The sequence below is a fragment of the Oncorhynchus mykiss genome, chromosome 18 (assembly GCF_013265735.2).
Source record: "Oncorhynchus mykiss isolate Arlee chromosome 18, USDA_OmykA_1.1, whole genome shotgun sequence".
In the NCBI taxonomy this organism is placed as follows: domain Eukaryota; kingdom Metazoa; phylum Chordata; class Actinopteri; order Salmoniformes; family Salmonidae; genus Oncorhynchus; species Oncorhynchus mykiss.
The window spans coordinates 43,734,633-43,795,580 of NC_048582.1; the positions used below are offsets into that span (position 1 = coordinate 43,734,633).

The 60,948-nt window shown below is 45.5% G+C and overlaps 4 protein-coding genes and 1 non-coding gene across 5 annotated transcripts; all 5 read right to left on the reverse strand.

The window, feature by feature from the left end:
• Positions 1-27,052: 27,052 nt before the first annotated feature.
• LOC110496830 lies at positions 27,053-28,026 on the reverse strand. The gene is made up of 2 exons (XR_005037491.1): positions 27,784-28,026; positions 27,053-27,651 (listed from the first exon to the last, which is right to left on the reverse strand). It is a non-coding gene; the product is annotated as an uncharacterized LOC110496830 (transcript).
• Positions 28,027-30,490: 2,464 nt separating this feature from the next.
• On the reverse strand, positions 30,491-34,755 carry LOC118940988 (mucin-5AC-like; the record flags this gene model as incomplete). The annotated part of the gene is made up of 3 exons (XM_036951060.1): positions 30,491-30,845; positions 30,984-31,253; positions 33,863-34,755. Coding segments are annotated over 3 exons (1,518 nt in total), but the record flags the coding sequence as incomplete, so codon positions are not given.
• A 2,938-nt stretch (positions 34,756-37,693) lies between these two features.
• LOC118940989 (mucin-5AC-like) lies at positions 37,694-46,290 on the reverse strand (the record flags this gene model as incomplete). The annotated part of the gene is made up of 12 exons (XM_036951061.1): positions 37,694-37,856; positions 38,592-38,738; positions 39,888-40,034; positions 40,222-40,226; positions 41,347-41,435; positions 41,526-41,955; positions 42,400-43,108; positions 43,166-43,295; positions 44,641-44,729; positions 45,253-45,305; positions 45,733-45,981; positions 46,243-46,290. Coding segments are annotated over 12 exons (2,259 nt in total), but the record flags the coding sequence as incomplete, so codon positions are not given.
• A 350-nt stretch (positions 46,291-46,640) lies between these two features.
• LOC118940990 (mucin-5AC-like) lies at positions 46,641-54,933 on the reverse strand (the record flags this gene model as incomplete). The annotated part of the gene is made up of 10 exons (XM_036951062.1): positions 46,641-46,733; positions 47,668-48,222; positions 48,802-49,273; positions 49,373-49,734; positions 51,052-51,851; positions 52,189-52,202; positions 52,490-53,360; positions 53,424-53,616; positions 53,830-53,927; positions 54,045-54,933. Coding segments are annotated over 10 exons (4,347 nt in total), but the record flags the coding sequence as incomplete, so codon positions are not given.
• A 1,709-nt stretch (positions 54,934-56,642) lies between these two features.
• Positions 56,643-59,421, reverse strand: LOC118940991 (mucin-5AC-like; the record flags this gene model as incomplete). Its single annotated transcript, XM_036951063.1, has 6 exons — positions 56,643-56,660; positions 57,175-57,282; positions 57,418-57,840; positions 58,159-58,262; positions 58,326-58,637; positions 58,701-59,421. Coding segments are annotated over 6 exons (1,686 nt in total), but the record flags the coding sequence as incomplete, so codon positions are not given.
• Between the last annotated feature and the right edge of the window lie 1,527 nt (positions 59,422-60,948).

The window sequence follows — 60,948 nt, forward strand, 5'->3', positions numbered from 1 at the left end:
GTGCCTTGCGAAAGTATTCGGCCCCCTCGAAAAAGTCGGCCCCCTTTGCGACCTTTTGCCACATTTCAGGCTTCAAACATAAAGATATAAAACTGTATTTTTTTGTGAAGAATCAACAACAAGTGGGACACAATCATGAAGTGGAACGACATTTATTGGATATTTCAAACTTTTTTAACAAATCAAAAACTGAAAAATTGGGCGGTGGATTTACTGGTGATCCTAACTGACCTAAGACAGGGAATTTTTACTAGGATTAAATGTCAGGAATTGTGAAAAACTGAGTTTAAATGTATTTGGCTAAGGTGTATGTAACTTCCATCTTCAACTTACAGTTGTGTGATGTTAATGTCTTTCTTTCTTCACATATTTTTGCCAGTGAATCACCTGAACAGCCAATTACTTCAGGCGTTTTATTACATTTTAAATATATTTAATGACTCTCATAAATCTTTTTTTGAAGACTGGTTCCCATTGATGAGTTTCATAAACTGAGATAACAACCCTTAGGCAATCATGATGTAAAACAGTGTAATTGTACCTCTCACAGAGATCGATCTTTCCATCTGAAAACAAACACATGACTTGCATTGACTATATCACCATCATGTGTGAAAGAATGCATTGTTTTGGATCGATAGCTATATACCGATTAGATACCTATTTAAACAATATTTTGTTTCGATTTTCTTATGTCTTAGAGAAAGAAACAACTTAGGTCATGCCATTTAAATCCAACATTATCTCACGAACTCACTGCTTTTTTCAAGGTTTGTCCAAAATATATATTTTTTTATATTACAATAAATGCCCATATTTACATACATTTATTTTGATATAGTTTTGCATAAAATGTTATTAAGATACTGCCAAACTCACTATTGCCTTCATTACACTTTATCAAATGTTTCTTACAGAACAGAAAATGTCATTAACACTATTCACATACTCTAGGCCCAGGCCCATATTCTAGGGATGGGCTCTAGCGCCATGCCCATATTCTTGGGCTAGGCCTTGGTGTGATTATCACTTAGAATATGTGAACATTGATGACACATCCTCTGTTCGGTAAGAAACATTTGTGAAAGACATTTCCGTAGGAAAATCAAGAGCTTTCATTTATCCAAACGATTACTCAGATGAATCTCACAGGTATTGTTTAATGTTTTGTAACAAGATGGTGAAGTGAGTTATTGAGAAGATTCACTGGGAATTGAATAACCATTGATTCTTGAAGAATAAAACTTATAAATTCCTCATGCACTTATTAGTACAACTGTCTTGCATGGGGGAACTGAAAATACAAGCTGGGTTAACTCCATTGTTTGTAAATAACTCATAGCTTAATCCAGTTAAAAGTATAATATTCATCTCATGGACTGTCTGTCATTGCATAATATGAAATGTCTATGAGAGGGGTTACATTTCACGAGCCTCGTCCTTCAGTTATTTACCAAGTGGCCCGGGCCACAGTTTTTTAGCTTTAAAGAGCTTCTTCTCTACTTTTATATTCATTTTAGCCAGTAGTTCAGAAAGTAGGGCTCATGAACACAAAGTGGTCCCCAAAAATGTTGTGCTACTTCACGTTACCCAAGAACGCCAATATAACCTGTCTAAATGACTACCCCGCCCCGTAGCACTCACATCTGTAGCCATAAAATGCTTTGAACGGCTGGTCATGGCACACATCAACAGCATAATACAAGACAGCCTGGACCCTCTCGAAGTCGCTTACCTCCCCAACGGATCGACCGGCAACACAATTTCTATTGCACTCCACGCTGCCCTCTCCCACCTGGATAAGAGGAATACCTGTGTGAGAATGCTGTTCATTGACTAAAGCTCATCACTAAGCTCAGGTCCATGGGAATCAACACCTCTCTCTGCAACTGGATCCTGGATTTCCTGATGGACCACCTCCTGGTGGTGAGGGTAGGTAACAGATGTTGCGATAGATTTTCAAGCAGATTTAAGTCCAAACTGCAACTAGGCCACTCAGGAACATTCACTGTCTTTAGTTTATACGGATCCCTATTAGCTACTACACATGCAGAAGGTCCACATAAAACATACAAATACATGACAAAGTAAAGTAATAGACAAGAACAACGTTAGACAATACATTCAATAAAAATATATAGAGAAATTGTTATATGTAGAAAAGACACCAACAGACAGTGTAGATCTGGCCGTGTGTTTTAGGTTATTGTCCTGCTGAAAGGTGAATTCATCTCCCAGTGTCTGGATGACAGCAGACTGAACCAGAATTTCCTCTAGGATTTTACCTGTGCTTAGATCCATGGCGTAAATGTGTTATCCTGAAAATCTCCCCAGTCCTTAATGATTACAAGCATACCCATAACATGATGCAGCCACCACTATGCTTGAACATATGGAGAGTGGTACTCAGTAATGTGTTGTATTGGATTTGCCGCAAATATAACACCTTGTATTCAGGACAAAAAAGTGATTTGCTTAGCCACATTTTTGTAGTATTATTCTAGTGCCTTGTGTCAAACAGGATGTATGTTTTGGAATATTTGTATTCTGTAGAGGCATCCTTCTTTTCCCTCTGTCAGTTCGCTTAGTATTGTGGAGTAACTACAATGTTGTTGGTCCATCCTATTCTCTCCTCTCACAGCCATTACACTCTGTAACTGTTGGCCTCATGGTGAAATTCCTGAGCGGTTTCCTTCCTCTCTGGAAACTGAGTTAGGAAGGACAGCATTATCTTTGTAGTGTCTGGGTGCATTGATAGACCATCCAAAGTGTAATTAATAATGTCACCATGCTCAAAGTGCTATTCAATGTCTGCTATTTTTATTTTTTTACCCATCTACCAATTGGGGCTCTTCTTCACAATGCACTGGGAAAAAAAACTGGTCTTTATGGTTGAATCTGTGGTTGAAATTCACTTAGGGACCTTACAGATAATTATATATGTGGGGTACAGAGATGAGCTAGTCATTCCAAAATCATGTTAAATACTATAATTTACACTTTTTTGCCCCTGAACTTATTTAAGGGGTTGAATACTTATTAATTCAAGACATTTCAGCTTATCATTTTTAATTCATTTGTAATCATTTCTAAAAAATATAATTCGATAACCCTTTATGTTAAATGTACATGAATTAATATGTAACTAAATAGTAATAAATGTATTTATAACGTGGTAATTACTATGTTATTACACTATATACGCAAGTGGAATAAGGATGTGTAATTACAAATCAGCTTGTCGGAGGTTATTTTCGTGTGTAATTACTCATGATTTATGTATATGTAATTACAATATGTCTTGTTCCAAATGTCACTAACATGCTCTGTAATTACACTTTTGAAGTCTCCTGTGTAGCAGCATGTTAGAAATGCATCCTATTATGTAATCTTGTTACATGTAACTACATAAGTCACTAACACCAAAATAAGCTAGGCTAGGACCCCATCAGCTGTTGTAACAATGCACACCCTATCATTAACTACATATTCCTGTTTTCTTATTTCCACATTATTAGGTTTAAAAATGTACTGAATTAAATGTAAGATCAATGTACTGTTTTTACAGTGTACAGTGGGGCAGAAAAGTATTTAGTCAGACACCAATTGTGCAAGTTCTCCAACTTAAAAAGATGAGAGAGGCCTGTAATTTCCATCATAGGTACAGAGTGCCTTGGTCCTCATTATTTTGATATCATGGATGGTCAGTTCTTGCATCCATAGCTACATCTATGAATTTGAGAGTGGTTACGTTTACTAAAGTGCCTGGGGTGGCCATATTGTTGTTGTTTGCATCCAAGATTGCACCTTTCAGGACTCAGGGTCTAAGGATTCAAATCTTTATTAAAGCTATCAAAAAGTAAATGCACCTATTTCTGGATGCATATTTTACCACTGCAAGGTTCATGGCAACACAAATGTGAATCTGAAGTATGCAGGTTTTCCCTCTTCAGCTGACTGTCAGTATCACTTTTTTTAGGGTTAGACCTTGATGCACAGTTTTCCTGTCTTCCTCAGGGAGTTCCTCTCAACCAAGGGGAAAATTCTGCCTGCCAATGTTGCATTAGTTGATCTGAAACAAAGGTGGGTATACATAACACCTTGATGAGTGTTCAGGTAACAACTGTTAGAACCCATTTATTCATCATCATTCATGAGGAATTTGTTAAACATAAGTCCCCTTGAAAAGTTCTTTATACATCAGTAAAAATATCAAGTCTATTTCTTCTGTCACAGTACCCAACCTTCTGACATACAGCTGAAGTCAGAAGTTTACATACACTTAGGTTGGAGTCATTAAAACACATTTTTCAACCACTTCACACATTTCTTGTTAACCATCTATAGTTTTGGCAAGTCAGTTAGAACATCTACCTTGTGCATGACATAAGTAATTCTTCCAACAATTGCTAATAGACAGAGTATTTCACTTATAATTCACTGTTTCACAATTCCAGTGGGTCAGAAGTTTACATACACTAAGTTGACTGTCTTTAAACAGCTTGGAAAATTCCAGGAAATTATGTCATGGCTTTAGAATCTTCTGATAGGCTAATTGACATAATTTGAGTCAATTGGAGGTGTACCTGTGGATGTATTTCAAGGCCTACCTTCAAACTCAGTGCCTCTTTGCTTGACATCATGGGAAAATCAAAAGAAATCAGCCAAGACAATTGGAGCAATTTCCAAAAGCCTGAAGGTACCACGTTCATCTGTACAAACAATAGTACGCAAATATAAACACCATGGGACCATGCAGCCGTCATACCGCTCAGGACGGAGACGCGTTCTGTCTCCGTCCTGTTAAAATATGAAGGTTGTTATGCATGATGATACTTTTAACATTCACAAAGTGTTACCCAAACTATTTATGTAAGCTAATTGGGAAAGGAGCTTCTTTCTAACCAGCAACATGTGGGTATCACTTGTGAACATGTACATTCCTGGGTGTGATGCCTGACTCAACATGTCTAATTGTTACTGTCTCAAGCCTTCTTGACTAATAAGGACTGTTGACCTCGATGTATTTGTGTGCTTTTCAGTTATACTTGCAAGGTGTAAACACATCACAGGTTTTAGAGAGAATGTTTATCTTCAAAAGTGTGATTTTCTTTTTTTGGGGTGTGACTGGCTTTAAGACTCATTTTCCACCAGCCTATTCACGGAGACAGTGCTGTGAGTGCGGCTCTGTTCAGCTCAGCAATGTTAAATTCCTTTATAGGTTTTTACAACTTTAGCCCGTCCAGAATTGGAGTCAGAATCAATACAAATATAGGATATATACAGGATATACAGGATTTTTCCCATTTATAAGCTATTTATACTATTCAACAAACAAAATTGGTCTGATGCATTCCTTTACACCTCTGTGAAGTGAATTATTTCCATAGAACTCCATCCTGTTAATAGAATGGCTACTTGCTATAGTAAACTAAACTAACACATGTACTGGTAGAAATGTATTCAGTTTAGAGAACTTATTGGGAAATATCCCCAGTCAGAGCGTGTTGGCAAGTTGCCTCACACGTGTCAGTGTTTTGACCAGTGATTTTTTTTGGGCACACATCACAACTATCACGTCTACACCCACTTGTATTGAACCAATCGTAAAAATGTATATTCATCAGATGTACATTTTACAACTTTATCTTACACTTAACACAATTTGGATATTTGAACTGTGATTCCATGTTTTCTGTCTTAGTTGTTGTCATTAGATTACATCATAAAATGGAATGATTTTTCAGGAGTTGTATCACTCCCTGACGTCTCCTATGACGTTTAAGGTGTTTGAGTTTCTTTTTAGAATCTGTTCTATTGAACATACCTCTACATCCATAACAAGGAACATCCTCCTTGTTTTACGTTTGTATGACATGGTAGATGGTATTAGTATTTAGTTGATGCTATTTTCAAAAGCAACATACAGTAGAGCATGCATACATTTTTGTGTGGCTGACCCCAGAGGGAAGCAAACTCACGACCCTGGCATTGCAAGCGCTAACTCTACATAATGGTTCATAACGGCCCTTTGAAACTTTAATGCTAGCTTTCATCAATTCAGACATGTTAGAATGCATTTTCAAAGAATTTGGAACAGGCCTATATGGTGAGCTCAGAAGTATTTTGACAGTGACAATTTTGTTGTTTTGGCGCTGTACTTCAGCACTTTGGATTTGAAATGATACCATGACTAAGAGGTTAGTGCAGAATGTCTGCTTTAATTTGAGGGTATTTTTATCGTTATCGGGTGAACCGATTAGAAATTCCAGCACTTTTTGTACATAGTCCCCCCATTTTAAGGAACCTAAGGTATTGGGACAAATTAACTTATACAGTGGGGAGAACAAGTATTTGATACACTGCCAATTTTGCAGGTTTTCCTACTTACAAAGAATGTAGAGGTCTGTAATGTTTTATCATAGGTACACTTCAACTGTGAGAGAAGGAATCTAAAACAAAAATCCAGAAAATCACATTGTATGATTTTTAAGTCATTAATTTGCATTTTATTGCATGACATAAGTATTTGATACATCAGAAAAGCAGAACTTAATATTTGGTACAGAAACCTTTGTTTGCAATTACAGAGATCATGTCAAATACTTGTTCTCCCCACTGTATGTGTATTGAAGTAGCGGCTCAATGACTACATCAAGCTTGTTACTCGACACATTTGTTGGATGCATTTGCTGTTTGTTTTGGTTTTGTTTCAGATTATTTTGTGCCCAATAGAAATGAATGGTAAATAATGTATTGTGTCATTTTGCAGTCACTTTTGTTGTAAATAAGAATAGAATATGTTTCTAACCCCCCCCCCCCCCCAAAAAATGGGATGTAGTACACAATTTGATAACATAGTACACTCAAAACTGTGACCACCTTTGGTTCATGCGCACCACTTTCAAAACTACTGGCTGAAATTACATAAACGTTTGAGAGTGCAACTTTAAGTTAACATACTTTAAAGTACTACTTAAGTAGTTTTGGGGGTATCTGTACTTTACTACTTTTACTTTTCCTCCACCACAGTTCTAAAGAAAATAATGTACTTTTTACTCAATACATTTTCCCTGACACATCAAAAGTACTCATTACATTTTGAATGCTTAGCAGAACAGGAAAATAGCCCAATTCACACACTTATCAAGAGAACATCCCTGGTCATTCCTACTGCCTTCTACCTGGCAGACTATCGAAACACGAATGCTTTGTTTGTAAATTATGTCTGAGTGTTGGAGTATACCACCGTGTATCCGTAATATTTTATATTTTTTTATTTTGCCATCTGGTTTGCTTAATAAAGGAATTTGAAAATATTTACACTTTTACCTTTGATACTTAAGTATATTTAAAACCAAATACTTTCAGACTTTTGCTCAAGGAGTTTTTTACTGGGTGACTTGACCCTTTTACTTCAGTAATTTTCTATTAAGGTATCTTTACTTCTATTTAAGTACTGCATGACAATTGGTTATTTTTTCCACCACTGAGTATTGGGACACTATAATTACAATTAAGTACCCCTCAAGATAAACTTCATTATAACTAGCCACATCCTTTGTAACAACTAGTAATCACATTAATCTGTACTTATGTGAATATTACATGTACTCTATGGTGTACTGTTGTGTTTATTCTCCCACCTAGATCACACTTCCAGAAGCTTCAAAATGAGAGCCAGGTTATCAGGATGGGTAATGTACTGTATAAGTACACATTAGTTACAAGTAAGTACCCCTCAAGATAGACTTCATTTTTACTAGCTAAATCCTGTATAACAACTCGTAACTACATTCTACTTAAGCAAGCATTAGGGATGACACTCATATTACATTTTTTTCAAAAGCTCAACCAAGATAACACAGATGATATCCTTCCTGTTTGGCCCTGTCCGGGGGTGTCCTCGGAGTGGGCCACAGTGTCTCCTGACCCCTCCTGTCTCAGCCTCCAGTATTTATGCTGCAGTAGTTTATGTGTCGGGGGGCTAGGGTCAGTTTGTTATATCTGGAGTACTTCTCCTGTCCTACTGTCCTATCTGCTCCAGTTTCAACTATTCTGCCTTATTATTATTATTCGACCATGTTGGTCATTTATGAACATTTGAACATCTTGACCATGTTTTGTTATAATCTCCACCCGGCACAGCCAGAAGAGGACTGGCCACCCCACATAGCCTGGTTCCTCTCTAGGTTTCTTCCTAGGTTTTGGCCTTTCTAGGGAGTTTTTCCTAGCCACCGTGCTTCTACACCTGCATTGCTGGCTGTTTGGGGTTTTAGGCTGGGTTTCTGTACAGCACTTTGAGATATCAGCTGATGTACGAAGGGCTATATAAATAAATTTGATTTGATTTGAGATGGTAAGCTTTATTTTTGAGACAAGTGCTAGCAACAATGTATACTGAAGATATATTTTGAACAGTTCACATTCATGGTTAAGTAATAATCTCTCAGACACACAGCGAATCCACAAGACATCCAAACCTTTGTCACAGCTGTTAATGAATCGGATGCAGCTGAGAAAAAGCAAAGCACTAAGTTGGTGAATTTAGTGGAACACTGCCCATTTGTAACAAGCATGGTAACAAGCCATTCGTTGCTACACTTCTGTAATTACAGACTGCAATTACTACCAGGTACATGTTGTTATTACACTGTAACAATGAGTTGCTACAACGCTTGTTAGTGTCATTACACATGTAGATACACTGTAATAAGGACCCCTTAAATGGAGGTGTTACTGTGCATTTGTACAAACACTTTTGGTCTCATAAAATTGGGGACTATGTACAAAAAGGGCTGTAATTTTGTAAAAGGTTCACCCGATATGGATGAATACCCTCAAATTATAGCTGACACTTTAACCTCATAGTCATTGTATCATTCCAAATCCAAGACATTTATCACTGTCCCAATACTTTTGGAGCTCACTGTATGTTGAACAATAACTAACCAGATCCTGATTATTTGGCTCCCTCTTGCTGTAGAGGCAAAATATGACTACAATAGTGAAATATTCTGTATTGTTTGACTGATGGAGGTTGTCTTTGTCCATCCATCATTTCTTCACGTAAACCTTTCAGGAGACTGAGTTAAAGTTCCACTCCAGTCTTCTTTTCACCTCATTTAACACCTGATTTACTTAACAAAAGGCACATTTGAATTGAGTACCACAGTATGAGTCATAATACCCATAAAACTTAGCGGTAAAGCCCAGAAATGGTTCCAATCATTTTCCCACCATTCATTTTCCATAAGGGATTTTAGAACTACTTCCTAAGTAATTAGTTACAATTTAAAATAAGCAACTTGTTACATTTAAACATGATTTCCCTTTTTATTTTATTTGAGCCCCTCCAAAAAATAAGTTCACGCTCTTCATGTTTCTTCAAGAACATTCTGGCAGGAAGCTAGCTAGCAAGATATCAGAGACAACAGCCTTTACATTGTGGAAGTATTCACATTATTTCTAATTGGTAAAAGAAAATGAGAAAAACAACAGGGATAAGCGCCTGTCAGCTGCGAAGAACTCAACTTCAAATATCAAGAAGCACCTTCAGGCCAAGCACAGCTCCACAAGACTGGTGGAGAAAGACCCACGCCAGCCGATTGACGTTGATGCTGAGTATGAAGGTTTTTCTGCTCCAAAACAACAAAAGTTTGATTTCTGTTCAGCTAAACCTGTCACCCCGAGAACTAAATGAACATGTATGCGTCTTTGGTGATCGCATGCCATTTATTTCAATGCATTATGCTTTGGATTTATTTGACAGTTTGCATTCGTTGTCAGCAGTTCAGTGCTCAGGTTATTTAAAGTTAATTTCAATACTTCAAGTCGGGCTTGTTGTGACTTAATTGCCTGTATTTAGTTACTTTCATAAAGCTGCCTAAATGTTGTTTTTGATTCATGGACAATGCCCCTTTGATGCATTGGATTTAGCAAGATTTATTTCGTTGTGATGCAACACTTTTCTTTGCATTCATCAGACATTCCATAGTTTAATGTAGGATTTTGATAGAACACATATCCTGGCGAGTGCTAAGTAGGCAAGCCATTCTAAGGTAGTGTGCACCCTCTACTGGGGATAACAATGACTAACATGCACACCCAAGGCATTTTAAGAGGGTTTTCTGTTTTTTGGTAACACAAAAGTAATGTAACGACTAACGATTTACTTTCCACCGTAAGTAATGGTGTAATATAACACATTACCTTTAAATAGCAGTAGACTGTTGGAAAAGCATTCCTCATGAAGCTGGTTGAGAGAATGCCAAGTGTGTGCAAAAATATCATCAAGGCAAAGGGTGGATACTTTGAAAAATCTAAAATATATTTTGATATGTTTAACACTTTTTTGGTTACTACATGATTCCATATGTGTTATTTCATAGTTTTGATGTCTTCACTATTATTCTACAATAGAGTAGTTATGTCCAAACTTTTGACTGGTACTATATATTCATTCAATGAAAAAACAAGTACCATTGAAGATTAATTTATTTAAACTGTAATATCAACTGGTTATATCTTGGAACAAAAAGGTAGTAACCTCATGTTACGTTCCCCAGTTGCTGTGTTCAGGATGGCTTCCTGAAATTCCCCCAAGCAGCTGATTGGTCAGCCCCATTGCTAATTGGAGCTGACCCCGCCCTCTCGTCAGAGGATACAGCTGTATCGCATTACAGACTCGTTCTCCAGCTAGAAAAGCCAGTGTTCCTTTGTCAGAGAAAGCTGATTGGTGAGTCCTATGTTGGTTGCTGCTGAGTGAGTGAGTGAGTGAGTGAGTGAGTGAGTGAGTGAGTGAGTGAGTGAGTGAGTGAGTGAGTGAGTGAGTGAGTGAGTGAGTGAGTTCCAAAAATGGGTGGTAATGATAGCAGTTTAATGGTGGTGGTAGTAGTAGTGGTAATGATGATAGTAGTTATAGTAATGGTGAAGATGACCGTTATTTTGTTAAGTTAGTTATAGTTTCATATTTATTACATTACATTCTATTATTGACTGTTACCATTTTATTGTTATTATTTTTGTATTTAATTTTGTATTATTATTTACTACCATTTTATGTTATTATTTGTTATTGTTTATAATTTTATCACAATGTATATTGCATACATTGTTGCTTTGGCAATATTGACATAATGTTTTTCATGCCAATAAAGCATCTTGAATTTGAATTTGAGAGAGAGAGGGAGAGAGTTTTGAGTTTTAAATCATCTTTATTGGGTCTGGGAACCCACAACACAATAAAAACTCATACAAAACCATAGTTACACATCACCAAATCCGCCTCTACACTAACTATACAAAACAGACTCTGAATACCCCATATACTCATAAACAGATCAATATTGTTAACCAGTTTGTAATAGGCTATCCCTTAATAACCTGTACTTTAGCCCAAATGTAAACTGTTGGGAAGAGAAAACCTCTCCCAAAGCTGAGAACCAAGAAGTGATCAGGTCAATCATTCCGACCAACCAGGGACACTGTAAAAACAGATGTGCCAGAGTTTCAGAATCAGCACAGAATGGACCCTTCCCCAAATGTTGGATCCAGGTGTACCAGATGCATATTGGCTATGGATCCATGTATTATCCTCCATTCGAGGTCAGCTGTCCCCTTTTCAATAGGCAGTTTGTGAAAAAGAGGATCTTCAAAAAGCCACATCCCTGGTGATGTGCTGGCTTTATGGGACTTGACAAGAACTCTCCAAGTCTGCATAACAGACTCATAAAATGGAGTCAGGCCAGGCAAATGGCCAGGCAAATCACCCCCTCCAGCTTTAAGAGAAAAAGGTGCTTGTCTAAGCCCAAACAGTCCGCTCTCCTCATCTATGTGAAGGCTGTGTTGATCCAGCTAGAACCGTCACTGTACAACAGTCTCTGGGCTGCTTGAAGCCGGAAAGCCATTATCCTGGAAGAAATGTCCACCCTCGTGCAGTGGCAGGTACAGGGCTGCAGCTTTAATCCAGTGTCGTCCAGACCAGAAGAAATTGACAAGGGTCCTCTGAAGCTCATGTAAAATCATTAGTCTGTGCCGCAGGGTAGAGGCAGCAAGATTATTAGCTACCAGTACCCTTCCCTTAAAATACAGCTGGAGTAGCACCCATTTCCACCTTGACAGTCTCGCACACACCTTCTCCACTACACCCTCCCAAAACATGACATCATGTAACAACGTAACATTAACATACCAGTACGGTGATGACCTTTGTTTACAAGTGAATATCAACAGTAACAATATGGTGATCAGAGAAACCTGTCTAACCTTGCTGCACTGACACGACCTTCATTAACTTTTAGCCATGTGTGCTGCCTAACTTTTGCATTTCTTGCTCTTCACACATCAGAAAGCTCAAACTCAGTTAATAGACCAGATAGGCAAGTGGCTGAACGCAGATGAGGTTCTTCAGCAGTGCAGTCAACAGTAAAATCTACTGTACAATTCCAGTCCCCCCCTAAAACCATACACCCCTCTTGGTCACACTGTTTTAAGGTTTCCTTTATTTTATCAAATACAGCAATACGCTCTGTACCCTCATTAGGAGCATAAACATAAAAAAATCAAATTAAAAACCCTTAACATTCACCTTGACCAATAAAACCCGTCCCTTGACAATCTCTGTTGTAACTACCATAGTCACCCCTAACACTGAACCCAAACCGGCTGTGTGTGAGCGCCATCTTGCGCTATCGTGCATACATTTATTTTGTCCCCCTACACCAAACGCGATCACGACACGCAGGTTAAAATATCAAAACAAACTCTGAACGAATGACATTAATTTGGGGACAGGTCGAAAAGCATTAAACATGTATGGCAATTTAGCTAGTTAGCTTGCTGTTGCTAGCTAATTTGTCCTGGGATATAAACATTGAGTTGTTATTTTACCTGAAATGCACAAGGTCCTCTACTCCTACAACTAATACACACATAAAAAGGTCAACCGAATCGTTTCTAGTCATCTCTCCTCCTTCCAGGCTTTTTCATCTTTGAACTTATATGGTGATCACATCTACACTTTCATAGTATTACCACGACAACTGGCAAAAGAGTTCATCTTTCAATCACCCACGTGGGTATAACCAATGAGGAGATGGCACGTGGGTACCTGCTTCTATAAACCAATGAGGAGATGGGAGAGGCAGGACTTTCAGCGCGATCTGCGTCAGAAATTGAAAGCAGTTCTATTTTAGCCCTTGGCAACGCAGGCGCTCGTTGGCGTGCACGAGCAGTGTGGGTGCAATAATTGAATAACATGGATTTCTAAATTTATTTTGCGACGCTCGCGCACGCGAAGTGTCCGGTCTGGTCAGCATGTAAGCCTGAGGAAGACAAAATAGCCACCCCAGCACTGAAATTAGTACCATGACTGAGTATATGCTGCCCCTCCCACCACATACCCCAGTCAACCTCATTAGCCTCATCACTATGCGTCTCCTGCAGAAAAACCACATTAAGCCTTTTCTTACTTCTAATACCCAAGCCCTCTTATTCCTGTCCCTTCCTCCATTAATATTGAGAGAACCTACCCTTAGTACCTCCATATAGAAAAGAGAAAGGAAAAGCAGAAGAAACCAAAGAGAAAAAAGACACCCTATGAGGCATGATCATCATCATTATTTTAATGTTCTCTTAACCTGACCATGTTTCCCACTACGTTTTGCTGCTGTGACAGCAGTAAAACATTTCCTCAAGCAAAAACGCTTCTTCTCACTGAACTGGTCTAACCCCACCGTCTTCTGTAACATCACAGCTGACCTCACAAACTTATCAACAACAAAAGAATCTGCCAATTTGACAGATTTCCCAAAAGTCTGATCCAGGAAACCATTTAACTCCTCTCCTCTGTAAATTGAGCCGTCACCAGCTGCTATCTTATCAATAGAGATATCCATATCCTTCTCCTGATCCTCCTCAACGGAGGCCACAGAACCCTGACTCCCTTCTACCACATCCCTCTCAACATTCCCCACTTGCACCCCATCACTCGTACCAGGCATCTCCTCCACTACTTAGGAGACTAGCCCCACCTGAACCCCCTCCTGTACCCCATTACTCATAGTGGGCATCTCCTCCACTACCTGAGAGATTAGCTCCACATGAACCCCCTCCTGTACCCCAGCACTCGTACTGGGCACCTCTTCACCAGTCTGAGGAAATGGCTCTTCAGATCCAACCTTACCTTCTACAACAATATTTTTCTGCTGCTTAACATTTCCCTCTGGTACAAGTTGCAACTCCGTGCTCTCAACATGGACAACTTGTTCCTCAGCAACAGGTGCTTGTGGCTGCTCTACCGCTGTCGGCCCACCTCTCCCTACATCAGTGGGCCCAGGCATTACGAGGACCACCTGCGTCTCTCCCTCTGCCTTCTCCCTTTTCGGGCAAGCATGTCGCTTATGGCCAACATCACCACACTCAAAACAGCGTTGACTATCATCAAATCAAATCAAATTTATTTATATAGCCCTTCGTACATCAGCTGATATCTCAAAGTGCTGTACAGAAACCCAGCCTAAAACCCCAAACAGCAAGCAATGCAGGTGTAGAAGCACGGTGGCTAGGAAAAACTCCCTAGAAAGGCCAAAACCTAGGAAGAAACCTAGAGAGGAACCAGGCTATGTGGGGTGGCCAGTCCTCTTCTGGCTGTGCCGGGTGGAGATTGTAACAGAACATGGCCAAGATGTTCAAATGTTCATAAATGACCAGCATGGTCAAATAATAATAATCACAGGCAGAACAGTTGAAACTGGAGCAGCAGCACGGCCAGGTGGACTGGGGACAGCAAGGAGTCATCATGTCAGGTAGTCCTGAGGCATGGTCCTAGGGCTCAGGTCCTCCGAGAGAGAGAAAGAAAGAGAAAATTAGAGAGAACATACTTAAATTCACCCAGGACACCGGATAGGACATGAGAAGTACTCCAGATATAACAAACTGACCCTAGCCCCCCGACACATAAACTACTGCAGCATAAATACTGGAGGCTGAGACAGGAGGGGTCAGGAGACACTGTGACTCCATCCGAGGACACCCCCGGACAGGGCCAAACAGGAAGGATATAACCCCACCCACTTTGCCAAAGCACAGCCCCCACACCACTAGAGGGATATCTTCAACCACCAACTTACCATCCTGAGACAAGGCCGAGTATAGCTCACAAAGTTCTCTGCCACAGCACAACCCAAGGGGGGGGCGCCAACCCAGACAGGAAGATCACATCAGTGACTCAACCCACTCAAGTGACGCACCCCCCCTAGGGACGGTATGAAAGAGCCCTAGTAAGCCAGTGACTCAACCCCTGTAATAGGGTTAGAGGCAGAGAATCCCAGTGGAAAGAGGGGAACCGGCCAGGCAGAGATAGCAAGGATGGTTCGTTGCTCCAGAGGCTTTCCGTTCACCTTTACACTCCTTGGCCAGACTACACTCAATCATATGACCCACTGAAGAGATGAGTCTTCAGTAAAGACTTAAAGGTTGAGACCGAGTTTGCGAGTCTGGACTTTGACTTGGCCATTCTAACACCTGGATATCTTTATTTTTTAACCATTCCATTGTAGATTTTGCTTTATGTTTTGGATCATTGTCTTGTTGGAAGACAAATCTCCGTCCCAGTCTCAGGTCTTTTGCAGACTCCATCAGGTTTTCTTCCAGAATGGTCCTGTATTTGGCTCCATCCATCTTCCCATCAATTTTAACCATCTTCCCTGTCCCTGCTGAAGAAAAGCAGGCCCAAACCATGATGCTGCCACCACCATGTTTGACAGTGGGGATTGTGTGTTCAGTGTGATGAGCTGTGTTGCTTTTACGCCAAACATGACGTTTTGCATTGTTGCCAAAAAGTTCAATTTTGGTTTCATCTGACCAGAGCACCTTCTTCCACATGTTTGGTGTGTCTCCCAGGTGGCTTGTGGCAAACTTTAAACAACACTTTTTATGGATATCTTTAAGAAATGGCTTTCTTCTTGCCACTCTTCCATAAAGGCCAGATTTGTGCAATATATGACTGATTGTTGTCCTATGGACAGAGTCTCCCACCTCAGCTGTAGATCTCTGCAGTTCATCCAGAGTGATCATGGGCCTCTTGGCTGCATCTCTGATCAGTCTTCTCCTTGTATGAGCTGAAAGTTTAGAGGGACGGCCAGGTCTTGGTAGATTTGCAGTGGTCTGATACTCCTTCCATTTCAATATTATCGCTTGCACAGTGCTCCTTGGGATGTTTAAAGCTTGGGAAATCTTTTTGTATTCAAATCCGGCTTTAATCTTCTTCACAACAGTATCTCGGACCTGCCTGGTGTGTTTCTTGTTCTTCATGATGCTCTCTGCGCTTTTAACGGACCTCTGAGACTATCACAGTGCAGGTGCATTTATACGGAGACTTGATTACACACAGGTGGATTGTATTTATCCTCATTAGTCATTTAGGTCAACATTGGATCATTCAGAGATCCTCACTGAACTTCTGGAGAGAGTTTGCTGCACTGAAAATAAAGGGGCTGAATAATTTTGCACGCACAATTTTTCAGTTTTTGATTTGTTAAAAAAGTTTGAAATATCCAATAAATGTCGTTCCACTTCATGATTGTGTCCCACTTGTTGTTGATTCTTCACAAAAAAATACAGTTTTATATCTTTATGTTTGAAGCCTGAAATGTGGCAAAAGGTCGCAAAGTTCAAGGGGGCCGAATACTTTCGCAAGGCACTGTAAGTAGTGGGAAGGCAGGTAAGGTAGGAGAGGGTAGGTTAGGTAAGTAGTGGGTAGGCAGATAAGGTAGGAGAGGGTAGGTTAGGTAAGTAGTGGGTAGGCAGGTAAGGTAGGAGAGGGTAGGTTAGGTAAGTAGTGGGTAGGAAGGTTAGATAGGAGAGGGTAGGTTAGATAGGTAGTGGGTAGGCAGGTAAGGTAGGAGAGGGTAGGTTAGTTAAGTAGTGGGTAGGCAGGTTAGATAGGAGAGGGTAGGTTAGGTAAGTAGTGGGTAGGCAGGTTAGGTAGGAGAGGGTAGGTCAGGTAAGTAGTGGGTAGGCAGGTTAGGTAGGAGAGGGTATGTTAGGTAAGTAGTGGGTAGGGAGGTTAGGTAGGAGAGGGGGCTTTGACATTTGCTTTCTTTGCTTTGGTTCCGTCCATCCCCTTTTCCCCAAATTTACCGTGTGTAGGGATAAATAAATTCCCAGTAAACGGGCAATTCTCTGCCTTTGTCATCCTTAATCGCACCTACAATCACATACCTCTTTCACTCCACGGGGAGTTGAGTTGTAGCAGGGTGTTGTGTTCCCTCTCCAAGAGGCGTAGGTAACACCTCAGCATTGTGGCACTTGCTTGTAGAAGCCTATGGCTGTGAAATGTCATAGACTTGTTTTGTTAATTTAGCTATTATTTACAGAGCCCTTATCACAGTCAATAAATCTATTTTATAGTTAAAACATGATGTAATGTAAGGGAATAAAATAGAACAGAACAGTGTGAATAACCTAGGCTAACTTTAAATGCCACTAAAGTATGGTCGTCAATAACTTTAGTTGCCACAGACACAGTCATAAATCCTGCCTGTTTCTCAATTTTGCTACTTAAAATCTGATTATAAACCTAACCCTTATTAAAGTGGAACCGACAGCGTTTAACTACTTTGCAGATATGAAACAAACAGAAAAATCATAATATCAGTCAAAAAAATACAATTACCAGTTTATGCTACAAAACCAACTTCATAGGATGTTTAAAAAATAGGTTCCATTCGACTCAACATTCTAGGCAAAAATAGATGGATGCAGTTCAATGAATGATTCATAAAATTCACCAATACATTTCTTGTTAGACCAAAAAATATTGCTATCAGGTTGTTAAATCACAGCTGGCTTGGTACATTGTTTGCTGACTCCATTTGGGATGCACTGTTTCAGTGTCAATGACTAAATATTTTTTACAAAAATGGATTAATGCACCTAAGGCTGGGAATGTCAAAACAATCAAAACTAGCAAGGGCAATGATCACAAGTCAGTCATAATGTGGCTAATAGACTAGCGTATCTAATTATGTAGCGAGCTAAAAACACGGATCCTAACGTTAGCTACATAAGTGCTAGAAGGATGTCATGTCATGTCATTGGAGGAGTGGGTGAGTGACTGACTTCCCAATATCGTTTTTCGGTGGCTGTACACAGCTAGAGATGCAGGTGTCATTTGGTTAGCTAGAAAGAACTTGAATGACTGTGTAATACAGTTAGCATATCTCTTTCTTTTGCAAATTCACTCTGGCTATCTACTCCAATTTTAGAGCACTCTGTGTGCCAGAGTGCAGAATAATGGAGGAATTTACAAACGCACAACATCCGCTGAATTTGACCGGTGTCAATAAACGTAGGCAAAAAAGGAATAGTTTGTCACAAACACTCTAGATAACATGTAAACAGCCTAACCAGCTCGGCTAGGGCGAGTAAAATGGTCAGTGAGGTATTCTCTCATTTGTGTCTGGAAGTAGCTAGATAGCAAGCTAGCCAACTTTAGCCAGTTGGCTTTGGTGCTTAGTTTGGACAAGGCAAGCTGCAGAAGGATGAGTTGGCTACAATTTCCCATCATTTATTAGTGCAATTTTGACAGCCAACTAGCTGAAAAAGTTTAAGAAGGTTTATATAATGTTCCTAAGTTAGATTTTAGCGCAGCTTGCTCTGGCTAGCATTAGTTGTTGATCTTGTTGTTGTTGATGTGCATAATTGAGGGAGAGAGAGCCTAGCTTTTCATGGTTGTCTGATCAATAGGACTGTAAAGTTCAAATGTAACAGGACTCCCATGGTATTGACATATTTGCAGGAATCCATTCTGGTGTATTTTGTGGCTTTTGGCAAATGCGTTCTAATGACCTGAAGTTGCGCTGTTGCAACTGCCTGTAAACACACAGTCCAGCTCAAAGTGAGTGATGGAAGGCCTGTGTGGCAAATGGATTGTTTGCATGAATGCTTACTGTACCTCTGATTGGCTATGGTGCACCGGTCTGCATGGACTCTGGTTCACCGGTCTGCAGGGTCTATTGATTGTCCAAATGCATGGCTGCTTTCCCACTCTATATTGCTATAGATTTTTCCCAAATGCCTAGTATACAGAATTCCCAAAAACATGAACATTACCATATCTAAGTGCTTGCTTGTCAGCAATAGTAAAAAAAAAAGTATAATTCTTCCTGGGGATGGGTATATTTTAATTTAACTTTCATTTTACTAGGCAAGTCAGTTAACTGTTTGGGAAAGGCGTGTCGCTAGCGGGACACCTCGACAACATCCAGTGAAATTGCAGATCGGCAAATTCAAATTACAGTATTATAAATATTTAACTTTCATAAAAGCACAAGTGTAAAATAAAGCTTAATGTCTTGTTAATCCAGCCACTGTATTAGATTTCAAAAAGGCTTTACGGCGAAAGCAAACCATGCGATTATCTAAGGACAGCACCCAGCACACAAAACCATACAAACATTTTCCAGAGAGGAGTAGAGGAGTCACAAAAGTCAGAAATAGCGATAAAATTAATACTTACCTTTGATGATCTTCATGTGGTTGCACTCACAAGTTCCACGTTACACAATAAATGTTTGTTTTGTTCGGTAAAGTCCCTCTTCATGTCCAAAAACCTCAGTTTTGTTGGAGCGTTTTGTTCGGTAATCCATTGGCTCAAAGGCGGTCACAACAGGCAGACGAAAAATCCAAATAGTAGCAGTAAAGTTTGTAGAAACATGTCAAACGATGTTTATAATCAATCCTCAGGTTGTTTTTTGTCTGAATAATTAATAATATTTCAACCGGACAATAGCGTTGTCAATATAATGGAAAAACAACGAAAGACGCACTCTAGGTCGTGCGCATCAAACAGCTCAGGGACTGTCCACTGTCCACTCATTCAAAGTGGTCATTGTCCCTCATTTATCAGAATAAAAGCCTGAAACAATGTCTAAAGACTGTTCACATCTAGTGGAAGCCATAGGGAACGCAATCTGGGTCATATCCCTTTATATGGTGGATAGGCTTTCAATGGAAAAACCCCCATTTCAAAATAATGGCACTTCCTGGATGGATTTTCCTCAGGTTTCGCCTGCCATATCAGTTCTGTTATACTCACAGACATCATTTTAACAGTTTTGGAAACTTTAGTGTGTTTTATATCCAAATCTACCAATTATATGCATATCCTAGCTTCTTTGCCTGAGTAACAGGCAGTTTACTTTGGGCACGCTTTTCATCCGAAGGTGAAAATACTGCCCCCTTTCCCAAACTGGTTTTAAGAACAAATTATTATGACGGCCTAGGAACAGTGGGGTTAATTGCCTCGTTCAGGGGCAGAATGACCTTGTCAGCTTAGGGATTCGAACTAGCAACCTTCAGGTTACTGGCACCACTAGCCTACCTGCCACCCCAAATATGAACAGATTTGAATAAGATTTAATTTTGCTAAAATGCTGTCAGTTCCACTTTTACCATAACCTTAACCACACTGTTAAGCTTAAGCCTAACCTTAAATTAAGACCAAAAATACAATTTTATGTTTACAATATAGCCAATATGTGGCTGTGGTAACTTCTGACATCTGCAAAGTAGCCTATGCGGAAAATTACAGCTCATTGTTGGAACACATATTTCCCTACTTCAGTCAACCAGTCCATTTATAATTTGTGATGAAACTGTCTTTATTTTGCAAGGAATGTAGCTTGCTGGAATGCAATTGAGTGAGTGGGAAACTGAGGGGAAAGGGAATTTAGGGAGCAGAACAGTGTGATTATTGGCTTGGTGTATTGTTTGTTGTGTACCGCAAATGCACATGTACAAATGGAACACTACAGTCAAAGCAAATTTAGACCAAATAGTTTTACAGTATTTTAAGAAAATATGATCTCTGGTTAAAGATGTAGTTTTAACTTCAGTTCGAGTACTCCAGTACTCGATTACTCATCTCTGTCCCACAGCACTTATTAAATCCAGCCTCACTCTTCTCAGTCCAACTATAACCAAAATCATAATTTACTATCTTGATTCAGGTACTGTGCCTAATTCCCTGAAAACTGTCTCCATTACACCAACCGTGAAAAAACCTGGACTTGACCCCGACACCCAACGCAATTACAGACTCATTTCCAACCTGCTCTTTCTATCAAAGATCATTGAATGTGTGGTCTCAATACAGCTACAGAACTACCTTTCAACCAACAGTCTCCTTGATCCCTTCCAGTCTGGCTTCTGTTCACGGCACATCATAGAGAGCGCAGGTAAGAGTACAAAATTACTTGTTGATGGCAGCTTATGATTGAGACAATAGCTTCCTTTTACTTCTGGACATGACATCAGCCTTTGACACAGTGAATCATTATCGGACTGAGCTTGTTGTCATTGCAGGCAATCTCAACGCTGTGCGTTACAGGGAAGACCTCCACCTCCCTCATGTGGTAACCTTCCTGCAGGCTCATCCTGACATGACCCTCCAGCATGACAATGCCACCAGCCATACTGCTCGTTATGTGAGTCATTTCCTGCAAGACAAGAATGTCAGTGTTCTGCCATGGCCAGCGAAGAGCCCGGATCTCAATCCCATTGAGCACGTCTGGGACGTGTTGGATCGGAGGGTAAGGGCTAGGGCCATTCCCCCCAGAAATGTCCGGGAACTTGCAGGTCGCATGGTGGAAGACTGGGGTAACATCTCACAGCAAGAACTGGCAAATCTGGTGAAGTCCATGAGGAGGAGATGCACTGCAGTACTTAATGCAGCTGGTGAGCACACGAGATACTGGCTGTTACTTTTGATTTTGACCCCCCCTTTGTTCAGGGACTTATTATTCAATTTCTGTTAGTCACATGTCTGTGGAACTTGTTCAGTTTGTCTCAGTTGTTGAATCTTGTTATGTTCATACAAACATTTAGACATGTTAAGTTTTCTGAAAATAAACGCAGTTGACAATGAGAGTAGATCTCTTTTATTGAGTTTATATATACCAACTTCTAGAGAACTACTCACCAGCACACAGCCTGGTAATACCAGCCACAACACTGCACAGCATGAGTGACAGGAACTCTTCACATGTGGCCCATCAGCTCTAGAACACTCTAGCTGTACATGTCAAGGAGGCAGCTTACATTTCCCCATAAAAAAAACAACTGAAGTCACACCCATTTTGGCTAGCTTTTAATGTTTGATTGCTTATGTTGCTGTCTTAAGGGTAAAAAATTACCAGCCACTATGTTTAACAGCAGAGAAAACCCCCTAAATTATATTTTTTCAACTTGAAAGTTGAAGACTTTTCCTAAAGTGACCCCAACATTTGAAAAAGGGAAACATCGCATTTGTTCTTATTTTCATGAAAGCTGTACACCACCAGGGTACAAAGATTGTCTATGGGTCATTTTTGACCTGGTAGTTATAAAATCATTTTCACACCACAAAAACCACAAAGACACACACACACAATGATAAATTTAGATTATGTGTGCTACTGATTGACCTCAGCCAGCAGCTCCTGAAGAGGAAAATCACCATGGTTGGCACTTTTTCAGCTGCACTCCTCACATCAAGGGGGAGAGAGACCTTCTCATCAAAGTTTGCCTTCACCCATACTGCAACTCTAGTTTCTTACCTCCCAAAGAGGAACAATGTGGTTCTGCTGAGCACACTGCACGAAACGGCTGAGATCGGTGATCGTGAGGACAGGAAGCCAGCCATCATCCTGGACTACAACCACAACAAAGGAGGCATGGACAACCTAGACAAGGTGATTGGAACTTACAGCTGCAGGAGGATGACTTCCCGCTGGTCCCTGGTCATCTTCCATAACATAATTGATGTGTCCTTATACAATGCCTTCGTGATATGGAACATGATCAACCCTACCTGGATGCCCGATAAGCGGAACAAGAGGAGGGTGTTCCTGGAGCAGTTGGGAAAGGCACTTGTAACCCCACACATTCAAAGAAGGGAGCGCCTCCCCCGCACAGCAGCCTCTGCAGCACTTGTGAAAGCTGTTCAGGGGGCTGAATCTTGTCCTGATCCACCTGAGGCTGCAGCTGGGGCAGGCAAGAGGAGGAGATGCCAATTCTTTCCCCCAAAGAAGGACTGTAAAACAAATACTATGTGCTGCACATGTAAGAAATACATCTGCAAAGTCCATGCACACACACACTTGCATACTGTCCTACATGTGAGAATTAGAATTGTTTGATTTATGTTCTTTAGGTTTTTGTTTTGTATCTATTATCTTATTTCATTCTTATTTATGGTTGTTGTGTATACACCTTGTGGGTGGGGGCAATGGATATACAAATGCGAGAAGATTCGTGTTTTGAAATTGAATTCCTCATTGTACAGTATATAAGAATATATTACTCTGGTGCCAAAAACGTTTGACTGTTATTGTTTCCACTTTCTTAGGCTATACAAGTGCTATCTCTTGCTAAATATGGCATGTTTACACCTATGCAGTACCTTTAGCAATAATAATAATAAACCTATAGTAAAGAAAATAATTATGACAGGTGTGTTGTAATAAAAATGAGTTGTGTCCACTGATTAAATGCAGTCTTTCTGCATTGTGAAGTGGGAAAACCCAGATATTCCCAAAGTTTGTGATGAGTGACAGGTTGTTTCTTCATGCAAAATAGATTTGGGGTTTAAAATTCAATTAAGCTGCTTTATTTTAGGGGTTTAGTGAAGGCAGGTCAATACTAAATGTATTGCACTCAGAGGTCAAGACAGCAGGTGTGGTAGAGAGGGAGTGCGGTAGAGAGAAAGTGCAGGTCCAGGACAAGGTAGCACATCCGGTGAACAGGTCAGGGTTCCATAGCTGCAGTCAAAACAGTTGAATCTGGAGCAGCAGCACGACCAGGTGGACTGGGGACATCCAGAAGTGATCAGGCCAGTAGTCCTGAGGCATGGCCCTAGGGCTCAGGTCCTCTGGGAGGGGAGGGAGGGACAGAGAATTAGAGGGAGCATATTTAAATTCATACAGCACACCAGATAATACAGGAGAATTACACCAGATTTAACAGACTAACACTAGCCCCCGACTATATATAGACACTGTGGCCCCGTCCGAACAAAGGGGCCAACTAGCCAGGATATAACCCCACCCACTTTGCCAAAGCACAGCCCCCACACCACTAGAGGGATATGAACAGACCACCAACTTACTACCCTGATACAATGCTGAGTATAGCCCACAAAGATCTCCTCCATCGCACTAGCCAGAGGGGGGCTGAAAACAGGACAGGAAGATCATGTCATGGACTCAACGTTCTCAAGTGATGCACCCCTCCTAGCAACAGCACGAGTAAGCCAGTGACTCAGCCCCCATAATAGGGTCAGAGAATCCCAGTGGGGACAGGGGAGCCGGCCAGGCAGAGATAGCAACGGCGGTTCATCGCTCCATTCAATCATAGGACCTACTGAAGAGATGAGTCTTCAGCAAAGACTTTAAGATCGAGAATAAGTCTGAGTCTCTCACATGGATATGCATACCATTATATAAAAATTGAGCTCTATAGGAGAAGGCACTGCCTTCAGCTTTTTTCTTAGAAATTGTAGAGACAATAAGGAGGTCTGTGTCTCGTGACCATAGCATACGTGTAGGTATGTATGGCAGGACCAAATCGGAAAGATAGATATGAGCAAGTCCATTTAATGCTTTTGCAGGTTAGAAGTAAAACCTTGAACTCAGCCATAGCCTTAACAGGAAACCAGTAGCAACAAACAGCACAGCAGCATGGAGACAGCCGGACGCACCGGTGCGGTCATATAACAAAAATCCCCATCAATATGTGTCAGTTTAAGCTAGAGATATGTTTTTTTGCATTCCGACCTCATAGTGTGAAAATATACAGTGCCTTCAGAAAGTATTATTAACACCCCTTGACTTTCCCCACATTTTGTTGTGTTACGTGTTGGGATTAAAATGGATTTAATTGTCATTTTTTTGTCAACAATCTACGAAAATACTCTATATGGTCATAAATACTCTATATGGTCATACATAAGAAATGTATGAAAAGTAAAACAGTAATATACTGTAACTTGATTACATAAGTATTCAACCGTCTGAGTGAATACATTAGAATCGTCTTTGGCAGAGGCAATTAAAGCTGTGAGTCTTGGGTAAGTCTAGCAGCTTTCCACATCTGGATTGTGCAACATTTGGCCATGATTATTTGGAAAATTCTTCAAGCTCTGTCAAATTGGTTGTTGATCCTTTTCATGTCTTGCAATAGATTGTCAAACGGATTTAAGTCAGAACTGTAACTGGGCAACTGAGGAACATTCACTGTCTTCTTGGTTTAGTTTATACGGATCCCCATTAGCTACTGCACAAGCAGAAGCTACACTCCCTGGGGTCTACATAAACATACAAATACATGACAAAGTACAGAACAGTAAGACAAGAATAGCATAAGATATTACATTAAATAACAAATGAAATCTTTAAAAAAGTTCTATATAGAAAAGACACCAAAAGACAGTGTAGATTTGGCCTTGTAGTTTAGGTTATTGTGTCTGGTGGACAGCAGACTGAATCAGGTTTTCCTCTAGGATTTTATCTGTGCTTTATCTGTGCTCCATTCAGTTTATTTTTTGTCCTGAAAAACTCTCCAGTCCTTAACTGTTACAAGCATACCGAGAAGGTGATGCAGCCACCACTATGCTTGAAAATATGGAGAGAGGTACTGTAACGGTTTTCTTCATCTGAAGGTTGGTTATTCATGTTTTAATTTATAAAGACACTATACATGAATAAACTAAGAAAACAATCAACGTGAGAAAACCTAAAACAGTCCTATCTGGTGCAAACACAGAGACAGGAACAATCACCCACAAACACACAGTGAAACCCAGGCTACCTAAGTATGATTCTCAATCAGAGACAACTAATGACACCTGCCTCTGATTGAGAACCATACTAGGCCGAAACATAGAAATACCCCAAAACATAGAAAAACAAACATAGACTGCCCACCCAACTCACGCCCTGACCATACTAAATAAATACAAAACAAAGGAAATAAAGGTCAGAACGTGACAGGTACTCAGTAATGTGTTGTATTTGATTTGCCCCGAACATAACACCTTGTATTCAGGACAAGAAGTGAATTCATTTGCCACCATTTTGCAAACAGGATGTATGTTTTTGGAATATTTGGATTCTATACAGGCTTCCTTCTTTTCACTCTGTCAGTTCGGTCAGTATTTTGGAGTAACTACAATGTTGTTGGTCCATCCTAAATTGTCTCCTATCACAGCCATTAAACTCTAACTTTTTTAAAGTCATCGCTGGCCCCATGGTGAAATTCCTGAGCGGATTCCTTCCATTCCGGCAACTGAGTTAGGAAGGACGGCAGTATCTTTGTAGTGACTGGTCGAATTGATACACCATCCAATGTGTAGTTAATAACTTAATTAAGCACGCTCAAAGGGAGATTCAGTCTGCTTATTTTTACCCATCTACCAATAGGTGCCCTACTTTGGAAAGCGTCCCTGGTCTTTGTGGTTGAATCTGTGTTTGAAATTCACTGCTCGACTGAGGGACCTTTCATATAAGTGTATGTGTGGGGTACAGAGATGAGATAATCATTCCAAAATCATGTTAAATACTATTTATGCACACAGTGACTCCATTCAACTTGTTCTGTGACTTGGTAAGCACATCTTTACTCCTGAACTTATTGCCATAACAAAATGGTTGAATACTTATTGACTCAAGACATTAGTAAACATTTCTAAAAACATAATTTAACTATGAAATTATGGGCTATTGTGTGTAGGCCAGTGTCACACAATCTCAATCTAATCCATTTTAAATTCAGGCTGTAACACAACAAAATATGGAAAAAGTCAAGCGATGTGAACACGTTCTGAAGGCACTGTACACAAAACACAGGTAAATCTAGTTTTTGACTGCACTTGGCCTTTAAGGTTTGCATTGAAAAAAAAAAAACATAATTCAGGTGCCAGGTCAGACAATTTGGACAATTTTTGATGTGTAGCTGTTTTGTCTATAATCACCCTGCAGTCAAACCTATTCATAAAATGTTAACGTAAAACTGGTTTGTAAATACTTTTTATTACATTTGTCAAACTGTAAGTTGAAGAAACAAGTACTGTATTGCAGTTTAAAATAAAATAGTTCATAGTTAATCAAGAGAGTTAATAACAAAAATCAAATAAATATTGTAATCTAGCTTATTACACATTAAATAAATAAGTGATAAATGTTTTAGTAAGTGGATAGCACAGCTTGAAACCACAAATGACATAGCTAATAAATATATAAACATTCCATGTTCAGCTCAGCTGTAACTTTGATTAACAATCATATATCTATAATATAAAACGTAGTACATTGCACAAAAAACATGTGGCCTATTAAGCCCATTATCAATTTTATTTTTATGATAAAATATATGCAACTCCCCACTTGATCTTTTCAGATGCAATTGTATGTAGTAACAAGGAATTTTCCATGCATTAAAGTCCCGTGATTAGCAGATATAGATGATTGGTTGTTCTTGTGATGACAGTTGCCCACAGATGTTAGCGTTGTCACCTCAGAAGAAACCGTTTCTGGTGGTGTACTGTACATTGTAAGATCTACGTCTGTGCCAGCGTCTCCTTACAGCTGCACAACAGCCACATAGCATGCACTGCAAAACAAAGATGGTGAAGTATGATTCACATGCTAAATCAATATCATTGCAGACATCGAACAGCTTATTTGATCATATACTTTGTAGAGTATTTTCACAGTACACAAGTGAACATAAGCCTATACGTACACATAGCAGGATCCACAGGGGTACCAGAATGATAGCGATGCCACAGGGGATGATAATGGCCAGAGCCCAGCCAGGAAAACCTTCATTACTTGTGGTATTGAAAGTAGTGGTCAGCAAAAGGGTTGGAAGTGGTGAGGTGCTGGTAGTTGTTGGGGCAACCGTGGTTGTTAGGAGACCTAGAATACACATTTAAATACATTTTAGGGGGATTATAAACTAGAACATAGATATGAAAGTGGTTTCGAGATTGAGTATTACACATACTGTACACAGTGTTTTATAACTTGCCATAATAAAAAAAAAATGAAATGGCAACAAAAGCAGCATACCTGAGACTTTTAAGACTTCCTCTAGAAAAGCACTAGGGAGCTTGATGTCTTCCTCTTTGTATACATACATGATGTCTGCCCTGATTTGAGTGCCAACAATACTGTGGACGTAAACATTGGTTTTGTGTGAGAGTTGAACATCTTCCCTCCATCCTGTTTAGCTGTACAAACAGCAGCTGTATGAAATCTGCAGACATTCTAAAGAGTGCAGTTGAGAAAGATGGGTTGGTTCACAGACATGGCATTGTACTTACGTGAAGTTGGCATTGGGAAAGACAAATTGTTTTCCATCTGGTTTACTAAGAATTGCATGGAGCTAAAAGGGGACAAAACAACAAGTTGTCAATTACTATCATGACCTGAACATGACCATGGATGTATCTTATGTATAGAAGAAGTATCTTACTAGGCTGTTAATTGAATCCTGTATCTTGTTGTAGGTCTCGCTGGTGAATGTGAGTCTCTCTCTTTGAGACTCCATGGTTACATTGGTTATTTTGAAACCAAGATCGACGGCAAATGAAGTATGTGTAAGTTCTGTGAGCACACAAAAAAAAGTGTTATGATAGACAACAGACCAAATGAACTGCTACAATATAGGAGTTTCAACATTAAAAAACATTCAAGAAGTATTTAGATAGCGGGAGCAGTTGAATGTTTACCTATGAAAAGATATATAGAGAGAGTGGAAATAAATGTCATGATATAAGTCTAATATGTTGAACTCACTGATATAAGTTGCATTCTGGAAGGTGGTTTGAGTGCTTCTCTGAATGTTGAATTGACGAGACAGTTGCTTGTTGATGACACCAAGGACATCATCCTCAGTGGGGACTAGTGTGTTGAGCTGGAACACCAGTCTAACAAAAACCACCACTGTGCCAAATCTAAGAGAAAATAGTAATAAATGAACATGTAATTTCCTAAAGAAAATATGTGTGCTTGCTAGCTTGTCTTATAATTTTTTATGGCTGTGAAATAAGATATATTAGTGGTAGTGACTGCAGTAGTAATGGTAGGTAGATGGGAAAACGTTGGTTTTTGGTTTGGTTTGGTGTCTCTAGCTTGAACGGATCAAGAGTTACCATTATTGTTGGTAGGTTATTACATGCTAGTTTCTACTTGTTTAAATGTGTATAGTTTATAACGTTTTGAATTGTTGTAGTACAAAAAGTATAAATGCTATAAAATATATATTTAAGTTGATTCCGTGTTTAACTTAAAGCATTTAAGTGCTAAAGTGGGCTAAATGAATCAAAAAAATTAGAAGTATGTAAAAAAAGAAATATGGTGGTTTTATCTTCAGCAGGCATATTCATGGGATTGAAATAGCGCCTATACACAAACTGAGGTACACAAAGAGCTTTTCTAAAGAATGGCTGACATTTTGAATGCTTTTGCTTCAAAGTTGGTTCTTTGCTTCAAAGTTTCCTTGATTGACAAAGTGTTTATTCAATTGCATAAAATAATTATACAAAACATGTCTTGCTTACCTGGTTGTTGATGTCCCTGAAGCCATAGAAGTTGTTGATGTCCCTGAAACCATAGAAGTTGAAGTAAAAGTTGGAAGTACAATTGTGGTTGTACTTGTAGGTGCTGCAGTTGTAGCCATTGTTGGAGCAACAGTTGTGGTCGTTGTTGTAGGACCTGCAGGTTGAATTGCCATGCTAGAAGCTACAGTGGTGGTGGTGGCTGTAAGAGCTGGAGTTGCCATTGTTGGAGCTAAATTTGTAGTTGTCATTATGGCAGCTGAAGTCGTGGTTGTCATAGTAGAAGATACAGTTGTGGTGGTTATAGAAGCTTCAGTTATGGTTGTGGAAGTAGGAGCTTCTATGGTGCTGTTGATGGTAGGAGCAGTGGTAGTTCTTGTAAAAGCTGCAGTTGTGGTTGTCGTAGGAGCTGCAGTTGTCGTAGAAGCTGCAGTTGTGGTTGTCGTAGTAGGTGTAATTGTAGTTTCTGTAGCAAGTGCTCTAGTTGTAGTTGTTGTAATATCTACAAATGTTGTAGTAAGAGCTGCAGTGGTTGTTGTAGGCGCTGCTGATGTAGTTGTAGTAGGAGCTACAGTTGTAGTAGGAGCAGTAGCAGGTACCTCAGTTGTCATGTTCAGAAGAGATACAGTTGTTGTCATACGAGCTGCAGTTGTCCTAGTAGCTGCAGTTGTCGTACGAGATGCAGTTGTCGTAGGAGCTACAGTTGGTGTTGCAGGTGTTGCTGTTGAAGTGATCGTAGGAGCTTCAGTTGTAGCTGTCATAGTAGGTGTGGTTGTTGTCGGAGCTTCAGTTGTAGTAGTTGCTGCAGTTTTAGTGGTTGTAGAAGCTATAGATATTATTGTTGTAGGAGCTACAGTTGTTGCTGTAGCTACAGTTGCGGTTGTCATATTAGGTGCTGGAGTTGTCATTGTCATAGGAGTTGCAGTTGTCGTTGTTGTCGTAGGAGCTAAGGTGGTGTTCGTCGTAGAAGCTGAAGTTCTGGTTGTCGTAGGAGCTGCATTGGTCAGAGGAGCTGCAGTTATCATAGAAGTTGCAGTAGTGGTTGTCGTAGTAGGTGCAATTGTAGTTTCTGTAGCAGGTGCTCCAGTATTTGTAGGTGTTGCTGTTGTGGCTGTAGTAGGCGCTACAGTTGTAGTGGTAAAAAGAGATACAGTTATTGTCGTATGAGCTGTAGTTGTATGAGCTGCAGTTGTCATAGGAGCTGCAGTTGTCGTAGGAGCGGCAATTGTCGTTGCAGGTGTTGCTGTTGTGGAGGTCGTAGGAGCATTAGTTGTAGCTGTCGTAGTAGGTTTGGTTGTGTTTGCAGCTTCAGTTGTAGTAGTTGCTGCAGTTGTAGCAGTTTTAGGATCTACAGTTGTTGCAGGTTCAGCTGGGGTAGTGCTCATAAGCGCAACTAATGTTGTAGTAGGATCTGCAGTTGTGGTTGTTGCAGTAGGTGAAGTTGTGGTTGTCGTAGTAGTTGTTGCAATCGTAGTGGTTGTAGGAGCTGCAGTTGTAGAAGGTGATGCAGCAGACGTTGTCGTAGGAGCTGCAGAAGTAGTTGTTGTGGGAGCTACAGTTTTCGTAATAGGTGCTGCAGTGGTCGTAATAGGTGCTGCAGTTGTCGTAATAGAAGCTACAGTTGTCGTTGGTGCTGCAGTTGTCGTAGGTGCTGCAGTTGTCGTAGGTGCTGCAGTTGTCGTAGTAGCTGCAGTTGTCGTAGGAACTGCAGTTGTCGTAGGAGCTGCAGTTGTCGCAGGAGCTGCAGTTGTCGCAGGAGCTACAGTTGTCGTAGGAGCTGCAGAAGTAGTTGTTGTGGGAGCTACAGTTGTCGTAGTAGGCGCTGCAGTGATCGTAGTAGGTGCTTCAGTTGTCGTAGGTACTGCAGTTGTTGTAGATGCTGCAGTTGTCGTAGTAGCTGCAGTTGTCGCAGGAGCTGCAGTTGTTGTAGGAGCTGCAGAAGTAGTTGTTGTGGGAGCTACAGTTGTCGTAGTAGGCGCTGCAGTGGTCGTAGTAGGTGCTGCAGTTGTCGTAGTAGGTGCTCCAGTTGTCGCAGGAGCTGCAGTTGTCGTAGGTGCTGCAGTTGCCGTAGTAGCTGCAGTTGTCGTAGGAACTGCAGTTGTCGTTGTAGTGGTCGTAGGAGCTTCAGTTGTAGCTGTCGTTGTAGGTGTGGTTGTTGTCGGACCGTCAGTTGTAGCTGTAGTGGAAGGTGTGGTTGTTGTCGTAGATTCAGTTGTAGTAGTTCCTGCAGTTGTAGTTGTTGTAGGAGCTACAGTTGTAGTAGGACCTACAGTTGTTGCAGGTTCAGCTGCTGCAGTGCTTGAAACTACAACTAATGTTGTAGTAGGTTCTGCAGTTGTGGTTGTAGCAGTAGGTGCAGTTGTGGTTGTCGTAGTAGTTGCTGCAGTCATAGTGGTTGTAGGAGCTGCAGTTGTAGAAGGTGTTGCAGTTGAGGTTGTCGTAGGAGCTGCAGAAGTAGTTGTTGTGGGAGCTACAGTTGTCGTAGTAGGCGCTGCAGTGGTCGTAGTAGGTACTGCAGTTGTCGTAGGTGCTCCAGTTGTCGTAGATGCTGCAGTTATCGTAGGTGCTGCAGTTGTCGTAGTAGCTGCAGTTGTCGTAGGAACTGCAGTTGACGTAGGAACTGCAGTTGTCGCAGGAGCTGCAGTTGTCGTAGGAGCTGCAGAAGTAGTTGTTGTGGGAGCTACAGTTGTCGTAGTAGGCGCTGCAGTGGTCGTAGTAGGTGCTGCAGTTGTCGTAGTAGGTGCTCCAGTTGTCGCAGGAGCTGCAGTTGTCGTTGTAGTGGTCGTAGGAGCTTCAGTTGTAGCTGTCGTAGTAGGTGTGGTTGTTGTCGGACCGTCAGTTGTAGCTGTCGTGGAAGGTGTGGTTGTTGTCGTAGCTTCAGTTGTAATAGTTGCTGCAGTTGTAGCTGTTTTAGGAGCTACAGTTGTTGTAGTAGGACCTACAGTTGTTGCAGGTTCAGCTAATGTTGTAGTAGGATCTGCAGTTGTGGTTGTAGCAGTAGGTGCAGTTGTGGTTGTCGTAGTAGTTGCTGCAGTCATAGTGGTTGTAGGAGCTGCAGTTGTAGAAGGTGTTGCAGTTGAGGTTGTCGTAGGAGCTGCAGAAGTAGTTGTTCTGGGAGCTACAGCTGTCGTAGTAGGCACTGCAGTGGTCGTAGTAGGTGCTGCAGTTGTCGTAGTAGGTGCTCCAGTTGTCGTAGGTGCTGCAGTTGTTGTAGTAGGTGCTGAAGTTGTTGTAGGAACTGCAGTTGTCGCAGGAGCTGTAGTTGTCGCAGGAGCTGTAGTTGTCGTAGGAGCTGCAGAACTAGTTGTTGTGGGAGCTACAGTTGTCGTAGTAGGCGCTGCAGTGGTCGTAGTAGGTGCTGCAGTTGTCGTAGGAACTGCAGTTGACGTAGGAACTGCAGTTGTCGTAGGAGCTGCAGAAGTAGTTGTTGTGGGAGCTAGAGTTGTCGTAGTAGGCGCTGCAGTGGTCGTAGTAGGTGCTGCAGTTGTCGTAGTAGGTGCTCCAGTTGTCGCAGGAGCTGCAGTTGACGTTGTAGTGGTCGTAGGAGCTTCAGTTGTAGCTGTCGTAGTAGGTGTGGTTGTTGTCGGGCAGTCAGTTGTAGCTGTAGTGGAAGGTGTGGTTGTTGTCGTAGCTTCAGTTGTAGTAGTTGCTGCAGTTGTAGCTGTTGTAGGAGCTACAGTTGTTGTAGTAGGACCTACAGTTGTTGCAGGTTCAGCTGCTGCAGTGCTTGAAACTACAACTAATGTTGTAGTAGGATCTGCAGTTGTGGTTGTAGCAGTAGGTGCAGTTGTGGTTGTCGTAGTAGTTGCTGCAGTCATAGTGGTTGTAGGAGCTGCAGTTGTAGAAGGTGTTGCAGTTGAGGTTGTCGTAGGAGCTGCAGAAGTAGTTGTTGTGGGAGCTACAGTTGTCGTAGTAGGCGCTGCAGTGGTCGTAGTAGGTGCTGCAGTTGTCGTAGTAGGTGCTCCAGTTGTCGCAGGAGCTGCAGTTGTCGTGGGTGCTGCAGTTGTCGTAGGTGCTGCAGTTGTCGTAGGTGCTGCAGTTGTATTAGGAACTGCAGTTGTCGCAGGAGCTGCAGTTGTCGTAGGTGCTGCAGTTGTCGTAGTAGCTTCAGTTGTTGTAGGAGCTGCAGTTGTCGTAGGAGCTGCAGAAATAGTTGTTGTGGGAGCTACAGTTTTCGTAGTAGGCGCTGCAGTTGTCGTAGTAGTTGCTGCAGTTGTCGTAGTAGGTGCTCCAGTTGTCGCAGGAGCTGCAGTTGTCGTAGGTGCTGCAGTTGTTGTAGTAGCTGCAGTTGTCGTAGGAACTGCAGTTGTCGTTGTAGTGGTCGTAGGAGCTTCAGTTGTAGCTGTCGTTGTAGGTGTGGTTGTTGTCGGACCGTCAGTTGTAGCTGTCGTGGAAGGTGTGGTTGTTGTCGTAGCTTCAGTTGTAGTAGTTGCTGCAGTTGTAGCTGTTGTAGGAGCTACAGTTGTTGTAGTAGGACCTACAGTTGTTGCAGGTTCAGCTGCTGCAGTGCTTGAAACTACAACTAATGTTGTAGTAGGATCTGCAGTTGTGGTTGTAGCAGTAGGTGCAGTTGTGGTTGTCGTAGTAGTTGCTGCAGTCATAGTGGTTGTAGGTGCTGCAGTTGTAGAAGGTGTTGCAGTTGAGGTTGTCGTAGGAGCTGCAGAAGTAGTTGTTGTGGGAGCTACAGTTGTCGTAGTAGGCGCTGCAGTGGTCGTAGTAGGTGCTGCAGTTGTCGTAGTAGGTGCTCCAGTTGTCGTAGGTGCTGCAGTTGTCGTAGGTGCTGCAGTTGTCGTAGTAGGTGCTGCAGTTGTCGTAGGAACTGCAGTTGTCGTAGGAACTGCAGTTGTCGCAGGAGCTGCAGTTGTCGTAGGAGCTGTAGAAGTAGTTGTTGTGGGAGCTACAGTTGTCGTAGTAGGCGCTGCAGTGGTCGTAGAGGGTGCTGCAGTTGTCGTAGTAGGTGCTCCAGTTGTCGCAGGAGCTGCAGTTGTCGTAGGTGCTGCAGTTGTCGTAGTAGCTGCAGTTGTCGTAGGAACTGCAGTTGTCGTTGTAGTGGTCGTAGGAGCTTCAGTTGTAGCTGTCGTTGTAGGTGTGGTTGTTGTCGGACCGTCAGTTGTAGCTGTAGTGGAAGGTGTGGTTGTTGTCGTAGCTTCAGTTGTAGTAGTTCCTGCAGTTGTAGTTGTTGTAGGAGCTACAGTTGTAGTAGGACCTACAGTTGTTGCAGGTTCAGCTGCTGCAGTGCTTGAAACTACAACTAATGTTGTAGTAGGTTCTGCAGTTGTGGTTGTAGCAGTAGGTGCAGTTGTGGTTGTCGTAGTAGTTGCTGCAGTCATAGTGGTTGTAGGAGCTGCAGTTGTAGAAGGTGTTGCAGTTGAGGTTGTCGTAGGAGCTGCAGAAGTAGTTGTTGTGGGAGCTACAGTTGTCGTAGTAGGCGCTGCAGTGGTCGTAGTAGGTACTGCAGTTGTCGTAGGTGCTCCAGTTGTCGTAGATGCTGCAGTTATCGTAGGTGCTGCAGTTGTCGTAGTAGCTGCAGTTGTCGTAGGAACTGCAGTTGACGTAGGAACTGCAGTTGTCGCAGGAGCTGCAGTTGTCGTAGGAGCTGCAGAAGTAGTTGTTGTGGGAGCTACAGTTGTCGTAGTAGGCGCTGCAGTGGTCGTAGTAGGTGCTGCAGTTGTCGTAGTAGGTGCTCCAGTTGTCGCAGGAGCTGCAGTTGTCGTTGTAGTGGTCGTAGGAGCTTCAGTTGTAGCTGTCGTAGTAGGTGTGGTTGTTGTCGGACCGTCAGTTGTAGCTGTCGTGGAAGGTGTGGTTGTTGTCGTAGCTTCAGTTGTAGTAGTTGCTGCAGTTGTAGCTGTTTTAGGAGCTACAGTTGTTGTAGTAGGACCTACAGTTGTTGCAGGTTCAGCTGCTGCAGTGCTTGAAACTACAACTAATGTTGTAGTAGGATCTGCAGTTGTGGTTGTAGCAGTAGGTGCAGTTGTGGTTGTCGTAGTAGTTGCTGCAGTCATAGTGGTTGTAGGAGCTGCAGTTGTAGAAGGTGTTGCAGTTGAGGTTGTCGTAGGAGCTGCAGAAGTAGTTGTTGTGGGAGCTACAGCTATCGTAGTAGGCACTGCAGTGGTCGTAGTAGGTGCTGCAGTTGTCGTAGTAGGTGCTCCAGTTGTCGTAGGTGCTGCAGTTGTTGTAGTAGGTGCTGCAGTTGTTGTAGGAACTGCAGTTGTCGCAGGAGCTGTAGTTGTCGCAGGAGCTGTAGTTGTCGTAGGAGCTGCAGAACTAGTTGTTGTGGGAGCTACAGTTGTCGTAGTAGGCGCTGCAGTGGTCGTAGTAGGTGCTGCAGTTGTCGTAGTAGGTGCTCCAGTTGTCGCAGGAGCTGCAGTTGTCGTAGGTGCTGCAGTTGTCGTAGTAGCTGCAGTTGTCGTAGGAACTGCAGTTGTCGCAGGAGCTGCAGTTGTCGTAGGAGCTGCAGAACTAGTTGTTGTGGGAGCTACAGTTGTCGTAGTAGGCGCTGCAGTGGTCGTAGTAGGTGCTGCAGTTGTCGTAGGAACTGCAGTTGACGTAGGTGCTGCAGTTGTCGTAGGTGCTGCAGTTGTCGTAGGTACTGCAGTTGTCGTAGGAACTGCAGTTGTCGCAGGAGCTGCAGTTGTCGTAGGTGCTGCAGTTGTCGTAGTAGCTGCAGTTGCTGTAGGAACTGCATTTGTCGCAGGAGCTGCAGTTGTCGTAGGAGCTGCAGAAATAGTTGTTGTGGGAGCTACAGTTGTCGTAGTAGGCGCTGCAGTGGTCGTAGTAGGTGCTGCAGTTGTCGTAGTAGGTGCTCCAGTTGTCGCAGGAGCTGCAGTTGTCGTAGGTGCTGCAGTTGTCGTAGGTGCTGCAGTTGTCGTAGGAACTGCAGGTGTCGCAGGAGCTGCAGTTGTCGTAGTAGCTGCAGTTGTCGTAGGAACTGCAGTTGTCGCAGGAGCTGCAGTTGTCGTAGGAGCTGCAGAAATAGTTGTTGTGGGAGCTACAGTTGTCGTAGTAGGCGCTGCAGTGGTCGTAGTAGGTGCTGCAGTTGTCGTAGTAGGTGCTCCAGTTGTCGCAGGAGCTGCAGTTGTCGTAGGTGCTGCAGTTGTTGTAGTAGCTGCAGTTGTCGTAGGAACTGCAGTTGTCGTTGTAGTGGTCGTAGGAGCTTCAGTTGTAGCTGTCGTTGTAGGTGTGGTTGTTGTCGGACCATCAGTTGTAGCTGTCGTGGAAGGTGTGGTTGTTGTCGGGGCTTCAGTTGTAGTAGTTGCTGCAGTTGTAGCTGTTGTAGGAGCTACAGTTGTTGTAGTAGGACCTACAGTTGTTGCAGGTTCAGCTGCTGCAGTGCTTGAAACTACAACTAATGTTGTAGTAGGATCTGCAGTTGTGGTTGTAGCAGTAGGTGCAGTTGTGGTTGTCGTAGTAGTTGTTGCAGTCATAGTGGTTGTAGGAGCTGCAGTTGTAGAAGGTGTTGCAGTTGAGGTTGTCGTAGGAGCTGCAGAAGTAGTTGTTGTGGGAGCTACAGTTGTCGTAGTAGGCGCTGCAGTGGTCGTAGTAGGTGCTGCAGTTGTCGTAGTAGGTGCTCCAGTTGTCGTAGGTGCTGCAGTTGTCGTAGGTGCTGCAGTTGTCGTAGTAGGTGCTGCAGTTGTCGTAGGAACTGCAGTTGACGTAGGAACTGCAGTTGTCGCAGGAGCTACAGTTGTCGTTGGAGCTGCAGAACTAGTTGTTGTGGGAGCTACAGTTGTTGCAGGTTCAGCTGCTGTAGTGATTGAAACTACAACTAATGTTGTAGTAGGATCTGCAGTTGTGGTTGTAGCAGTAAGTGCAGTTGCGGTTGTCGTAGTAGTTGCTGCAGTCATAGTGGTCGTAGGTGCTGCATTTGCTGTAGTAGGTGCTGCAGTTGACGTAGTAGGTGCTGCAGTTGTCGTAGTAGGTGCTCCAGTTGTTGCAGGAGCTGCAGTTGTCGTTGTAGTGGTCGTAGGAGCTTCAGTTGTAGCTGTCGTTGTAGGTGTGGTTGTTGTCGGACCGTCAGTTGTAGCTGTAGTGGAAGGTGTGGTTGTTGTCGTAGCTTCAGTTGTAGTAGTAGGACCTACAGTTGTTGCAGGTTCAGCTGCTGCAGTGCTTGAAACTACAACTAATGTTGTAGTAGGATCCGCCGTTGTGGTTGTAGCAGTAGGTGCAGTTGTGGTTGTCGTAGTAGTTGCTGCAGTCATAGTGGTTGTAGGAGCTGCAGTTGTAGAATGTGTTGCAGTTGAGGTTGTCGTAGGAGCTGCAGAAGTAGTTGTTGTGGGAGCTGCAGTTGTCGTAGTAGGCGCTGCAGTGGTCGTAGTAGGTGCTGCAGTTGTCGTAGTAGGTGCTCCAGTTGTCGCAGGAGCTGCAGTTGTCGTAGGTGCTGCAGTTGTCGTAGTAGCTGCAGTTGTCGTAGGAACTGCAGTTGTCGCAGGAGCTGCAGTTGTCATAGGAGCTGCAGAACTAGTTGTTGTGGGAGCTACAGTTGTCGTAGTTGGCGCTGCAGCGGTCGTAGTAGGTGCTGCAGTTGTCGTAGTAGCTGCAGTTGTCGTAGGTGCTGCAGTTGTCGTAGTAGCTGCAGTTGTCGTAGTAGCTGCAGTTGTGGTAAGAACTGCAGTTGTTGTGGGAGCTACAGTTGTCGTAGTAGGCGCTGCAGTGGTCGTAGTAGGTGCTGCAGTGGTCGTAGTAGGTGCTGCAGTTGTCGTAGTAGGTGCTCCAGTTGTCGCAGGAGCTGCAGTTTTCGTAGGTGCTGCAGTTGTTGTAGTAGCTGCAGTTGTCGTAGGAACTGCAGTTGTCGTTGTAGTGGTCGTAGGAGCTTCAGTTGTAGCTGTCGTTGTAGGTGTGGTTGTTGTCGGACCGTCAGTTGTAGCTGTCGTGGAAGGTGTGGTTGTTGCCGGGGCTTCAGTTGTAGTAGTTGCTGCAGTTGTAGCTGTTGTAGGAGCTACAGTTGTTGTAGTAGGACCTACAGTTGTTGCAGGTTCAGCTGCTGCAGTGCTTGAAACTACAACTAATGTTGTAGTAGGATCTGCAGTTGTGGTTGTAGCAGTAGGTGCAGTTGTTGTTGTCGTAGTAGTTGCTGCAGTCATAGTGGTTGTAGGAGCTGCAGTTGTAGAAGGTGTTGCAGTTGAGGTTGTCGTAGGAGCTGTAGAAATTGTTGTTGTGGGAGCTACAGTTGTCGTAGTTGGCGCTGCAGTGGTCGTAGTAGGTGCTGCAGTTGTCGTAGGTGCTGCAGTTATCGTAGGTGCTGCAGTTGTCGTAGGTGCTGCAGTTGTCGTAGTAGATGCAGTTGTCGTAGGAACTGCAGTTGACGTAGGAACTGCAGTTGTCACAGGAGCTGCAGTTGTCGTAGGAGCTGCAGAACTAGTTGTTGTGGGAGCTACAGTTGTCGTAGTAGGCGCTGCAGTGGTCGTAGTAGGTGATGCAGTTGTCGTAGTAGGTGCTCCAGTTGTCGTAGGTGTTGCAGTTGTCGTAGGTGCTGCAGTTGTCGTAGGTGCTGCAGTTGTCGTAGTAGGTGCTGCAGTTGTTGTAGGAACTGCAGTTGTCGCAGGAGCTGTAGTTGTCGTAGGAGCTGCAGAACTAGTTGTTGTGGGAGCTACAGTTGTCGTAGTAGGTGCTGCAGTGGTCGTAGTAGGTGCTGCAGTTGTCATAGTAGGTGCTCCAGTTGTCGCAGGAGCTGCAGTTGTCGTAGGTGCTGCAGTTGTCGTAGTAGCTGCAGTTGTCGTAGGAACTGCAGTTGTCGCAGGAGCTGCAGTTGTCGTAGGAGCTGCAGAAATAGTTGTTGTGGGAGCTACAGTTGTCGTAATAGGCGCTGCAGTGGTCGTAGTAGGTGCTGCAGTTGTCGTAGTAGCTGCAGTTGTCGTAGGTGCTGCAGTTGTCGTAGTAGCTGCAGTTGTCGTAGGAACTGCAGTTGTCGCAGGAGCTGCAGTTGTCGTAGGAGCTGCAGAACTAGTTGTTGTGGGAGCTACAGTTGTCGTAGTAGGCGCTGCAGTGGTCGTAGTAGGTGCTGCAGTGGTCGTAGTAGGTGCTGCAGTTGTCGTAGTAGGTGCTCCAGTTGTCGCAGGAGCTGCAGTTGTCGTAGGAACTGCAGTTGTCGTTGTAGTGGTCGTAGGAGCTTCAGTTGTAGCTGTCGTTGTAGGTGTGGTTGTTGTCGGACCGTCAGTTGTAGCTGTCGTGGAAGGTGTGGTTGTTGCCGGGGCTTCAGTTGTAGTAGTTGCTGCAGTTGTAGCTGTTGTAGGAGCTACAGTTGTTGTAGTAGGACCTACAGTTGTTGCAGGTTCAGCTGCTGCAGTGCTTGAAACTACAACTAATGTTGTAGTAGGATCTGCAGTTGTGGTTGTAGCAGTAGGTGCAGTTGTGGTTGTCGTGGTAGTTGCTGCAGTCATAGAGGTTGTAGGAGCTGCAGTTGTAGAAGGTGTTGCAGTTGAGGTTGTCGTAGGAGCTGTAGAAATAGTTGTTGTGGGAGCTACAGTTGTCGTAGTTGGCGCTGCAGTGGTCGTAGTAGGTGCTGCAGTTGTCGTAGGTGCTGCAGTTGTCGTAGGTGCTGCAGTTGTCGTAGGTGCTGCAGTTGTCGTAGTAGATGCAGTTGTCGTAGGAACTGTAGTTGACGTAGGAACTGCAGTTGTCACAGGAGCTGCAGTTGTCGTAGGTGCTGCAGTTGTCGTAGTAGATGCAGTTGTCGTAGGAACTGCAGTTGACGTAGGAACTGCAGTTGTCACAGGAGCTGCAGTTGTCGTAGGAACTGCAGTTGTCGTTGTAGTGGTCGTAGGAGCTTCAGTTGTAGAAGGTGTTGCAGTTGAGGTTGTCGTGGGAGCTACAGTTGTTGTAGTAGCTGCAGTTGTCGTAGGACCTGCAGTTGTCGTTGTAGCTGCAGTTGTCGTAGGAACTGCAGTTGTCGCAGGAGCTGCAGTTGTCGTAGGAGCTGCAGAAGTAGTTGTTGTGGGAGCTACAGTTGTCGTAGTAGGCGCTGCAGTGGTCGTAGTAGGTGATGCAGTTGTCGTAGTAGGTGCTCCAGTTGTCGTAGGTGCTGTAGTTGTCGTAGGTGCTGCAGTTGTCGTAGGTGCTGCAGTTGTCGTAGTAGGTGCTGCAGTTGTTGTAGGACCTGCAGTTGTCGCAGGAGCTGTAGTTGTCGTAGGAGCTGCAGAACTAGTTGTTGTGGGAGCTACAGTTGTCGTAGTAGGCGCTGCAGTGGTCGTAGTAGGTGCTGCAGTTGTCGTAGTAGGTGCTCCAGTTGTCGCAGGAGCTGCAGTTGTCGTAGGTGCTGCAGTTGTCGTAGTAGCTGCAGTTGTCGTAGGAACTGCAGTTGTCGCAGGAGCTGCAGTTGTCGTAGGAGCTGCAGAAATAGTTGTTGTGGGAGCTACAGTTGTCGTAGTAGGCGCTGCAGTGGTCGTAGTAGGTGCTGCAGTGGTCGTAGTAGGTGCTGCAGTTGTCGTAGTAGGTGCTCCAGTTGTCGCAGGAGCTGCAGTTGTCGTAGGTGCTGCAGTTGTTGTAGTAGCTGCAGTTGTCGTAGGAACTGCAGTTGTCGTTGTAGTGGTCGTAGGAGCTTCAGTTGTAGCTGTCGTGGAAGGTGTGGTTGTTGTCGGGTCTTCAGTTGTAGTAGTTGCTGCAGTTGTAGGAGCTAAAGTTGTTGTAGTAGGACCTACAGTTGTTGCAGGTTCAGCTGCTGCAGTGCTTGAAACTACAACTAATGTTGTAGTAGGATCTGCAGTTGTGGTTGTAGCAGTAGGTGCAGTTGTGGTTGTTGTAGTAGTTGCTGCAGTCATAGTGGTTGTAGGAGCTGCAGTTGTAGAAGGTGTTGCAGTTGAGGTTGTCGTAGGAGCTGCAGAAGTAGTTGTTGTGGGAGCTACAGTTGTCGTAGTAGGCGCTGCAGTGGTCGTAGTAGGTGCTGCAGTTGTCGTAGTAGGTGCTCCAGTTGTTGTAGTAGGTGCTCCACTTGTCGTAGGTGCTGCAGTTGTCGTAGGTGCTGCAGTTGTCGTAGTAGGTGCTGCAGTTGTTGTAGGAACTGCAGTTGTCGCAGGAGCTGTAGTTGTCGTAGGAGCTGCAGAACTAGTTGTTGTGGGAGCTACAGTTGTCGTAGTAGGCGCTGCAGTGGTCGTAGTAGGTGCTGCAGTTGTCGTAGTAGGTGCTCCAGTTGTCGCAGGAGCTGCAGTTGTCGTAGGTGCTGCAGTTGTCATAGTAGCTGCAGTTGTCGTAGGAACTGCAGTTGTCGCAGGAGCTGCAGTTGTCGTAGGAGCTGCAGAACTAGTTGTCGCAGGAGCTGCAGTTGTCGTAGGAACTGCAGTTGTCGTAGGAGCTGCAGTTGTCGTAGGAGCTGCAGAAATAGTTGTTGTGGGAGCTACAGTTGTCGTAGTAGGCGCTGCAGTGGTCGTAGTAGGTGCTGCAGTTGTCGTAGTAGGTGCTCCAGTTGTCGCAGGAGCTGCAGTTGTCGTAGGTGCTGCAGTTGTTGTAGTAGCTCCAGTTGTCGTAGGAACTGCAGTTGTCGTTGTAGTGGTCGTAGGAGCTTCAGTTGTAGCTGTCGTTGTAGGTGTGGTTGTTGTCGGACCGTCAGTTGTAGCTGTCGTGGAAGGTGTGGTTGTTGTCGGGGCTTCAGTTGTAGTAGTTGCTGCAGTTGTAGCTGTTGTAGGAGCTACAGTTGTCGTAGTAGGCGCTGCAGTGGTCGTAGTAGGTGCTGCAGTTGTCGTAGTAGGTGCTCCAGTTGTTGTAGGTGCTGCAGTTGTCGTAGGTGCTGCAGTTGTCGTAGTAGGTGCTGCAGTTGTTGTAGGAACTGCAGTTGTCGCAGGAGCTGTAGTTGTCGCAGGAGCTGTAGTTGTCGTAGGAGCTGCAGAACTAGTTGTTGTGGGAGCTACAGTTGTCGTAGTAGGCGCTGCAGTGGTCGTAGTAGGTGCTGCAGTTGTCGTAGTAGGTGCTCCAGTTGTCGCAGGAGCTGCAGTTGTCGTAGGTGCTTTAGTTGTCGTAGTAGCTGCAGTTGTCGTAGGAACTGCAGTTGTCGCAGGAGCTGCAGTTGTCGTAGGAGCTGCAGAACTAGTTGTTGTGGGAGCTACAGTTGTCGTAGTAGGCGCTGCAGTGGTCGTAGTAGGTGCTGCAGTTGTCGTAGTAGCTGCAGTTGTCGTAGGTGCTGCAGTTGTCGTAGTAGCTGCAGTTGTCGTAGGAACTGCAGTTGTCGCAGGAGCTGCAGTTGTCGTAGGAGCTGCAGAAATAGTTGTTGTGGGAGCTACAGTTGTCGTAGTAGGCGCTGCAGTGGTCGTAGTAGGTGCTGCAGTTGTCGTAGTAGGTGCTCCAGTTGTCGCAGGAGCTGCAGTTGTCGTAGGTGCTGCAGTTGTTGTAGTAGCTGCAGTTGTCGTAGGAACTGCAGTTGTCGTTGTAGTGGTCGTAGGAGCTTCAGTTGTAGCTGTCGTTGTAGATGTGGTTGTTGTCGGACCGTCAGTTGTAGCTGTCGTGGAAGGTGTGGTTGTTGTCGGGGCTTCAGTTGTAGTAGTTGCTGCAGTTGTAGCTGTTGTAGGAGCTAAAGTTGTTGTAGTAGGACCTACAGTTGTTGCAGGTTCAGCTGCTGCAGTGCTTGAAACTACAACTAATGTTGTAGTAGGATCTGCAGTTGTGGTTGTAGCAGTAGGTGCAGTTGTGGTTGTCGTAGTAGTTGCTGCAGTCATAGTGGTTGTAGGAGCTGCAGTTGTAGAAGGTGTTGCAGTTGAGGTTGTCGTAGGAGCTGCAGAAGTAGTTGTTGTGGGAGCTACAGTTGTCGTAGTAGGCGCTGCAGTGGTCGTAGTAGGTGCTGCAGTTGTCGTAGTAGGTGCTCCAGTTGTTGTAGTAGGTGCTCCAGTTGTCGTAGGTGCTGCAGTTGTCGTAGGTGCTGCAGTTGTCGTAGTAGGTGCTGCAGTTGTTGTAGGAACTGCAGTTGTCGCAGGAGCTGTAGTTGTCGTAGGAGCTGCAGAACTAGTTGTTGTGGGAGCTACAGTTGTCGTAGTAGGTGCTGCAGTGGTCGTAGTAGGTGCTGCAGTTGTCGTAGTAGGTGCTCCAGTTGTCGCAGGAGCTGCAGTTGTCGTAGGTGCTGCAGTTGTCGTAGTAGCTGCAGTTGTCGTAGGAACTGCAGTTGTCGCAGGAGCTGCAGTTGTCGTAGGAGCTGCAGAACTAGTTGTCGCAGGAGCTGCAGTTGTCGTAGGTGCTGCAGTTGTCGTAGTAGGTGCTGCAGTTGTTGTAGGAACTGCAGTTGTCGCAGGAGCTGTAGTTGTCGCAGGAGCTGTAGTTGTCGTAGGAGCTGCAGAACTAGTTGTTGTGGGAGCTACAGTTGTCGTAGTAGGCGCTGCAGTGGTCGTAGTAGGTGCTGCAGTTGTCGTAGTAGGTGCTCCAGTTGTCGCAGGAGCTGCAGTTGTCGTAGGTGCTTTAGTTGTCGTAGTAGCTGCAGTTGTCGTAGGAACTGCAGTTGTCGCAGGAGCTGCAGTTGTCGTAGGAGCTGCAGAACTAGTTGTTGTGGGAGCTACAGTTGTCGTAGTAGGCGCTGCAGTGGTCGTAGTAGGTGCTGCAGTTGTCGTAGTAGCTGCAGTTGTCGTAGGTGCTGCAGTTGTCGTAGTAGCTGCAGTTGTCGTAGGAACTGCAGTTGTCGCAGGAGCTGCAGTTGTCGTAGGAGCTGCAGAAATAATTGTTGTGGGAGCTACAGTTGTCGTAGTAGGCGCTGCAGTGGTCGTAGTAGGTGCTGCAGTTGTCGTAGTAGGTGCTCCAGTTGTCGCAGGAGCTGCAGTTGTCGTAGGTGCTGCAGTTGTTGTAGTAGCTGCAGTTGTCGTAGGAACTGCAGTTGTCGTTGTAGTGGTCGTAGGAGCTTCAGTTGTAGCTGTCGTTGTAGATGTGGTTGTTGTCGGACCGTCAGTTGTAGCTGTCGTGGAAGGTGTGGTTGTTGTCGGGGCTTCAGTTGTAGTAGTTGCTGCAGTTGTAGCTGTTGTAGGAGCTAAAGTTGTTGTAGTAGGACCTACAGTTGTTGCAGGTTCAGCTGCTGCAGTGCTTGAAACTACAACTAATGTTGTAGTAGGATCTGCAGTTGTGGTTGTAGCAGTAGGTGCAGTTGTGGTTGTCGTAGTAGTTGCTGCAGTCATAGTGGTTGTAGGAGCTGCAGTTGTAGAAGGTGTTGCAGTTGAGGTTGTCGTAGGAGCTGCAGAAGTAGTTGTTGTGGGAGCTACAGTTGTCGTAGTAGGCGCTGCAGTGGTCGTAGTAGGTGCTGCAGTTGTCGTAGTAGGTGCTCCAGTTGTTGTAGTAGGTGCTCCAGTTGTCGTAGGTGCTGCAGTTGTCGTAGGTGCTGCAGTTGTCGTAGTAGGTGCTGCAGTTGTTGTAGGAACTGCAGTTGTCGCAGGAGCTGTAGTTGTCGTAGGAGCTGCAGAACTAGTTGTTGTGGGAGCTACAGTTGTCGTAGTAGGTGCTGCAGTGGTCGTAGTAGGTGCTGCAGTTGTCGTAGTAGGTGCTCCAGTTGTCGCAGGAGCTGCAGTTGTCGTAGGTGCTGCAGTTGTCGTAGTAGCTGCAGTTGTCGTAGGAACTGCAGTTGTCGCAGGAGCTGCAGTTGTCGTAGGAGCTGCAGAACTAGTTGTCGCAGGAGCTGCAGTTGTCGTAGGTGCTGCAGTTGTTGTAGTAGCTGCAGTTGTCGTAGGAACTGCAGTTGTCGTTGTAGTGGTCGTAGGAGCTTCAGTTGTAGCTGTCGTTGTAGGTGTGGTTGTTGTCGGACCGTCAGTTGTAGCTGTCGTGGAAGGAGTGGTTGTTGTCGGGGCTTCAGTTGTAGTAGTTGCTGCAGTTGTAGCTGTTGTAGGAGCTACAGTTGTCGTAGTAGGCGCTGCAGTGGTCGTAGTAGGTGCTGCAGTTGTCGTAGTAGGTGCTCCAGTTGTTGTAGATGCTGCAGTTGTCGTAGGTGCTGCAGTTGTCGTAGTAGGTGCTGCAGTTGTTGTAGGAACTGCAGTTGTCGCAGGAGCTGTAGTTGTCGTAGGAGCTGCAGAACTAGTTGTTGTGGGAGCTACAGTTGTCGTAGTAGGCGCTGCAGTGGTCGTAGTAGGTGCTGCAGTTGTCGTAGTAGGTGCTCCAGTTGTCGCAGGAGCTGCAGTTGTCGTAGGTGCTGCAGTTGTCGTAGTAGCTGCAGTTGTCGTAGGAACTGCAGTTGTCGCAGGAGCTGCAGTTGTCGTAGGAGCTGCAGAACTAGTTGTCTCAGGAGCTGCAGTTGTCGTAGGTGCTGCAGTTGTTGTAGTAGCTGCAGTTGTCGTAGGAACTGCAGTTGTCGTTGTAGTGGTCGTAGGAGCTTCAGTTGTAGCTGTCGTTGTAGGTGTGGTTGTTGTCGGACCGTCAGTTGTAGCTGTCGTGGAAGGTGTGGTTGTTGTCGGGGCTTCAGTTGTAGTAGTTGCTGCAGTTGTAGCTGTTGTAGGAGCTAAAGTTGTTGTAGTAGGACCTACAGTTGTTGCGGGTTCAGCTGCTGCAGTGCTTGAAACTACAACTAATGTTGTAGTAGGATCTGCAGTTGTGGTTGTAGCAGTAGGTGCAGTTGTGGTTGTCGTGGTAGTTGCTGCAGTCATAGAGGTTGTAGGAGCTGCAGTTGTAGAAGGTGTTGCAGTTGAGGTTGTCGTAGGAGCTGCAGAAGTAGTTGTTGTGGGAGCTACAGTTGTCGTAGTAGGCGCTGCAGTGGTCGTAGTAGGTGCTGCAGTTGTCGTAGTAGGTGCTCCAGTTGTCGTAGGTGCTGCAGTTGTCGTAGGTGCTGCAGTTGTCGTAGTAGGTGCTGCAGTTGTTGTAGGAACTGCAGTTGTCGCAGGAGCTGTAGTTGTCGCAGGAGCTGTAGTTGTCGTAGGAGCTGCAGAACTAGTTGTTGTGGGAGCTACAGTTGTCGTAGTAGGTGCTGCAGTGGTCGTAGTAGGTGCTCCAGTTGTCGCAGGAGCTGCAGTTGTCGTAGGTGCTGCAGTTGTCGTAGTAGCTGCAGTTGTCGTAGGAACTGCACTTGTCGCAGGAGCTGCAGTTGTCGTAGGAGCTGCAGAACTAGTTGTCGCAGGAGCTGCAGTTGTCGTAGGTGCTGCAGTTGTTGTAGTAGCTGCAGTTGTCATAGGAACTGCAGTTGTCGTTGTAGTTGTCGTAGGAGCTTCAGTTGTAGCTGTCGTTGTAGTTGTGGTTGTTGTCGGACCGTCAGTTGTAGCTGTCGTGGAAGGTGTGGTTGTTGTCGGGGCATCAGTTGTAGTAGTTGCTGCAGTTGTAGCTATTGTAGGAGCTACAGTTGTCGTAGTAGGCGCTGCAGTGGTCGTAGTAGGTGCTGCAGTTGTCGTAGTAGGTGCTCCAGTTGTTGTAGGTGCTGCAGTTGTCGTAGGTGCTGCAGTTGTCGTAGTAGGTGCTGCAGTTGTTGTAGGAACTGCAGTTGTCGCAGGAGCTGTAGTTGTCGCAGGAGCTGTAGTTGTCGTAGGAGCTGCAGAAGTAGTTGTTGTGGGAGCTACAGTTGTCGTAGTAGGCGCTGCAGTGGTCGTAGTAGGTGCTGCAGTTGTCGTAGTAGGTGCTCCAGTTGTTGTAGTAGGTGCTCCAGTTGTCGTAGGTGCTGCAGTTGTCGTAGGTGCTGCAGTTGTCGTAGTAGGTGCTGCAGTTGTTGTAGGAACTGCAGTTGTCGCAGGAGCTGTAGTTGTCGTAGGAGCTGCAGAACCTATTGTTGTGGGAGCTACAGTTGTCGTAGTAGGCGCTGCAGTGGTCGTAGTAGGTGCTGCAGTTGTCGTAGTAGGTGCTCCAGTTGTCGCAGGAGCTGCAGTTGTCGTAGGTGCTGCAGTTGTTGTAGTAGCTGCAGTTGTCGTAGGAACTGCAGTTGTCGTTGTAGTGGTCGTAGGAGCTTCAGTTGTAGCTGTCGTTGTAGATGTGGTTGTTGTCGGACCGTCAGTTGTAGCTGTCGTGGAAGGTGTGGTTGTTGTCGGGGCTTCAGTTGTAGTAGTTGCTGCAGTTGTAGCTGTTGTAGGAGCTAAAGTTGTTGTAGTAGAACCTACAGTTGTTGCAGGTTCAGCTGCTGCAGTGCTTGAAACTACAACTAATGTTGTAGTAGGATCTGCAGTTGTGGTTGTAGCAGTAGGTGCAGTTGTGGTTGTCGTAGTAGTTGCTGCAGTCATAGTGGTTGTAGGAGCTGCAGTTGTAGAAGGTGTTGCAGTTGAGGTTGTCGTAGGAGCTGCAGAAGTAGTTGTTGTGGGAGCTACAGTTGTCGTAGTAGGCGCTGCAGTGGTCGTAGTAGGTGCTGCAGTTGTCGTAGTAGGTGCTCCAGTTGTTGTAGTAGGTGCTCCAGTTGTCGTAGGTGCTGCAGTTGTCGTAGGTGCTGCAGTTGTCGTAGTAGGTGCTGCAGTTGTTGTAGGAACTGCAGTTGTCGCAGGAGCTGTAGTTGTCGTAGGAGCTGCAGAACTAGTTGTTGTGGGAGCTACAGTTGTCGTAGTAGGCGCTGCAGTGGTCGTAGTAGGTGCTGCAGTTGTCGTAGTAGGTGCTCCAGTTGTCGTAGGTGCTGCAGTTGTCGTAGGTGCTGCAGTTGTCGTAGTAGGTGCTGCAGTTGTTGTAGGAACTGCAGTTGTCGCAGGAGCTGTAGTTGTCGCAGGAGCTGTAGTTGTCGTAGGAGCTGCAGAACTAGTTGTTGTGGGAGCTACAGTTGTCGTAGTAGGTGCTGCAGTGGTCGTAGTAGGTGCTCCAGTTGTCGCAGGAGCTGCAGTTGTCGTAGGTGCTGCAGTTGTCGTAGTAGCTGCAGTTGTCGTAGGAACTGCACTTGTCGCAGGAGCTGCAGTTGTCGTAGGAGCTGCAGAACTAGTTGTCGCAGGAGCTGCAGTTGTCGTAGGTGCTGCAGTTGTTGTAGTAGCTGCAGTTGTCATAGGAACTGCAGTTGTCGTTGTAGTTGTCGTAGGAGCTTCAGTTGTAGCTGTCGTTGTAGTTGTGGTTGTTGTCGGACCGTCAGTTGTAGCTGTCGTGGAAGGTGTGGTTGTTGTCGGGGCATCAGTTGTAGTAGTTGCTGCAGTTGTAGCTATTGTAGGAGCTACAGTTGTCGTAGTAGGCGCTGCAGTGGTCGTAGTAGGTGCTGCAGTTGTCGTAGTAGGTGCTCCAGTTGTTGTAGGTGCTGCAGTTGTCGTAGGTGCTGCAGTTGTCGTAGTAGGTGCTGCAGTTGTTGTAGGAACTGCAGTTGTCGCAGGAGCTGTAGTTGTCGCAGGAGCTGTAGTTGTCGTAGGAGCTGCAGAAGTAGTTGTTGTGGGAGCTACAGTTGTTGTAGTAGGCGCTGCAGTGGTCGTAGTAGGTGCTGCAGTTGTCGTAGTAGGTGCTCCAGTTGTTGTAGTAGGTGCTCCAGTTGTCGTAGGTGCTGCAGTTGTCGTAGGTGCTGCAGTTGTCGTAGTAGGTGCTGCAGTTGTTGTAGGAACTGCAGTTGTCGCAGGAGCTGTAGTTGTCGTAGGAGCTGCAGAACCTATTGTTGTGGGAGCTACAGTTGTCGTAGTAGGCGCTGCAGTGGTCGTAGTAGGTGCTGCAGTTGTCGTAGTAGGTGCTCCAGTTGTCGCAGGAGCTGCAGTTGTCGTAGGTGCTGCAGTTGTTGTAGTAGCTGCAGTTGTCGTAGGAACTGCAGTTGTCGTTGTAGTGGTCGTAGGAGCTTCAGTTGTAGCTGTCGTTGTAGATGTGGTTGTTGTCGGACCGTCAGTTGTAGCTGTCGTGGAAGGTGTGGTTGTTGTCGGGGCTTCAGTTGTAGTAGTTGCTGCAGTTGTAGCTGTTGTAGGAGCTAAAGTTGTTGTAGTAGAACCTACAGTTGTTGCAGGTTCAGCTGCTGCAGTGCTTGAAACTACAACTAATGTTGTAGTAGGATCTGCAGTTGTGGTTGTAGCAGTAGGTGCAGTTGTGGTTGTCGTAGTAGTTGCTGCAGTCATAGTGGTTGTAGGAGCTGCAGTTGTAGAAGGTGTTGCAGTTGAGGTTGTCGTAGGAGCTGCAGAAGTAGTTGTTGTGGGAGCTACAGTTGTCGTAGTAGGCGCTGCAGTGGTCGTAGTAGGTGCTGCAGTTGTCGTAGTAGGTGCTCCAGTTGTTGTAGTAGGTGCTCCAGTTGTCGTAGGTGCTGCAGTTGTCGTAGGTGCTGCAGTTGTCGTAGTAGGTGCTGCAGTTGTTGTAGGAACTGCAGTTGTCGCAGGAGCTGTAGTTGTCGTAGGAGCTGCAGAACTAGTTGTTGTGGGAGCTACAGTTGTCGTAGTAGACGCTGCAGTGGTCGTAGTAGGTGCTGCAGTTGTCGTAGTAGGTGCTCCAGTTGTCGCAGGAGCTGCAGTTGTCGTAGGTGCTGCAGTTGTCGTAGTAGCTGCAGTTGTCGTAGGAACTGCAGTTGTCGCAGGAGCTGCAGTTGTCGTAGGAGCTGCAGAACTAGTTGTCGCAGGAGCTGCAGTTGTCGTAGGTGCTGCAGTTGTTGTAGTAGCTGCAGTTGTCGTAGGAACTGCAGTTGTCGTTGTAGTGGTCGTAGGAGCTTCAGTTGTAGCTGTCGTTGTAGGTGTGGTTGTTGTCGGACCGTCAGTTGTAGCTGTCGTGGAAGGTGTGGTTGTTGTCGGGGCTTCAGTTGTAGTACTTGCTGCAGTTGTAGCTGTTGTAGGAGCTACAGTTGTCGTAGTAGGCGCTGCAGTGGTCGTAGTAGGTGCTGCAGTTGTCGTAGTAGGTGCTCCAGTTGTTGTAGGTGCTGCAGTTGTCGTAGGTGCTGCAGTTGTCGTAGTAGGTGCTGCAGTTGTTGTAGGAACTGCAGTTGTCGCAGGAGCTGTAGTTGTCGCAGGAGCTGTAGTTGTCGTAGGAGCTGCAGAACTAGTTGTTGTGGGAGCTACAGTTGTCGTAGTAGGCGCTGCAGTGGTCGTAGTAGGTGCTGCAGTTGTCGTAGTAGGTGCTCCAGTTGTCGCAGGAGCTGCAGTTGTCGTAGGTGCTTTAGTTGTCGTAGTAGCTGCAGTTGTCGTAGGAACTGCAGTTGTCGCAGGAGCTGCAGTTGTCGTAGGAGCTGCAGAACTAGTTGTTGTGGGAGCTACAGTTGTCGTAGTAGGCACTGCAGTGGTCGTAGTAGGTGCTGCAGTTGTCGTAGTAGCTGCAGTTGTCGTAGGTGCTGCAGTTGTCGTAGTAGCTGCAGTTGTCGTAGGAACTGCAGTTGTCGCAGGAGCTGCAGTTGTCGTAGGAGCTGCAGAAATAGTTGTTGTGGGAGCTACAGTTGTCGTAGTAGGCGCTGCAGTGGTCGTAGTAGGTGCTGCAGTTGTCGTAGTAGGTTCTCCAGTTGTCGCAGGAGCTGCAGTTGTCGTAGGTGCTGCAGTTGTTGTAGTAGCTGCAGTTGTCGTAGGAACTGCAGTTGTCGTTGTAGTGGTCGTAGGAGCTTCAGTTGTAGCTGTCGTTGTAGGTGCGGTTGTTGTCGGACCGTCAGTTGTAGCTGTCGTGGAAGGTGTGGTTGTTGTCGGGGCTTCAGTTGTAGTAGTTGCTGCAGTTGTAGCTGTTGTAGGAGCTAAAGTTGTTGTAGTAGGACCTACAGTTGTTGCGGGTTCAGCTGCTGCAGTGCTTGAAACTACAACTAATGTTGTAATAGGATCTGCAGTTGTGGTTGTAGCAGTAGGTGCAGTTGTGGTTGTCGTGGTAGTTGCTGCAGTCATAGAGGTTGTAGGAGCTGCAGTTGTAGAAGGTGTTGCAGTTGAGGTTGTCGTAGGAGCTGCAGAAGTAGTTGTTGTGGGAGCTACAGTTGTCGTATTAGGCGCTGCTGTGGTCGTAGTAGGTGCTGCAGTTGTCGTAGTAGGTGCTCCAGTTGTCGTAGGTGCTGCAGTTGTCGTAGGTGCTGCAGTTGTCGTAGTAGGTGCTGCAGTTGTTGTAGGAACTGCAGTTGTCGCAGGAGCTGTAGTTGTCGCAGGAGCTGTAGTTGTCGTAGGAGCTGCAGAACTAGTTGTTGTGGGAGCTACAGTTGTCGTAGTAGGTGCTGCAGTGGTCGTAGTAGGTGCTCCAGTTGTCGCAGGAGCTGCAGTTGTCGTAGGTGCTGCAGTTGTCGTAGTAGCTGCAGTTGTCGTAGGAACTGCACTTGTCGCAGGAGCTGCAGTTGTCGTAGGAGCTGCAGAACTAGTTGTCGCAGGAGCTGCAGTTGTCGTAGGTGCTGCAGTTGTTGTAGTAGCTGCAGTTGTCATAGGAACTGCAGTTGTCGTTGTAGTGGTCGTAGGAGCTTCAGTTGTAGCTGTCGTTGTAGTTGTGGTTGTTGTCGGACCGTCAGTTGTAGCTGTCGTGGAAGGTGTGGTTGTTGTCGGGGCATCAGTTGTAGTAGTTGCTGCAGTTGTAGCTATTGTAGGAGCTACAGTTGTCGTAGTAGGCGCTGCAGTGGTCGTAGTAGGTGCTGCAGTTGTCGTAGTAGGTGCTCCAGTTGTTGTAGGTGCTGCAGTTGTCGTAGGTGCTGCAGTTGTCGTAGTAGGTGCTGCAGTTGTTGTAGGAACTGCAGTTGTCGCAGGAGCTGTAGTTGTCGCAGGAGCTGTAGTTGTCGTAGGAGCTGCAGAACTAGTTGTTGTGGGAGCTACAGTTGTCGTAGTAGGCGCTGCAGTGGTCGTAGTAGGTGCTGCAGTTGTCGTAGTAGGTGCTCCAGTTGTCGCAGGAGCTGCAGTTGTCGTAGGTGCTTTAGTTGTCATAGTAGCTGCAGTTGTCGTAGGAACTGCAGTTGTCGCAGGAGCTGCAGTTGTCGTAGGAGCTGCAGAACTAGTTGTTGTGGGAGCTACAGTTGTCGTAGTAGCTGCAGTTGTCGTAGGTGCTGCAGTTGTCGTAGTAGCTGCAGTTGTCGTAGGAACTGCAGTTGTCGCAGGAGCTGCAGTTGTCGTAGGAGCTGCAGAAATAGTTGTTGTGGGAGCTACAGTTGTCGTAGTAGGCGCTGCAGTGGTCGTAGTAGGTGCTGCAGTTGTCGTAGTAGGTGCTCCAGTTGTCACAGGAGCTGCAGTTGTCGTAGGTGCTGCAGTTGTTGTAGTAGCTGCAGTTGTCGTAGGAACTGCAGTTGTCGTTGTAGTGGTCGTAGGAGCTTCAGTTGTAGCTGTCGTTGTAGGTGTGGTTGTTGTCGGACCGTCAGTTGTAGCTGTCGTGGAAGGTGTGGTTGTTGTCGGGGCTTCAGTTGTAGTAGTTGCTGCAGTTGTAGCTGTTGTAGGAGCTACAGTTGTTGTAGTAGGACCTACAGTTGTTGTAGGTTCAGCTGCTGCAGTGCTTGAAACTATAACTAATGTTGTAGTAGGATCTGCAGTTGTGGTTGTAGAAGAAGGTGCAGTTGTGGTTGTCGTAGTAGTTGCTGCAGTCATAGAGGTTGTAGGAGCTGCAGTTGTAGAAGGTGTTGCAGTTGAGGTTGTCGTAGGAGCTGCAGAAGTAGTTGTTGTGGGAGCTACAGTTGTCGTAGTAGGTGCTGCAGTTGTCGTAGTAGGTGCTCCAGTTGTCGTAGGTGCTGCAGTTGTCGTAGGTGCTGCAGTTGTCGTAGTAGGTGCTGCAGTTGTTGTAGGAACTGCAGTTGTCGCAGGAGCTGTAGTTGTTGCAGGAGCTGTAGTTGTCGTAGGAGCTGCAGAACTAGTTGTTGTGGGAGCTACAGTTGTCGTAGTAGGCCCTGCAGTGGTCGTAGTAGGTGCTGCAGTTGTCGTAGTAGGTGCTGCAGTTGTTGTAGGAACTGCAGTTGTCGCAGGAGCTGTAGTTGTCGCAGGAGCTGTAGTTGTCGTAGGAGCTGCAGAACTAGTTGTTGTGGGAGCTACAGTTGTCGTAGTAGGTGCTGCAGTGGTCGTAGTAGGTGCTCCAGTTGTCGCAGGAGCTGCAGTTGTCGTAGGTGCTGCAGTTGTCGTAGTAGCTGCAGTTGTCGTAGGAACTGCACTTGTCGCAGGAGCTGCAGTTGTCGTAGGAGCTGCAGAACTAGTTGTCGCAGGAGCTGCAGTTGTCGTAGGTGCTGCAGTTGTTGTAGTAGCTGCAGTTGTCATAGGAACTGCAGTTGTCGTTGTAGTGGTCGTAGGAGCTTCAGTTGTAGCTGTCGTTGTAGTTGTGGTTGTTGTCGGACCGTCAGTTGTAGCTGTCGTGGAAGGTGTGGTTGTTGTCGGGGCATCAGTTGTAGTAGTTGCTGCAGTTGTAGCTATTGTAGGAGCTACAGTTGTCGTAGTAGGCGCTGCAGTGGTCGTAGTAGGTGCTGCAGTTGTCGTAGTAGGTGCTCCAGTTGTTGTAGGTGCTGCAGTTGTCGTAGGTGCTGCAGTTGTCGTAGTAGGTGCTGCAGTTGTTGTAGGAACTGCAGTTGTCGCAGGAGCTGTAGTTGTCGCAGGAGCTGTAGTTGTCGTAGGAGCTGCAGAACTAGTTGTTGTGGGAGCTACAGTTGTCGTAGTAGGCGCTGCAGTGGTCGTAGTAGGTGCTGCAGTTGTCGTAGTAGGTGCTCCAGTTGTCGCAGGAGCTGCAGTTGTCGTAGGTGCTTTAGTTGTCATAGTAGCTGCAGTTGTCGTAGGAACTGCAGTTGTCGCAGGAGCTGCAGTTGTCGTAGGAGCTGCAGAACTAGTTGTTGTGGGAGCTACAGTTGTCGTAGTAGCTGCAGTTGTCGTAGGTGCTGCAGTTGTCGTAGTAGCTGCAGTTGTCGTAGGAACTGCAGTTGTCGCAGGAGCTGCAGTTGTCGTAGGAGCTGCAGAAATAGTTGTTGTGGGAGCTACAGTTGTCGTAGTAGGCGCTGCAGTGGTCGTAGTAGGTGCTGCAGTTGTCGTAGTAGGTGCTCCAGTTGTCACAGGAGCTGCAGTTGTCGTAGGTGCTGCAGTTGTTGTAGTAGCTGCAGTTGTCGTAGGAACTGCAGTTGTCGTTGTAGTGGTCGTAGGAGCTTCAGTTGTAGCTGTCGTTGTAGGTGTGGTTGTTGTCGGACCGTCAGTTGTAGCTGTCGTGGAAGGTGTGGTTGTTGTCGGGGCTTCAGTTGTAGTAGTTGCTGCAGTTGTAGCTGTTGTAGGAGCTACAGTTGTTGTAGTAGGACCTACAGTTGTTGTAGGTTCAGCTGCTGCAGTGCTTGAAACTATAACTAATGTTGTAGTAGGATCTGCAGTTGTGGTTGTAGAAGAAGGTGCAGTTGTGGTTGTCGTAGTAGTTGCTGCAGTCATAGAGGTTGTAGGAGCTGCAGTTGTAGAAGGTGTTGCAGTTGAGGTTGTCGTAGGAGCTGCAGAAGTAGTTGTTGTGGGAGCTACAGTTGTCGTAGTAGGTGCTGCAGTTGTCGTAGTAGGTGCTCCAGTTGTCGTAGGTGCTGCAGTTGTCGTAGGTGCTGCAGTTGTCGTAGTAGGTGCTGCAGTTGTTGTAGGAACTGCAGTTGTCGCAGGAGCTGTAGTTGTTGCAGGAGCTGTAGTTGTCGTAGGAGCTGCAGAACTAGTTGTTGTGGGAGCTACAGTTGTCGTAGTAGGCCCTGCAGTGGTCGTAGTAGGTGCTGCAGTTGTCGTAGTAGGTGCTCCAGTTGTCACAGGAGCTGCAGTTGTCGTAGGTGCTGCAGTTCTCGTAGTAGCTGCAGTTGTCGTAGGAACTGCAGTTGTCGCAGGAGTTGCAGTTGTCGTAGGAGCTGCAGAACTAGTTGTCGCAGGAGCTGCAGTTGTCGTAGGTGCTGCAGCTGTTGTAGTAGCTGCAGTTGTCGTAGGAACTGCAGTTGTCGTTGTAGTGGTCGTAGGAGCTTCAGTTGTAGCTGTCGTTGTAGGTGTGGTTGTTGTCGGGGCTTCAGTTGTAGTAGTTGCTGCAGTTGTAGCTGTTGTAGGAGCTACAGTTGTCGTAGTAGGCGCTGCAGTGGTCGTAGTAGGTGCTGCAGTTGTCGTAGTAGGTGCTCCAGTTGTCGTAGGTGCTGCAGTTGTCGTAGGTGCTACAGTTGTCGTAGTAGGTGCTGCAGTTGTTGTAGGAACTGCAGTTGTCGCAGGAGCTGTAGTTGTCGCAGGAGCTGTAGTTGTCGTAGGAGCTGCAGAACTAGTTGTTGTGGGAGCTACAGTTGTTGCAGCTTCAGCTGCTGCAGTGCTTGAAACTACAACTAATGTTGTAGTAGGATCTGCAGTTGTGGTTGTAGCAGTAGGTGCAGTTGTGGTTGTTGTAGTAGTTGCTGCAGTCATAGTGGTTGTAGGAACTGCAGTTGTAGAAGGTGTTGCAGTTGAGGTTGTCGTAGGAGCTGCAGAAGTAGTTGTTGTGTGAGCTACAGTTGTCATAGTAGGCGCTGCAGTGGTCGTAGTAGGTGCTGCAGTTGTCGTAGTAGGTGCTCCAGTTGTCGTAGGTGCTGCAGTTGTCGTAGGTGCTGCAGTTGTCGTAGTAGGTGCTGCAGTTGTTGTAGGAACTGCAGTTGTCGCAGGAGCTGTAGTTGTCGCAGGAGCTGTAGTTGTCGTAGGAGCTGCAGAACTAGTTGTTGTGGGAGCTACAGTTGTCGTAGTAGGTGCTGCAGTTGTCGTAGTAGCTGCAGTTGTCGTAGGTGCTGCAGTTGTCGTAGTAGCTGCAGTTGTCGTAGGAACTGCAGTTGTCGCAGGAGCTGCAGTTGTCGTAGGAGCTGCAGAACTAGTTGTTGTGGGAGCTACAGTTGTCGTAGTAGGCGCTGCAGTGGTCGTAGTAGGTGCTGCAGTTGTCGTAGTAGCTGCAGTTGTCGTAGGTGCTGCAGTTGTCGTAGTAGCTGCAGTTGTCGTAGGAACTGCAGTTGTCGTAGGAGCTGCAGAAATAGTTGTTGTGGGAGCTACAGTTGTCGTAGTAGGCGCTGCAGTTGTCGTAGTAGGTGCTGCAGTTGTCGTAGTAGGTGCTCCAGTTGTCGCAGGAGCTGCAGTTGTCGTAGGTGCTGCAGTTGTTGTAGTAGCTGCAGTTGTCGTAGGAACTGCAGTTGTCATTGTAGTGGTCGTAGGAGCTTCAGTTGTAGCTGTCGTTGTAGATGTGGTTGTTGTCGGACCGTCAGTTGTAGCTGTCGTGGAAGGTGTGGTTGTTGTTGGGGCATCAGTTGTAGTAGTTGCTGCAGTTGTAGCTGTTGTAGGAGCTACAGTTGTTGTAGTAGGACCTACAGTTGTTGTAGGTTCAGCTGCTGCAGTGCTTGAAACTACAACTAATGTTGTAGTAGGATCTGCAGTTGTGGTTGTAGCAGTAGGTGCAGTTGTGGTTGTCGTAGTAGTTGCTGCAGTCATAGTGGTTGTAGGAGCTGCAGTTGTAGAAGGTGTTGCAGTTGAGGTTGTCGTAGGAGCTGCAGAAGTAGTTGTTGTGGGAGCTACAGTTGTCGTAGTAGGCGCTGCAGTGGTCGTAGTAGGTGCTGCAGTTGTCGTAGTAGGTGCTCCAGTTGTCGTAGGTGCTGCAGTTGTCGTAGGTGCTGCAGTTGTCGTAGTAGGTGCTGCAGTTGTTGTAGGAACTGCAGTTGTCGCAGGAGCTGTAGTTGTCGCAGGAGCTGTAGTTGTCGTAAGAGCTGCAGAACTAGTTGTTGTGGGAGCTACAGTTGTCGTAGTAGGCGCTGCAGTGGTCGTAGTAGGTGCTGCAGTGGTCGTAGTAGGTGCTCCAGTTGTCACAGGAGCTGCAGTTGTCGTAGGTGCTGCAGTTCTCGTAGTAGCTGCAGTTGTCGTAGGAACTGCAGTTGTCGCAGGTGCTGCAGTAGTCGTAGGAGCTGCAGAACTAGTTGTCGCAGGAGCTGCAGTTGTCGTAGGTGCTGCAGTTGTCGTAGGAACTGCAGTTGTCGTTGTAATGGTCGTAGGAGCTTCAGTTGTAGCTGTCGTAGTAGGTGTGGTTGTTGTCGGACCGTCAGTTGTAGCTGTCGTGGAAGGTGTGGTTGTTGTCTGGGCTTCAGTTGTAGTAGTTGCTGCAGTTGTAGCTGTTGTAGGAGCTACAGTTGTTGTAGTAGGACGTAGAGTTGTTGCAGGTTCAGCTGCTGCAGTGCTTGAAACTACAACTAATGTTGTAGTAGGATCTGCAGTTGTGGTTGTAGCAGTAGGTGCAGTTGTGGTTGTCGTAGTAGTTGCTGCAGTCATAGTGGTTGTAGGAGCTGCAGTTGTAGAAGGTGTTGCAGTTGAGGTTGTCGTAGGAGCTGCAGAAGTAGTTGTTGTGGGAGCTACAGTTGTCGTAGTAGGCGCTGCAGTGGTCGTAGTAGGTGCTGCAGTTGTCGTAGTAGGTGCTGCAGTTGTCGTAGGTGCTGCAGTTGTCGTAGTAGGTGCTGCAGTTGTTGTAGGAACTGCAGTTGTCGCAGGAGCTGTAGTTGTCGCAGGAGCTGTAGTTGTCGTAGGAGCTGCAGAACTAGTTGTTGTGGGAGCTACAGTTGTCGTAGTAGGCGCTGCAGTTGTCGTAGTAGGTGCTCCAGTTGTCGCAGGAGCTGCAGTTGTCGTAGGTGCTGCAGTTGTCGTAGTAGCTGCAGTTGTCGTAGGAACTGCAGTTGTCGCAGGAGCTGCAGTTGTCGTAGGAGCTGCAGAACTAGTTGTTGTGGGAGCTACAGTTGTCGTAGTAGGCGCTGCGGAGGTCGTAGTAGGTGCTGCAGTTGTCGTAGTAGGTGCTCCAGTTGTCGTAGTAGGTGCTCCAGTTGTCGTAGGTGCTGCAGTTGTCGTAGTAGGTGCTGCAGTTGTTGTAGGAACTGCAGTTGTCCCAGGAGCTGTAGTTGTCGCAGGAGCTGTAGTTGTCGTAAGAGCTGCAGAACTAGTTGTTGTGGGAGCTACAGTTGTCGTAGTAGACGCTGCAGTGGTCGTAGTAGGTGCTGCAGTTGTCGTAGTAGGTGCTCCAGTTGTCGCAGGAGCTGCAGTTGTCGTAGGTGCTGCAGTTGTCGTAGTAGCTGCAGTTGTCGTAGGAACTGCAGTTGTCGCAGGAGCTGCAGTTGTCGTAGGAGCTGCAGAACTAGTTGTTGTGGGAGCTACAGTTGTCGTAGTAGGCGCTGCAGTGGTCGTAGTAGGTGCTGCAGTTGTCGTAATAGGTGCTCCAGTTGTCGTAGGTGCTGCAGTTGTCGTAGGTGCTGCAGTTGTCGTAGTAGGTGCTGCAGTTGTTGTAGGAACTGCAGTTGTCGCAGGAGCTGTAGTTGTCGTAGGAGCTGCAGAACTAGTTGTTGTGGGAGCTACAGTTGTCGTAGTAGGCGCTGCAGTGCTCGTAGTAGGTGCTGCAGTTGTCGTAGTAGGTGCTCCAGTTGTCGTAGGAGCTGCAGTTGTCGTAGTAGCTGCAGTTGTCGTAGGAACTGCAGTTGTCGCAGTAGCTGCAGTTGTCGTAGGAGCTGCAGAACTAGTTGTTGTGGGACCTACAGTTATCGTAGTAGGCGCTGCAGTGGTCGTAGTAGGTGCTGCAGTTGTCGTAGTAGCTGCAGTTGTCGTAGGAACTGCAGTTGACGTAGGAACTGCAGTTGTCGCAGGAGCTGCAGTTGTCGTAGGAGCTGCAGAAGTAGTTGTTGTGGGAGCTACAGTTGTCGTAGTAGGCGCTGCAGTGGTCGTAGTAGGTGCTGCAGTTGTCGTAGTAGGTGCTCCGGTTGTCGCAGGAGCTGCAGTTGTCGTTGTAGTGGTCGTAGGAGCTTCAGTTGTAGCTGACGTAGTAGGTGTGGTTGTTGTCGGACCGTCAGTTGTAGCTGTAGTGGAAGGTGTGGTTGTTGTCGTAGCTTCAGTTGTAGTAGTTGCTGCAGTTGTAGCTGTTGTAGGAGCTACAGTTGTTGTAGTAGGACCTACAGTTGTTGCAGGTTCAGCTGCTGCAGTGCTTGAAACTACAACTAATGTTGTAGTAGGATCTGCAGTTGTGGTTGTAGCAGTAGGTGCAGTTGTGGTTGTCGTAGTAGTTGCTGCAGTCATAGTGGTTGTAGGAGCTGCAGTTGTAGAAGGTGTTGCAGTTGAGGTTGTCGTAGGAGCTGCAGAAGTAGTTGTTGTGGCAGCTACAGTTGTCGTAGTAGGCGCTGCAGTGGTCGTAGTAGGTGCTCCAGTTGTCGCAGGAGCTGCAGTTGTCGTAGGTGCTGCAGTTGTCGTAGTAGCTGCAGTTGTCGTAGGAACTGCAGTTGTCGCAGGAGCTGCAGTTGTCGTAGGAGCTGTAGAACTAGTTGTCGCAGGAGCTGCAGTTGTCGTAGGTGCTGCAGTTGTTGTAGTAGCTGCAGTTGTCGTAGGAACTGCAGTTGTCGTTGTAGTGGTCGTAGGAGCTTCAGTTGTAGCTGTCGTTGTAGGTGTGGTTGTTGTCGGACCGTCAGTTGTAGCTGTCGTGGAAGGTGTGGTTGTTGTCGGGGCTTCAGTTGTAGTAGTTGCTGCAGTTGTAGGAGCTACAGTTGTTGTAGTAGGACCTACAGTTGTTGCAGGTTCAGCTGCTGCAGTGCTTGAAACTACAACTAATGTTGTAGTAGGATCTGCAGTTGTGGTTGTAGCAGAAGGTGCAGTTGTGGTTGTCGTAGTAGTTGCTGCAGTCATAGTGGTTGTAGGAGCTGCAGTTGTAGAAGGTGTTGCAGTTGAGGTTGTCGTAGGAGCTTCAGAAGTAGTTGTTGTGGGGGCTACAGTTGTCGTAGTAGGCGCTGCAGTGGTCGTAGTAGGTGCTGCAGTTGTCGTAGGTGCTGCAGTTGTCGTAGGTGCTGCAGTTGTCGTAGGTGCTTCAGTTGTCGTAGGTGCTTCAGTTGTCGTAGTAGCTGCAGTTGTCGTTGCAGGTGTCGTAGGAGCTTCAGTTGTAGCTGTAGTAGTAGGTGTGGTTGGTGTCGGAGCTTCAGTTGTATCTGTTTTAGGTGCTACAGTTGTTGTAGTAGGACCTACAGTTGTTGCAGGTTCAGCTGCTGTAGTGCTTGAAACTACAACTAATGTTGTAGTCGGATCTGCAGTTGTGGTTGTAGTAGTAAGTGCAGTTGTGGTTGTCGTAGTAGTTGCTGCAGTCATAGTGGTCGTAGGAGCTGCATTTGCTGTAGTAGGTGCTGCAGGTGTGGTTGTAGCAGGTGCAATTGTAGTTGTCGTAGTAGGTGTGGTTGTTGTCGGAGCGTCAGTTGTAGCTGTCGTGGAAGGTGTGGTTGTTGTCGTAGCTTCAGTTGTAGCTGTCGTAGTAGGTGTGGTTGTTGTCGGAGCTTCAGTTGTAGCTGTCGTGGAAGGTGTGGTTGTTGTCGTAGCTTCAGTTGTAGTATTTGCTGCAGTTGTAGCTGTTTTAGGAGCTACAGTTGTTGTAGTAGGACCTACAGTTGTTGCAGGTTCAGCTGCTGAAGTGCTTGAAACTACAACTAATGTTGTAGTAGGATCTGCAGTTGTGGTTGTAGCAGTAAGTGCAGTTGTGGTTGTCGTAGTAGTTGCTGCAGTCATAGTGGTCGTAGGAGCTGCATTTGCTGTAGTAGGTGCTGCAGGTGTGGTTGTAGTAGGTGCAATTGTAGTTTCTGTAGCAGGTGCTCCAGTTGTAGTTGTTGTAGTATCTACAGCTGTTGTAGTAAGAGCTGCAGTGGTTGTCGAAGGTGTTGCTGTTGTGGCTGTAGTAGGGGCTACAGTTGTAGAAGGAGCTGTAGTAGGTTCTGCAGTTGTAGTGGTAAAAAGAGATAC